Consider the following 61973-nt stretch of genomic DNA (forward strand, 5'->3'; position numbering starts at 1 on the left):
GAGCCTGAAATGGAAGATGGAAAATAAGTACAGAGACGTTTGAATGTGATTTCAATTAGTGGAATTTATCTTATATGAAATGGGAAGCAATTCTTGGAATTTCAAGCTGTGGAAATAGGGCAATTATCCCCACATTTAAAATCTTTAGAAAGATTATTTTTAGTTTTAAGTATGAGGATAAAGAGTAAGAAGGAGCAGCCAGGAAATTATGAGGAAAACAAAAGTGGACTACGACAACCAAGGGAGGAGAGTTTCAGTTAAGAGGTTTTTGACCAGGCACTGTGGCACATGCCTGTAGCCCCAGCTGCTTGGTAGGCATAGGTGGGGGGATCACTTGAGCCCAGGAGTTCCAGACCAAGCTTGGGCAACATACTTCTTGTGGTTCTGAAGAGGATCTGGCTTTGAGGATAGAGATGAAGGGTATGGAAAGACTATTGTGACTAGGGTTGAGCAAGTGGGAAATTGTGAACTGCAGCCCCTGGAAAGGTGCATTTCAGTATCTTGTTTCCTAGAAGCCAGTAGGTCTGAAACTTCTTTCTGAGATTATCCACTGGAAAGTAGATTGGTCCTATGGAGAGTATGTATCTAGGGTTGCCAAATTTAGAAAGAAAAAAGTACAGGAAACCCAGTTACATTTGAATTTTAGATAAACAATAGATTTTTAAAAAGTTTTTAGGGAATATATTTTTCCCATGGGACATACACTAAAAAAATGATTCATTGTTTATCCGACATTTAAATGTAACTGGGCATCCTGTATTGCATCTGACAATCATATAAGTAGCCTTTGTATGGAAACATATTCTGTGGAAGCAGTTCGTTTATAAGGGGCAGCATTTGTGATAAGATGAGGCAGGGAATTGCAGTTTCCTAGGATTTCTCCTTCTGAGAGAATAAAGAGACATCACCTAAGAGGGTTAGATCATGTGAGTGACTGAACTAATGTGATAAGATCTGATTATGGGAGAGAAAGATTGAGTTATATCTTTAGTTCAGTCAAATATTTGGTAAGAATAAGGATGTGGCGATTTGGGAAATAAGAAATATAAGTTTGGACTAATGTCAAGTAGAAGGATAAGAGATTGGAGATCAGGGAAAAGGAGCAGGATCAGGAGACAACATAGGTTTAGTGTATGAATCATATTGAGGTGGAAAGGTAAATTTGAGTAGAAAGTGACGTCAAATAGGTTACTTATATGATCAATTAATGTTGGTTGGATGAACATGATTAGGCAAGCAAGTCAGAGGCATGCAGGGTATGAGTTGGGGTTGGATAAAGTATGGATAGTTGATGAGTTGTAGAGGAAAGTGATCAATGGATTTGAGACTGAGGAGACAGTTTTTTTTGGAAGGTGTAGATACATTGGAATTCCATTTGAAAACCCTTTAAATTCTTCTTAGACACCATGCAGTCTTTTTATTTTTCTAAATCATTTTCCAAAGTGATTTACACACTAAAAAGGAATACCTTAGACCATGCAATAAAGGACAGACAGATGATCTAAAGAACAGGACATAATCAAGATTTCAGTGGAAATTCCCAAGGTACTTAAGGAAACAACTGGGGTCAGAGGAAGGCTAAAGAATACTATGGCAGGTTTTGGCTATGTTAGAATTTTTCCTGCCGAAATCTAAGCTGAAAGTTTCCACGAAGGAACTCTGAAAAAGAGAAAGTCCTCTTCTGTGTCTCTACGGCAGGCATATTTGCGATTTTTGGGATCCTGATGCATGCACTGTTGATGGAGATTTACAGGAGTCAGACCCAAAATCAACGTTAGTGGCCTCAATTTGTCTTCATCTGCTGCAGCTTGTTACTGAGAGTTCTGGTGATTGTTCCGTACCTGTTACTCCAACTAGATTTTAACTTAGTACAGAAAAGGTCTTTCATCCATGTCATCTCTTCTTTTATTCTTTTTTTTTTTTTCTTTTTGAGACGGAGTCTCGCTCTGTCGCTCAGGCTGGAGTGCAGTAGCACGATTTCGGCTCACTGCAACCTCCACCTCCCTCGTTCAAGCAGTTCTCCTGCCTCAGCCTCATAAGCAGCTGGGATTACAGGCATGCGCCACCAAGCCCAGCTAATTTTTATATTTTAGTTGAGTTGGGGTTTCATCATGTTGGCCAGGCTGTTCTGGAACTCTTGACCTCAAGAGATCCATCTGCCTTGACCTCCCAAAGTGCTGGGATTACAGGCGTGAGCCACTGTGCCTGGCTTTTTTTTTTTGAGATGGACTCTTGCTGTGTCGCCCAGGCTGGGGTGCAGTGGCACAACCTCAGCTCACTGCAACCTCCACCTCCCGAGTTTGAGCGGTTCTCCTGCCTCAGCCTCCCGAGTAGCTGGGACCACAGGCATGTGCCATCACACCTGGCTAATTTTTGTATTTTTAGTAGCGACAGGGTTTCACCACGTTGACCAGGCTGGTCTCGAACACCCGACCTCAGGTGATCTGACCGCCTCGGCCTCTCAAAGTGCTGGGATTACAGGCGTGAGCCACTGCATCCAGCCCATCTCTTCTTAATTTACCTTTTCTCTCATACATTGAATCTATCTGGCTATTCACCATTATTCCTTTTCCTGAATGATGCGTGGCTGCCTTTCTGTGTTCTCCGTCCAGCTCTCCAGCTTATCTGTTTTACAGTGCTCTACTTTGTCTTTCCATCTTGACTGTTACAAGTTCATAAGACAATACCTCCCTCCCTGAGCTGAGGTAAGAATGAAATGTAGTAATTAATGCAAAGGTATCATCATAGTGACTTGGCATGTAATAGATACCCATTAAAATGTTAGTTCTAGGCCTGGCATGGTGGTTCACACCTGTAATCCCAGCACTTTGGGAAGCCAAGGTGGTGGATTGCTTGAGCTCAGGAGTTTGATATCATCTCAAGACCAGCCTAGGTAATGTGGTGAAACCCCATCTTCACCTAAAATACAAAAATTAGTCGAATGTAGTGGTGCACACTTGTGGTCCCACCAACTCAGGAGGTTGAGATGGGAGGATCCCTGGAGTCCTCTGGGAAGTTGAGGCTGCAGTGAGCTGAGATTGTGCCACTACACTTCAGCCTGGGTGACAGAGTGAGACCCTGTCTCAAAAAAAGAAAAAAATTCTTTAAAGCAGGGGTCCCCAACCCCTGGGCCACGTACAAGTTAGTTGCTTGTTCAGAACTGGGCTGTACAGTAGGAGGTGAGTGATGGGCGAGTGAGTGAAGCTTCCATCTGTATTTACAGCTGCTCCCCATCACCCGCCTTACCACTTGAGGTCCACCTCCTGTCAGATCAGCAGTGGCATTAGATTCTCATAGGACCGCGAACCTTATTGTGAATTGCAGATGAGAGACATCTAGATTGCATGCTCCTCATGGGAAGCTAATGTCTGATGATCTGTCACTGTCTCCCATTACTCCCAGATGAGTATTTGAATTACATTTGTAAACCTCACTGTGCTGTATCTTTTATACTCATAGACTCTGTATCTAAGTTAATGAGACATTTTATGTAAATCCTGCCCAGTGAGTCTAGTCTAGTTGCACAAAGACAAGCTTAGAGCTCCCACTGATCCTACATTATGGTGAGTTCTATAATTATTTAATTATATACTACAATGTAATAATAATAGAAGTAAAGTGCACAATAAATGTAATGTGCTTTAATTATCCTAAAACCATCCCCCTCCACCATCTGTGGAAAATTTGTCTTCCACAAAACTAGTCCCTGGTGCCAAAATGGTTGGGAACTGCTGCTCTAAGGGGAACCATGCTCTCTGTTTCTTTTTGGATCCAAAGTTTTCTGAGCCCGTAGATGCCAAACAAGTGCAAAAAAATTTGAGACTTTTTTCTTTCTGAGTCTTTTTTTTTGTCTTTGTCTCTGTCTCTTGATTTTATTATATCTTTGTTTTTCATTTACATTCAGATTTCTCTTTTGCTATTTCTGTTTCCCAAGATTCCTTTCATTCAATCCATCCTCAAGCAGATATACTTGGAGGACTAGCCTCAAGGGTACTAACACAACCTGAGGAAGGTAAACTATAAGGAAGTTTAGGTGAACCTAAAGCATATTCCCTGAATAGAGTGAATCTTTCTGAGATTGCCCACAGTAGAGGTGACAGCACCTGAGTGTTTGAGTTACATCTGTAAGTCTCATTGTGCTGTACCTTTTATATTCATTGGCTCTGTATCCTAGTTAATACATTTTCTGTAAATCCTGCCTAGTGAGTCATGTAGACTCAGGTTTCAATTTAGAAAAGAAGGTAGTTTAAAAAGGATTCATTATCAGCTCAGATGAGCAAGTAAAACCTTGTATAGACCCTTGTAGTCCCTCCTCTTCTGCAGCTGAAGAACAATATCTTTCAGTTAACAGAAAGCATATTAATTGTCAGTTTATCAATCAACAACTGTTTGCTGATGTGTGTAAGATAATAGAAGCCCTCAAAACAAATGGGAGAAACTTTTTCAAGTGAAGGAAAAAAGTAGAAAATAAAAATAAAAAGCAGGTAAAACATAGTCAAGAAATAACTTCTGGTCAATGGAATTGTTTTGTAAGATACCGGTGATTCTTCTTTTTGGAGAACAATCATAAAGTACCTCAACCTCAAGCTAACCAAAAATCTAGGTAGACATTCTTGAACACAATTGGGGCAGTTTTAATTTATTCATTTGGTGAGTAGCAGACTCTCACCAAAGGGCTTTATGTGTGTGGGAAATCATGCCCCCAAATCGCTTTGGAAGAGAGAAGCAGCAATTCTCAAGACAGATATGACCCTGTATACCCTAAAATAGCAGTCCCCAATCTTTTGGGGGCCAGGGACTGGTTTCATGCAAGACAATTATTCCACAGACTGGTGGGGCAAGGTGGTGTTGGGATGAAACTGTTCCACTTCAGATCATCAGGCATTAGGTTCTCATAAGAAGCACACCACCTAGATCCCTTGCATGAGCAGTTCATAATAGGGTTCGTGTTCCTATGAAAATCTGATCTGACAGGAGGCGGAGCTCCGGTGGTAATGCTCAGTCGCCTGCCACTCATCACCTGCTATGGCAGGTCACACATTGTTGCTAGTCTGCGCCCTGGGGTTTGGGGACCCCTGCCCTAAGAGGAATGTGAATTAGTTTTTTGTTGTTGCTGTAACAAGTTACCACAACTTAGTGTATTAAACAATATATTAATAAATGTATTATCTTGAAGTTCTGTAGATCAGAAGTTTAAACTGGGTTTCACTATGTTGGCAGCGTGTGTCCCTTTCCGGAGAATCTGTTTCCTTGCTCTTTCTGGCTTCTAGGCTTCCTACATTCCTTGGCTTATGACCCTCTTCTTTCATCTTCAAAACAAGCAATGAAAGATCAGTTCCTTCTCATGTCACTTCGTTCTAATCCTCTGTCATTTAATTGCTCTCTGAAACGGCAGAGAGAGGTTGTTTACTTTTAAGGATTCATGTGATTAAATTAGGCTCACCTGGATAATCCAGGATACTCTCTCTAGCTCAAACTCCTAACTTTAATCACATTTGCAAAGTCATTGTTCCCATGCAAAGTAATAGATTCACAGGTTCTGAGGATTAAAATATGAATATCTTGGAGGGGGGCATTATTCTGCCTATGCAGAATTTTAATTATACTTTCCCCATTTTCCTTCTTTCTTGACTGATTTTTGTCACGATTTGGAAAATTATAAATTTCCCAAGAAATGCCAGGAAGGAATTTCCATATGGAAATATGGCAATACAGCCTGGAAAGCACTATGGACAGTTGCATGGACCTCACAGTAAGGAAATCTAACATAGGCTTCAGGCTGGGGAGAGCTTTATAGACAATGGATGTCATAAATAGGTTTTTGAAGAATGTGTAGTAGTTATCTTTGTGAAAGTTAAGGGAAGAGAGGATTGGAGTCATTAATTCACAGGACTGTGATTAAACTGAGACACACAAATTTCATTTTTAGGGGGAAGTTAAAAATAGTTTAGTATGAGTTCAAATGTAGGAGGAGAGGGATATAAAATTTGAGAGTTAAGCATTGGACCTGTGTAAGTCTATTCTCATGCTGTTAATAAAGACATATCTGAGACTGGGTAACTTATAAAGGAAAGAGGTTTAATTGACTCACAGTTCAGGATGGCTAGGGAGGCCTCAGGAAAGTTAGAATCATGGCAGAAGGGGAAGCAACCATGCCCTTCTTCACATGGTGGCAGCAAGGAGAAGTGCCAAGCAAAAGGAGAAAAAGACCCTTATAAAACCATCAGATTTAGTGAGAACTCATTATCATGAGAACAGCATGCGGGTAACTGACCCCCATGATTAAATTACCTCCCACAGGGTCCCTCCTGAGACATGTGGGGGTTGTTGGAACTATAGTTCAAGATGAGATTTGGGTGGGGACACAGCCAAACCATATCAGACCAAACATGAAAGTCTAAGAAGCTTTGACTTTTAAGACAACATTAGGAAGTGCTTGAAGGGTTATAAACAGTGGCACCACAAAAAAAAAAAAAAAAAAAAAAAAAAAAAAAAAAAAAGCTGTGTTTTTAAGATAACTTCAGAGGCTACAATACAGAGTATACATTTAAATACAATCAATAGATTAAAATGAAATAAACAGGGAAATGGTTTGTGAACATGCATAGTAATCACAATGAGAAACGTTACAGTGACTTCAACTAAGTAGAGCAAGAAAACCACTAATATACAGCTACTGCGAGTGCAAGTGAATGCAGTAAATTTGGAAAAGAGTGTGGCAGTATCTAGTTGAAGATACACTTTTCTTACCAGCAATTCTGTAATCACTTGACAGGTTCTTGTCTGCCGCGCAGAAAAGCCAATGCAGTGAGAACAGCAGGTTTTGCAGCAAAGAAAGAGTTTAATAATTGCAGGGCCAGCCAAGTGGAAGGATGAAAGATAATGCTCAAATCCACCTCCCTGAGAATTTGGAGGCCAGAGTTTTTCAAGGATAGTTTGGTGGACAGGGGATAGGGACTGGGGAATGCTAATTTGTTGGGTAAGGGATGAAATCATAAAGGGTCAAAGCTGTCTTCTTGCACTGAGTCAGTTCCTGGATCAGGGGTTCATGAGACCAGCTGAGCAAGTTTTTTTTTGTTTGTTTGCTTTTTGTTTTTTTGTTTTTTTGAGACGGAGTCTCACTCTGTCACCCAGGCAATGGTGCGATCTTGGCTCACTGCAACCTCCACCTCCTGGGTTCAAGCGATTCTCCTGCCTCAGCCTCCTGAGTAGCTGGGATTACAGACGCGCACCACCATGCCTGGCTAATTTTTATGTTTTTAGTAGAGATGGGGTTTCCCCATGTTGGTCAGGCTGGCGGCTTTTTGTTTGTTTGTTTGTTTTTTAATGGGTTACCTGTCCAGGTGACATCAGCTGGTCCATGAAAATACAGGGTCTAAAAAATACATCAAGCACCAATTTTAGGCTTTACAGTAGTGATGTTATCTATAGGAGCAACTGAGGAGGCTACAATCTTGTGACTTCCAGCTACATTATTCCTGAACCATAATTTTAACCTTATGCCTAATTTGTTAGTTTTACAAAGGTAGTTTCAGTCCCTTAGCAGGGAGGGGTTACTTTTGGGAAGCAGCTATTATCATCTTTGTTTTAAAATTAAACTATGAATTCCTCCATAGTTAGCTTGGCCTATGCCCAGGAATGAACAAGGACAGTTTGTGAAGTTAGAAGCAAGATAGTCAGCTATGTTAGATTTTTCTCACTGTCATAATTTTTGCAAAGATGGTTTCAATTCCACTCATTTTTGCATAGAAAATGCATGCTTATGTGTACCAGGATACACATTCAGGAATGTTTAGAGTGGCATCATTTGTAATAACTGAAGGATAGATATAATGTAATAGCTATCAATGGCAATATGGTTATACAAACTGTGATGTGTTCATACATGGAAGTCTGTATTGCAATGAACAGTATCAGGCAAGTGGTCATCCAACAACATAGATGGAATTTAAAAACATAATGAAAAGTTGATATCAAAGAAGCCAGATCTAATAATATCCTAAATGATTCCATGTGTATAAATATTGAAAACATATATGTATACATGCATGCATGTATACATACATACACTCAGAAGAGTTTGGAAAAGGAAGACTTGCTGAGTCTTCTGGCCTCCATCTTTCTCCCATGCTGGATGCTCCCTGCCCTCAAACATTGGACTCCAAGTTCTTCGGCTTTTGGACTCTTGGATTTACACCAGTGGTTTGCCAGGGGCTCTTGAGCCTTTGGCCACAGACTAAAGGCTGCACTGTCAGCTTCCCTACTTTTGAGGTTTTGGGACTCGGACTGGCTTCCCTGCTCTTCAGCTTGCAGACAGCCTATTGTGGGACTTCAACTTCCGATTGTGTGAGTCAATACTTCTTAATGAACTCCGCTTCATACACACATCTATCCTGTTAGTTCTGTCCTTCTAGAGAACCCTAATACAGATCTAGGTGTACATAAAACAGATTTTGTGTACATACATACATGTATACACACATACACGTATACAACATACATACATCCCTACACATGCCTGTGTGCACACATACATGTACACGTGCATGCAAGAATACATGTGTCCATACATACGTGTGCACATCCACACACATGCCTACACACATGCATGCGTGCGCATATGTGCAATGCATGTATGCAAATACATGCATGCACACACATAAATAACACATGTGTGCATACATGAATGTACACACATGCACACACACGTGCACATACATATGTGCATACACACATAATGCATGTACAATATATACATACATGTAGGCACACATGAGCACAATGTATACATGTACACATGCATATATGTACATACACATGCACACAAACGTACATGTGTAAACAAATGCATGCAAACATGCATGTGCACATTTATGCATACACGAATACCTACACACAAACATACAAACATTCTGTGTACACACATACATGGATACACATGCATGCATGCACACACACACATGCATCCATGCCTGCGGGCATGCATGTGCAGACATATGTGTACACAAATGCATACCCGCAGATGCAGGTACACCTGGGTACACACACATACATATAGTTATACACATATGTAGATGCATGTGCACACAGGTGTACATACATGTATACATACACATGTGTATTCACATGTACATGCATGCATGTATGTATGCATTGCAGATACACGTGTACAAACATACACACACATAATGTACACATATGTATAGTGCACATATGCATGCACGTGTACACACATTTAGGCATACACATGCATATGTAGATGCATGTGTACATGCATGTATACATCCACACATGCACAGACACACATACATGTACACATGCATACTGTGTACATAATACATGTATACAGATACATGTGTGCATGCACGTGTACACACATGCATGCATACACACATGCATTTGTAGATATATGTGTAGGTGTGTACACACAACATACACATATGCATCCACACATACACATATACACATGACGTGGCACGTTCAGTTTTCAAGAGGACAATCAGGGACTTTGTCACCTTGACAACTTTAGCCTTGCCTTCTAGTCATCTTGCCGGAACACTTGTGCCCGTGTTTTTCTAGCACTGTCATAAGAATACTTTTACCTATCAAGGCAACTGGGGGTTAGGAGAGCTTTTTGCACAGAAGGCTACTTGGCTTTGTTTGACAACTGATGATACATGAGGATTGGGGTGGTGAATCACTCACATGTTTCTTCATATGAAAAATGAGGACTGTGGGATTCTCTGGCTGGATCTCAGCACCTAGAAATGGATCTGGGCAATAGGAACTGCTCAGTATTAGCTACTGCTTTGGTTGCCTTCTCCTTGCGGAAAGCTGGCCTCTCACACTGAATTTGTATCATAGGCACTCATGAGGGTCTTGACTGTATCAATATCTGATGAGAGATTTTAGTGCAGTTCTGTTATCGTGGCTGATTTGCTCATTTGGTAGCTAGTATCCAGCTTCTTGTGAACATTAAAATAAAATAAAATAGATTATGGAGGAATAGAATACAGATACGTAGTAAGGTATTATTTTCCAGACAAAATGGATTTGGATAAAAGAATCTAATTAAGAACTTGTGCATGATCTTTTAAAATTCTTTGGAATCCATTTTTTTTTTTTTTGGCCTGTTTTCAAGTCTCCGATTTTTGTCACCCTTCTCACACCAGGTCAGAGAGATAGCTAATGGTCAGAAGGAATCTTCCAGCAATGACCATAGCGCTTTCTCCTGCCTGCAGATGCCTCTTTTTATTCAGCCTTTATGGGAAGTAGCAGCACCATCCAGTTCTCAGAGAGCAAGCTCTGGAGTAACTGAGCTAACCCCAGTTACCCCAGTGGATTTACAGATTGAGGTTACAACCCAGCAGAGTTCTCTTCCTGGAAAGAATAGCCTTCCCTCTAAGGTTTCAAATAGACCCTGGGTGAGGAAAGAGCCCTAAACAGCTTGAAAAATTGAATGCTCTTTGGGCAAAGCAGGAAGCCGTCCTATGGAAGAGCATCATTTGAGCATAAATCAGGTTATTAGGACAAACAGAGTGTTCAGGAGGTCAAGATGGTTAAGCAGAGACCCTGACCAGAATGTCCGTGGCGGACAGAAACAATCTTGTTGGGAAAAGGATGACAATAATTGGGACTTAGAATAAAGGCTAAAAATGATTCAAAGAGAATGCAAAAAGAATCAGGCACAAATCGTTTACTATACTCTGTTATGCAAATCTCACCTTACTATGTGTTTGTATTCTATTCCTCCACAATCTTTATTTTATTTTAATGTTCAAAGAGACTTGTAGGTGCCAATTAAATGAACAAAACAGCCAGAGACAACAGAACTGCCCTAAAAAAAGTCCTGCATCAGCTCTTGAGAGCAGGTTCCTTAAAGGTGAACAATATTCCACATACAAGGACTTTTTCAGCACCATGCATTAGAAATGGAAGTGAATGTTTATTATTTTTTGTATAAGTTGGTTGATATGGCTTTTCAGCTTCCCTCAGTATCATTATCCAAATTTTGTAGATGACACTAAAGCTCAGAGGAGTTAAACCATTTTCCTTAAATCACATAGCTTTAAATAGGAAAACCAGATATGAAAAGCAGATTTTTTTTCTAAATTAAAAAACCAAAAACAAAAACACGTGAGCTCTTGCTTTACCCTAGCACATAGTCTTGCCATCTATTTTCTCCACACCAGGTGATTCCTGTAACATTCATTCACATAACAAATAAATGAGTGGATTCATTCATCAGATATTAATTCAGAATCCCTTTTGTGTCTACCACAAATCTGGACCATCTCACAACCCCCAGAGAGTCTCAGCTACAAGGAACAAGTGATAATGCCATCCCACTTTTATAAACACACACACACATGCAACACACACACAATCATTTAATCATTTTTAATTATTTAATTATTTTTTAAAAATCAGTGACACTTTAGCTGGGCAGGTCTAGATAGGTCTTCTTTGCTGGGACGTGTCTTTTTCTGTCCTGGAATACCCTAAACTTCACATTTTGGCAGCGTGAGTTTTCCCTTTGTGACTTTCTCCTTCTTCCCTTTTTTCCTCCTTCTTTGCAGAGAATGAGTAGCCACTGCGCCTTGCCCTGCACCATCAATGAGAAGATCTGCTCTTAGTAGAGCCCTGCTTTCCTGCTGAAGGCCCTGAAATCACCTGTGTTCCAGGCCACCCGCTGAGGATAAACAAAGCTTCCCTGATATGGGGAATTAGCTCAAGCGGTAGAGCACTTGCTTAGCATGCAAGAGGTAGTGGGATCGATGCCCACATTCTCCAAGCTTTATTATTTAGGTACCCAAACCTGAGTCAGTGTCTGAGAGCAAGACACTGCTCTCGGTGTCTTTAGTTCAAGACATAGGAGCAGCAACAATACAGGACTGGTGACAGCTTCCTGCTGGCATTCAGTATAGTGTAGATCTACTGTGTAATTAATTTTCTGTTTCTTCGAGGAGCTGTGAAACCAAGCTTTTCTCCCTGTTTCTGCCTGCAGCTTGGTCCTAAATGTGAGACAATTGTGAAAAGTGGAGGACAGAGCCACCTGGTTAAATACAGCCCCGGCTTTCTGGTGAGAGGACTGAAACCAAGATGTGTCAAGTAACTAGAATGTGCCTGGACAGATACTGTAGAAAGCAAACCCATAAAGTTGTTCATGAGCTTGTGGACGCACCTGCCAGCTGTGAATAAGTGGCTCTAATCCCGAACAACTTACCTAAAAAGAGCCTGAGAGCTGAACTGAGCAATGGCCCACTTTCCAGTCCTCACTGACCACTGGGTTGCACACACTTTGGAGATCTCTGAACAGCAGTGTCAAGGCTTTCAGATAGAGTTATCTTTGAAACGACAACACATGGAAGTCTGGTTGGTACTTGGAGCTTAAATACAAGGCAATTGTGTGCCTGCAAAAACAAAAATAGCAATATTATCCTTAAGATTTCAACAAGACACAGTGTCTCATCACATAATCCAAAGAAGTCCAGGTTACAAGTCCCAAAATATTCCGCATTATGAAAAAACAGGGAGATCTTAATTCACATGGCAAAGAGAATCCTCGAATAACAATATTGAGAGGACACAGATGTCAAAATCATCTGACACATACATTAAAGCAGATATTATAACAATGCTCCTAGAATCGGGGATAACATTCGTGAAGTGAATGGAAAGTTGGAAAGTCTCACCAAATATTTCGAATATATAAACACCAATTTAAACTTAAGAATTAAAAAAATGTATTAACCAAAACTCTTAGGGGAAATAAAAAGCTTAATTGGAGGATCTCCATAATAGAATGCAGAAGACTAAGGAAAAAGTCAATGAACTTGAAAACAGAACACGAATACCTACATAATCTGAACTATAGAGAGAAAGGAGGATTTTATTGTCTCTGAACAGAGGCTCAGGCACAAACAAAAAATAACAAATCCAACATTCACATTATTGTAATCTGGAAAGAAGAGGACAAAGTGGTCTTTGTGGGATAAAACTTTGAACAATTAATAGCTGAAAATGGTTCAAATTTGTCAAAAGATATAAACCAGATTTTTAAAGTTCAGTAAATGTCAATCAGGATAAACCCAAAGAAACCCATAGCAAGGCATATCATAATCAAACTGCTGAAAACTAAGAAAATACAAAACAATTTTGAAAGCAGCCAAAGGGAAATGAAAGAGAAACTACCATATGAATGATTGTAGATTTCGCATCAGGAACCATAGGGGCCAGAAAAAATGTCATAACATTCGGTAAGTAACAAAAGAAAAAGACATATCGACCCAGAATGCTATGTGGAGCAAAAGTATCTTCCAGACATAAAGGCAAATGAATGCATTCTCAGTGGAAGGTAAGTAAATACATTCTCATTCTTAGGAAGACTGCTGGAAAAGAATTAGCAAAGATTTGAGATAAGAAAAATGATACCAGAAGGAAACTTAGAACATCATCAGTGAAGGAACAAAAGCAGAAATAGAAAATGTCTGGGTAGACATAACAGACTATTATTCTTCCCTTGAGTTCCTTAAGGTATGTTTGATGATTGAAAGCAAAAATTGTAACTTTATCAGAAGCAGTTGTCATTGTATCTAGATGTACTACATACATAAGATAAAAGGGTAAGTGTAATGGGACTAACTCTTGATGAAGTTTCTTTATTCAACTTGAATGGTAAAATATTGATTCTAAGTATACTGTGAAAGGTTATATATGTATATGGTAAACCCTAGACCACCTACTAACAAGATTTAAATAAACCAAAACAAGAGAGAAAGAGGAACATAGATGAATTGAAACAAAGGGAAACAAGGTTAATACATTATTAAATAATAGACCTATCTAAAAACTTATCTATAATGACATTACATGTAAATAATCTAAACGCATTAATTAAAAACTAGAGATCATCAGAATGTGTTAAGAATAAATATGCTGACTAAAGAAAGCCACCTGCTATACACTTATATATAAGAATAAAAGTTATAGAGCAGATTGAAAGAAAAGAGTGGGAAAAGATACCTCATGCAAGCACTAATCAAAGACAGCTGTGGTGTATATATAAAAAAATCAGACAAAGTAGATTTGAAAGCAGAGAAACTTTTCAGGAATAATGAGGGCTGCTAAATAATTATGATTGTCAATTTTCCAGGGGAATATTGTCCCAAGTGTACATGAGAACACAGAGCTTCAAAACTCATAAACACAATTGGATACGCAAGGTAAAAACAGAAAAATCCAATTATAGTTGCCGACACTAACACTCCTCTCTCAGTAATTGGTAGACTTAGTAGAAAACAAATCAGCAAACATATTGGAGAATTAAACCATACCATCCAGTAATGGACCTATTAACTTCATAATGCAAAATAAAAATTTAGGTAGAAGGCAAAGACAAAAGTTAAAAGAAAAGTAAAGATCATGTTATAACCAGGAAATTAAGAGTAGTCCAGCATATAGAAGAGTGCTATTATTGGAAGAGTTATTTAGTTATTTTGAGACATTTTTTGAAAGAGTTATTTAGCTGGAAATGACAGAAAGACTGAAAATGGTGAATCAGGAGGTGGATCTTCCCTTGTCCATATTTATTTTGTGTTTTTTTGAGGTCTAGGGTGTCTATACTTCCTCTGAATTACCTACAGTGTCTGGCACAGAGCACCTCCCCAGTGAATACGTATTAAATGAGTAGAAAGTAATTTATAGATTCAAAAGAATTGGGCAAGAATAATGTTCATTATTTGACAAATCCTTGAATGTAGTGTTTGAAGGAAGATAATAAGTCAAAGTTGACTTGAAAGGTAAGCCCAGGTCCAGACTCTTTTCTGTAATCCCAGCACTTTGAGAGGCCGAGATGGGCAGATCCCATGACACCAGGAGTTTGAGACCAGCCTGGACAACACAGTGAAACCCTGTCTCTACAAAAAATACAAAAATTAGCCAGGTGTGGTGGTATGCATCTGTAGTTCCAGCTACTCAGGAGGCTGAGGTGGGAGGATCGCTTGAATCCGGAAGGCGGAGGTTGCAGTGAACAGAGATCGCACCGGTGCCTGGACAACAAAGTGAGACCCTGTCATAAAATAAAATAAAATAAAATAAAATAAAATAAAATAAAAAAGTTAAACCCAGGCCGGGAGGGGTAGCTCACACATGTAATCACCGCACTTTGGGAGGCTGAGGTGGGCGGATCACCTGAGGTCAGGAGTTTGAGACCAGCCTGGCCAACACGGTGAAACCCCGTCTCTACTAAAAATACAAAAATTAGCTGGGCGTGGTTGCAAGCACCTGTAGTCCCAGATACTCAGGAGGCTGAGACAGGAGAATTACTTGAACCCGGGAGACAGAGGTTGCCGTGAGCCAAGATCTCACCAGTGCAGTACAGCGTGGGTGACAGAGCGACACTCTGTCAAAAAAAAAAAAAAAAAAAGTCCAAAAAGTAAGTAAAGAGGAGGTTTGGAATTAGATATTTGGTGTATGAATGAATGGGCTAAAGTGCAAAAGAACAGGCAGAGTAACTGAGCTGGTACAGAGGAAAAAAGTCACACTTAAAATCTAAAAATATCTGCTTCTCAATTTGGGCTTTCCCACTTAGCACCTTTGGCACCTTAGAAAGAACACTTAACTTACCTGAGCTTCTATTACTTCTAAAAAGTGCATAAAGTGCAGGCTAAGACATAGTTTTTTTGGCAAAATTCAGTCAGACTACATCAAGTAAACTCCCTAAGTCTCCTAGTATAATTCATGGCACAAAAACTGGGGAAAAAACAGGGAGGATATGATTATAAGTTCAGTTTGTGTTTTTTGTTGAGTGAATGTCTCCAGTCATAGAGATGCAAGTGTAGATACACAGTAAGAGTAGTATGAACAGGAGACACCTTGGAAGGCTGTTTCTTCATTCAGTTGGTCATTCAATGAACTATCATGAATTGAGCACTACCTCTGTTTCTTATCAACAAAGGAGACTACAGAAAAGAAGAGTGACTAAGATCTCTGAAGAAGGGAAAAGCTAGATGACTGGGCCACAAGAGGAAAAAAAGCAGCAAGACAGTTACAATTGTTTCTGGTCACTCAAGCCAGAAGGTCCTATCATTATGTGAATACTGGAAACGGGTGGACTCCACCTGTCCTGAGTGGGGAATTCTTCCAGTGCAGCACTGGCTGATAAGGAGTGATTTCCAAGTAGCATTGATTGTGTTCTTTAAAAGCTAGGAATTGATAAAGCAGCAGTGCGTGGGAAATGAGATTTAATAATCTGGATCTCAGCTCTTAGGAACAGTTGCTCTCTTAGAGCAGCAGGCCACCTGTCAATCTCGTATTCTGAAGGTCCTGAGTTTGAACATCAGACAAGGTACAGCTTTTGCCGCTCTTTCCGTTAAGGGAAATGAAATAGGTGTGATAAATAATGGAACACAAATGCTATGACATAATGATTTCAAGACAGTCCAAATATTAGCTTAAAATTTAAAAATGAGCTTTCCTTCCTTTCTTTCTCTTTCTTTCTTTCTTGCTTTCTTTCTTTCTTCCTTTCTTCTTTCTTTCTTTCTTTTTCTCTTTTTCCTTCTTTTGGCTTCTTAGTGGTTTGAATACAAGGTGTGGTGAAGAGATATAAATTACACAAGAAACTACAAGCTATGTCATATGTCTACCTCTCTAGCTGACAAGGGAAGCAGGGGAAATTTCTCTTCCAATTGTCTGCTCTGAAGGTCATCCAAACATAATTATCGGGTGGGGTGGGTGAACTCTTTTATTCTTTTAATCATCCAACAAATATTTCTCAAGCGCATACCTTGTTAAGAGACTGTTTTGGGTACAGTAATTCACAGTGAATAAAACACAGATATTCTCACCTTTGTGATACTACGTCATAGTTGCAAGGAGTGGGGAGAAACAGACAGGAAGCAAAGAAGAAAAATAAACAAGAAGTCATGTGATGATATCTACTGGGAGGGACTCATTAGGCAGTAAAGGACTCGGCAGTGTGGAGGTGACACATTCAGTTTTCAGTAGAAGAATCAGGGAAGTTGTCACTTTGAAGCTATCATTTAGCTTCCCTTTCTTTCAGTCTTCTTTCTTTACATGGGAAATAGGATTGTGGGATATTTTTGGGTGGATCACAGCACCTAGAGATGGATCTGATCAATAAGAACTGCTCAGTAAGCATTAGCTACTGCTTCGGTTGCCTTCCCCCTGTGGAGTGCTGGCCTCTTGGATTGAGCTTGCATCATAGGTGTTCAGTAGGAGCTTGCTTAGTGGATTTATAGGTTGAGGTTAGAACCCACTGCAATTCTCTTCCTGGAAAGAACAGGCTTCTCTTTAAGGTTTCATACAGACCCTGGGTGAGGAAAGAGCCCTAAATTGCTTGAAAAATTGAATGCTCTATGGGCAAAGCAAGAAGCCCTCCTATGGAAGGGCATCATTTGGGCATATATCAGGGTCTCAGTAAAAACACGAGTGCTCAGGAAGTCAAGATGGTTAAGCAGAGAATCTGACCAGAATGTTCATGGTGCAAAGAAATAATCTTGTTGGGGGTAGGATTACAACAACTGGGGAATTAGAATACAGGCTAAATGAGATTCAAAAATAATACAACAAGAATCAGGCACAAATCCTTCACTACTACATTCTTTTGTACAAATCCATTTTGCCTAGAAAATCGTACCTTACTATACATCCCTATTGTGTTTCTCCACCATCTATTTTACTTTTTAAACTTTATTTCGTTTTTGTCATCACAGAAGCTTGTTGCTACAAAATAAATGAGCAAATCAGCCAATGGCAACAAAACTGCACTGATCTCTCTCCTTAGACCTTCAGAACATTTTCCTTAAAGGTGAACAATACTCCACGTTCAAGGACTTTTTCAGCACTATGTGCTAGAAACTATACTGACTGTTTATTAATTTTTATGTAAGTTGGTCGATATAGTTTCTCAGCTTCCCCAAGTATTATTACCACAGTATTATAGATGACACTGAAGCTCGGAGCAGTTAAACCATTTTGCTCAGATCACATAACTTTAAAGAGGGAAACCAGATATGGGAAGCAGATTTCTTTCTAAATGAAAAAATCATGAGCTCTTGCTTTCACTTAGCACATAGTCTCATCATCTGTTTTCTTCACACCAGCTCACTCATGTAACATTCATTCATTTACCAAATACAGATAAATGAGTGGATTTATTCTTGCATTCATCAGATACTAATTCAAAATCACTTCTGTGTCTGCTACACTGTGCTCAAGACTTCCCAGTGCCTTTGTCTCCTCTCCCTCAAATCTCTCCACCCAATGTCTTGACAAATACTGTAGATTCTTCCTGCATAACCTCTCCAGAATCTTTTCCTTCCGTTATCCATGCTACAGTGTTTATGGAGGATGTTTTCTTCCCCTATGAAGTGTGATGGGGGCTGAAGCTGCAGAAAGACTCATGCTGTTCACCTCAGGAGCTGACACAGTAAATGTGGATAAACCTCAGTCCTTTAATATCTTTATGACTTCTTTCCCAGTTACCCCAGCGAATTTACAGATTGAGGTTAAAACCACAACAGGATTATCTTCCTGGAAAGAATAGGCTTCCCTTTAAGGTTTCACATAGATACTGGGTGAGGAAGGAGCCCTAAATTGCTTGAAAAATTGAATGCTCTTTGGGCAAAGCAGGAAGCCTTGCTATGGAAGAGCATCATTTGAACATAAATCAGAGTCTCAGTACAAACAGAGTGCTCAGGACATCAAGATGGTTAACCAGAGAGCCTGGCCAGAATATCTGCGGTGGAGAGAAACGATCTTGTTGGGAGAAGGATGACAATAATTGGGGACTTAGAATAAAGGCTAAAAATGATTCAAAGAGAATGCAAAAAGAATCAGGCACACATCCTTTACTATACTCTGTTGTGCAAATCTCACCTTACTGTGTGTTTGTATTCTATTCCTCCACAATCTTTATTTTATTTTTATGTTCACAGAGATTTGTTGGTGCCAACTAAATGAGCCCAACAGCCAGTGACAACAGAACTGCACTAAAAAAAGTCCCTCATCAGCTCTTGAGAGCAGGTTCCTTAAAGGTGAACAATATCCCACATACAAGGACTTTTTCAGCACCATGCATTAGAAATGGAAGTGAATGTTTATTATTTTTTGTATAAGTTGGTTGATACAGCTTTTCAGCTTCCCTCAGTATCATTATCCAAATTTTGTAGATGACACTAAAGCTCAGAGGAGTTAAACCATTTTCCTCAAATCACATAGCTTTAAATAGGAAAACCAGATATGAAAAGCAGATTTTTTTCTGAATTAAAAAAAAAAAAAACTTGAGCTCTTGCTTTACCCTAGCACATAGTCTCACCATCTGTTTTCTCCACGCCAGGTCATTCATGTAACATTCATTCACATAACAAATACAAATAAATGAGTGGATTCATTCATCAGCTATTAATTCAGAATCTCTTTTGTGTCTACCACACTAGGCTCAAGACTTCCCAGTGTCTTTGTCTCCTCTCCCTCAAATCTCTCCACCCAATGTCTTGACAAATACTGTAGATCCTTCCTGCACAACATCACCAGAATGTTTTTCTTCCTTTTCATTCACCTCTGTCATCATCCATGCTATGGTGTTTATGGAGGATGTATTCTGCAGCAGGAAGTGTGATGGGCACTGATGCTGCAGAAAGACTCCTGCTGTCCACCTCGGGAGCTGACACGATAAATGCGGGTAAACCTCAATCCTTTAATATCTTTATGACTTCTTTCTCTTTCTCTTCAATTTCTATTTTCTCATGTTCAAGCTCTGACATTCAAAACTAAACACCTTTCTCTAACATGTTGCTTTAATTATTTAAGCATTCTGCCTGGGATTTTTTCAATTACTCTTGGGAGTTTTCATAAAACTCTCCCAACATATCTCCAAGTGGCCAGGCTTTTCAATCACTGCTTCCCTCCATGTGTATTTCACACACACACACACACACACACAGCACTTAAATTGAACAGGTTTATTTCTTCACACAGGAATTCCTACAAACAGCCCAGTTTTCTCCACCATATGTCCACTCCTTCTCTGCATAGCTCAATTTTGATTCTTACACTCTAATATTTTACATATTCTTACACTCTGATATGATCTTGTCTCTTATTCTTTATGGCTCTGCTCTGTAATTTTGTTGTTGTTGTTCTGAGATATAGTTGGACATGTAACTTGTACATGACACACCTTAGCAAGGAGGCAACCTATATCTCAGATGCAAGTGAAAGAAGCACTCTCCAGGGGTTTCCTAAGGTAGTGGTCAGCACGCTGGCTTCATTCCTGAAAGGGCCTAGTTATGAAAACAACAGGAGCTCTTTGCCTTCCAGAAATCTGTACCATCTCAAAATCCCCAGAGAGTCTCAGCTACAAGGAACAAGTGATAATACTATCTCACTTTTATAAACACACACACACAACAAACACACACACACAAAATCATTTAATCATTTTTAATTATTTAATCATTTTTTAAAAATCAGTGACACTTTAGATGGGCAGGTCTAGGCAGGGCCTCCTTTCCTGGAATGTGCCTTTTTCTGTCCCGGAATACCCTAAACTTGACATTTTGGCAGTGTGAGTTTTCCCTTTTTGACTTTGTCCTTGTTCCCTTTCCTCTTCCTTCTTTGCAGAGAATGAGTAGCCACTGCACCTTGCCCTGGGCCATCAGTGAGAAGATCTGCTCTTAGTAGAGCCCTGCTTTCCCGCTGAAGGCCCTGAAATCCCCTGTGTTCCAGGACACCCACTAAGGATCAATAAAGCTCCCCTGATGTGGGGGAATTAGCTCAAGTGGTAGAGCGCTTGCTTAGCATGCAAGAGGTAGTGGGATCGATGCCCACATTCTCCAAACTTTATTATTTAGACCCTGGGTCTCCAAACACTCAGGTCTCCAAACACAAGTCAGAGAACAGGATGCTGCTTTGGTTCAAGATGTAGGAGCAGCAACAATACAGGGCTGGTGACGGCTCCCTCCTGGCATTCAGTATAGTGTAGATCTACCGTGTAATTAATTTTCTGCTTCTTTGAGGAGCTGTGAAACCAAGGGACATAAACAATTGCTCTTTTCTCCCTGTTTCTGCCTGTAGCTTGAATGTGAGGCAACTGTGAAAAGTGCAGGGCAGAGCCACCTGGGTAAATACAGCCCCGGCTTTCTGGTGAGAGGACTGAAACCAGGATGTGTCAAGTAACTAGAATGTGCCTGGACAGATACTGTAGAAAGCAAACCCATAAAGTTGTTCATGAGCTTGTGGACGCACCTGCCAGCTGTGAATAAGTGGCTCTAATCCCAAACAACTTACCTAAAAAGAGCCTGAGGACTGAACTGAACAATGGTCCACTTTCCAGTCCTCACTGACCACTGGTTGCACACACTCCAGAGATCTCTCATCCGCAGTGTCAAGGCTTTCAAATAGAGTTATCTGTGAAACAACAACACATGGAAGTCTGGTTGGTACTTGGAGCTTAAATACAAGGCAATTGTGTGCCTGCAAAAACAAAAATAGCAATATTATCCTTAAGATTTCAACAAGACACAGTGTCTCATCACATAATCCAAAGAAGTCCAGGTTACAAGCCCCAAAATATTCAGCATTATGAAAAACCAGGGAGATCTTAATTCACATGGCAAAGAGAATCCTCGAATAACAATATTGAGAGGACACATATGTCAAAATCATCTGACACATACATTAAAGCAGTTATTATAACAATGCTCCTAGAATTACGGGATAGCATTCATGAAGTGAATGGAAAGTTGGAAAGTCTCACCAAATATTTGGAATATGTAAACACCAATTTAAACTTAAGAATTAAAAAAAGTATTAACCAAAACTATTAGGGGAAATAAAAAGCTTAATTGGATGATCTCAATAGCAGTATGCAGAAGACTAAGGAAAAAGTCAATGAACTTGAAAACGGAACAAGAATACCTACAGAATCTGACCTATAGAAAGAAAGGAGGATTTTATTGTCCCTGAACAGAGGCTCAGGGACAAATAAAAAATAACAAATCCAACATTCACATTATTGTAATCTGGAAACATTCACATTATTGTAAGAGGACAAAGAGGTCTTTGTGGGATAAAACTGAGAAGAATTAATGGCTGTAAATATATCAAATTTCTCAAAAGATATAAACCAGATTTTTAAAGTTCAGTAAATGTCAAGCAGGATAAACCAAAAGAAACCCATTGCAAGACATATCATAATCAAACTGCGGAAAATTAAGAAAACACAAAACAATTTTGAAAGCAGCCAAAGGGAAATGAAAGATAAAATACCAAATGAATGATTGTAGATTTCTCATCGGGAACCCAGGAGCCAGAAAAAAATGTCATAACATACAGTAAATACCAAAGGAAAAATACATTATCAACCCAGAATGGTATGTGGAGCAAAAGTATCTTCCAGACATAAAGGCAAATAAATACATTCTCATTGGAAGGTAAATAAATACATTCTCAGTCCTAGCAAAACTGCTGGAAAAGAATTAGCAAAGGTTTGAGATGAGAAAAGTGATACCAGAAGGAAACTTAGAACATCATCAATGAAGGAACAAAAGCAGAAATAGAAAATGTCTGGGTAGACATAACAGACTATTATTCTTCTCTTGAGTTCCTTAAGGTATGTTTGATGGTTGAAAGCAAAAATTGTAACTTTATCTGATGCAGTTGTCATTGTATCTAGATGTACTACATACATAAGATAAAAGGGTAAATGTAATGGGACTAACTCTTGATGAAGTTTCTATATTCAACTTGAATGGTAAAATATTGATTCTAAGTATACTGTGAAAAGTTATATATGTATATGGTAATCCCTAGACCACTTACCAACCAGATTGAAATAAACCAAAACAAGATAGACAGAGGAACATAGAAGAATTAAAACAAAGGGAAAAAAGGTTAATAAATTATTAAATAATAGATCTATCTAAAAACTTATCTATAATAACATTATATGTAAATTATCTAAATGCATTAAGTAAAAACTAGAGATCATCAGAATGTGTTAAAAATAAATATGCTGACTAAAGAAAGCCACCTGCAATACACTTATAAATAAGAATAAAAGTTATAGAGCAGATTGAAAGAAAAGAGTGGGAAAAGATACCTCATGCAAGCACTAATCAAAGACAGCTGTGGTGTATATATATAAAATCAGACAAAGTAGATTTGAAAGCAGAGAAACTTTTCAGGAATAATGAGGCCTCCTAAATAATTATGATTGTCAATTTTTCAGGAGAATATTGTCCCAAATGTATATGAGGACACAGAGCTTCAAAACTCATAAACAAAATTGGATACGCCAAGTAAAAATAGAAAAATCCAGTTATAGTTGCAGTCATTAACACTCCTCTCTCAGCAATTGGAAGATTTAGTAGAACACAAATCAACAGACATACTGGAGAATTGAACCATGCCATCCAGTAATGGACCTATCAATTTCATAATGCAAAATAAAAATTCAGGTAGAAAGCAAAGACAAAAATTAAAAGAAAAGCAAGATCATGTTATAATGAGAAAATTAAGAGTAGTCCAGCATATAGAAGGGTGCTAACATTGAAAGAGTTTGAAATAGTGACTTAGTTATTTTGAAACATTTTTGAAGGTGTTATTTAGCTGGAAATGACAGAAAGACTGAAAATGGTGAATCTGGAGGTGGATCTTCCCTTGTCCATATTTATCTTGTCTTCGTTTGAGGTCTGGGGTGTCTGTACTTCCTCTGAATTACCTGATCTTACTAGAGTGTCTGGCACAGAGCATCTCCCCAGTGAATATGTACTAAATGAGTAGAAAGTAATTGATAGATTCAAAAGAGTTGTGCAAGAACAATGTTCATTATTTGACTAATCGCTGAATGTGGTGTTTCAAGGAAGACAATGAATCAAAGTTGACTTGAAAGGTAAGCCCAAGGCCAGACGTGGTGGCTCATTTCTGTAATCCCAGCACTTTGGGAGGCCGAGGTGGGCAGATCCCTTGACGCCAGGAGTTTGAGACCAGCCTGGGCAACACAGTGAAAACCTGTCTCTACAAAAAAAAACAAAAATTAGCCGGGTGTGGTGGTATGCATCTGTAGTTCCAGCTACTCAGGAGGCTGAGGTGGGAGGATCGCTTGAACTCAGGAGGTGGAGGTTGCAGTGAACAGAGAACGCACCGGTACCTGGACAACAAAGTGAGACCCTGTCATAAAATAAAATAGTTAAACCCAGGCCAGGAGGGGTGGCTCATGCCTGTAATCCCAGCACTTTGGAAGGCCAAGGTAGGCTGATCACGTGACGTCAGGAGGTTGAGACCAGCCTGGCCAACATGGTGAAACCCCGTCTCTACTAAAAATACAAAAATTAGCCAAGCGTGGTGGCAGGCACCTGTAGTCCCAGCTACTCTGGAGGCTGAGACAGGAGAATTACTAGAACCCGGGAGGCAGAGGTTGCAGTGAGCCAAGATCTTACCATTGCACTGCAGCCTGGGCGACAGAGTGACACTCTGTCGAAAAAAAAAAAAACGTTAAGCCCAAAAAGTAAGTAAGGAAGAGGTTTGGAATTAGATATTAGTTGTATGAATGAATGGGCTAAAGTGCAAAAGAACAGGCAGAATAACTGAGCTGGTACAGAGGGAAAAAATCACATTTAAAATCTAAAAATATCTGCTTCTTAGTTCAGGCTTTCCCACTTAGCAGCTTTGGCACCTTAGGAACACTTAACTTATCTGAGCCTCTATTACTTCTAAAAAGTGCATAAAGTGCAGACTAAGACATAGTTTTTTTGGCAAAATTCAGTCAGACTACATCAAGTAAACTCCCTAAGTCTCCTAGTATAATTCATGGCACAAAAAATTGGGGAAAAAACAGGGAGGATATGATTATAAGTTCAGTTTATGTTTTTTGTTGAGTGAATGTCTCCAGTCATAGAGATGCAAGTGTAGATACACAGTAAGAGTAGTATGAACGGGAGACACCTTCGAAGGCTATTTCTTCCTTCCTTCATTCAGTTGGTCACTCAGTGAACTATCATGAATTGAGCACCGCCTCTGTTTCTTATCAACAAAGGAGACTGCGGAAAAGAAGAGTGACTAAGATCTCTGAAGAAGGGAAAAGCTAGATGACTGGGCCACAAGAGGAAAAAAAGCAGCAAGACAGTTACAATTGTTTCTGGTCCCACTTTTATAAACACACACACACACACACACACACACACACACACACAAAATCATTTAATCATTTTTAAGTATTTAATCATTTTTTAAAAATCTGTGATGCTTTACCTGGGCAGGTCTAGGCAGGTCCTCCTTTGCTGGGACGTGCCCTTTTCTGTCCCGGAATACTCTAAACTTGACATTTTGGCAGCGTGAAGTTTTCCTGTTGTGACTTTCTCCTTGTTCCCTTTTCTCCTCCTTCTTTGCAGAGAATGAGTAGCCACTGCTGTTTGCCCTGGCCCATCAATGAGAAGATCTGCTCTTAGAGCCCTGCTTTCCTGCTGAAGGCCCTGAAATCACCTGTGTTCCAGGCCACCCGCTAACAATAAATAATGCTCCCCTGACGTGGGGAATTAGCTCAAGTGGTAGAGCGCTTGCTTAGCATGCAAGAGGTAGTGGGATCGATGCCCACATTCTCCAAGCTTTATTATTTAGACATCGTGTCTCCAAACACTCAGGTCTCCAAACCCAAGTTAGTGTCTGAGAACAGGATGCTGCTTTGGTTCAAGACATAGGAACAGCAACAATACAGGGCTGGTGATGGCTCCCTCCTGGCATTCAGTATAGTGTAGATCTACCATGTAATTAATTCTCTGTTTCTTTGAGGAGCTGTGAAACCAAGGGACATATACAACTGCTCTTTTCTCCCTGTTTCTACCTGCAGCTTTGTCCTAAATGTGAGACAATTATGAAAAGTGCAGGGCAGAGCCACTTGGGTAAATACAGCCCCGGCTTTCTGCTCAGGGGACAGAGTTTGAGGCACTGCAGAGGAACCAGCCAAAGTATGAGACCCATATGTTGAGAGTGACAGAGTGTAAAGTTCAAAAAAATCAAAATATTTAAAGATTTATCATGGGTCTTGATGACATGATGGAATCTCTCTACTCTCTGGACTTATTATGTGTGGTAATAAATTTACTTTTTAAAAGCCAGTTGAGTGTTTTTAATGTTGTGGAGCTATTGCTAAGAGTTTCCTGAGTTTTTTCTAGTAATGTAGAGATCTTTGTGCTAAATATTTCATAAAGAAGTTTGGTGGGTTTTGTGTTCTAAATCCTGATCACTGGCATTAACTCAAACCAGCCATATAAAAGGTATGAAAAATGTCTGTCTGGCGTGCACTTGGTTCACTGAGCTTTTGCTTTCCTGTCAGCAAATTAGACATTCTCCTCACTTAGGAGGCCAACTTCTCAGCCACTGGCTCCAGCCTAGCCCTATGGTCTGTCAGTGGCTTTAGATTTAATTGACACATGCCCAGCCCCAACTCTCTCCTGCCTTAAGGATAAAAGAGCCATTGTGAGCCGCAAAGTTATTATATCCAAGAACCCAGAAAACCACTTTTGTATATAGCAGTCCTCTGTTTTTTCATTTAAACATATGGGTTGGAATAGCATAGGATCATACACCTGTGAGCCTACCTGTTTTACAAGTTAAAACTTTTTCCTGATTCTTGCAAGCATTTTTTCTCACTCAACCCTACATGCATGTGTGCAGAATTTTAAGGTAAAATTAGTTTTTGTAGACACTGAATGTGCTGCCCTCAAGGAATATTACAATGGAGTAGGGAAGACAGTTGAGCAAACAGCTGTTGATAATTCTGATAAAAGTCACAATTGAGATGAATACTCTGTACACTAAAAGTACAGAAAGGAACACTACTCTTGAGAATGAGTAGCCTGATAGGATTTGCCAGTGTTTCTGTTATTTCATTTGTTCATACCGGTCCCTGACACCTGGTTTCCTTTTCAAGCAACAAAATCCTAAAATCTCCATCATCTGCTGCTTTCACGTTCCTCACCACTGAGGTCAAGGACCCGAGGCTGGCAGGAAATTGAACTAATGACACTTCAAGAAGACCATGAATCTTTTCATTTTTTTCAGCTGGAAAGCTGAGAGCAGACAAATGGCAGGGAGGCCAAGTGCTATCAACCACATTTAGAAATTTTATTTAATCTGCACATCTTTATTTGGTAGAAAGTTTTACAAGTAAAATTTAACACAAAACAATTTTTTTGAAAAACCATGTTGACTTAAGCAGAGCCAATGATGCAAAGCATAATGTATCAGAAGATTCCTGATTCAACTGCTAGCTTGAAGTCGCCCCCTCCTTGTGTTCTGGAAAGATGGGGTGTTGTTTATCATCCACATATCAAAAAGTAAACAGAAAGCAGTATTTCCGAAACCTTTCCTTTATAAGGAGATCTTCATAAAACTTGCATTATTACTCTTGTTGGATCATAACACACCTGAGAAAGATTGGGTGGAGGAAGGTGAAGAAGGCTGGAAAAGATTTACAAGGGAATAAATCAAGAATCTGGTACAAATTGACTAATGGTATCTTCTGCATCAGCCCATTTCGAGTGAAAAGTCCCCCGTTTTAGAACTTTCGGCTCTTCGTTTTAATGCTCCCTCCTGAGAATTAACAAAAATTTTGATTACTCTGGGCACGCTACCTGATTAGCCCTGCTCCGCAAGGAGCAGTTATATATATATATAAAATCACACACACACACACACACACACACACACACACACACACACACATTTTTCAGGGAATCCTGCCTAATTTCTTCCGAAGTTCAGCTGTCTCAGTTCACACCAAACAAGTTACACGATTTCATAACGGATAGAGGACAGAAGCTTAAGGAGGGAGGGCCGAATGCACCGGGAACCCTAGTCAAGTGTAGGAAATCATCACGAGCGAGGCGAAGCAGGTCGCGGGAGACGAGACCTTCACTCAGGAACGGGGACGATGTGAATCGTGTTTCTATCGAGTGGCCGGGGGACCGGGTTGGGATCAGCCAGGAGGAGGTAGCCGCACAAGGCTTAGCTGGGTCTCCCGCGCAGACATCTCCTGGACAGCGACCCAGCGCCGCGCAGGCGCTCACGGCCCGGCTCCAGGGCTGCGGGTGGCGAGTCCCTGCCTGCCCGGCGCTCGCCCTCGGGGAAGGACGGACGCCTCGCGACGGCCGCGGACGCACCAGCGCAAGTGGTTCCTTGGAATCTCCCCATGTAATTCCACATGAGATTAAATTTTTAAAGCGCCTCATACTCGTGACCCATGGGTCAATGCCATCTAGCAACCATTCAGTGGCTGAATCCTCAGACAGGCACTCAGCATCCCCAGAGCCTAGGGGCATGCCATATGCCCCCACATAAAGATTTGTTGAATGAATGAAGGTGTCTAACTCCGTTGTCTTGCCCTATTAAAGATGTATACTTTCTCTGCCTAGACCATTATGGTGATACCCTGACCTTCCTCATGATCTTTGCACTCAATTCTCAACTCTGTGCCCTATTGGAATGGTACTGAAATGCAAATTCAGTTACAGTCTCTCCTAAATTCATTTACCAGCAAACTTTGCTTACAGTGCTTAAACATTTTATCCTGACATTCAAAGCCCTTCATAAAAAGCTGGCCTCCCTCGCAGCTTTACTCCTGGAATTCAATCCTATGCACACTCTCAGAAAACAAAATCATTGTTAATTCACCTTCAAAACCTGTTGTTTTATTCTTCTGAGACTTTGCAAATACCTTTGAGCAAGGCATCTGGATAGCTCCTCATTTTTAAATGTAACTGTGGATACCACCTTGAGTGGAGATGGAAAGAAAAGGGAAGCTGAAGGATAATGGATTGTCAAAATTCATGCTTTCTCATTCTTGTCTGGTTTGATAATCAGTGCCTAGAAAGGAGTCAAAGAAGGTTTTCTTTATATATCTTCTAAATAACACAAAACCTAGCTCCGCATTAAAGCCTTAGAATTAGTTTCTGGGATTAATTAAAAAAGCAGCAGACTTCAGACTGTCATATTCAGATTCCCACAGATGTTGCAGCCACAGTGCAGAATACTAACCACTATAGGATCATGACAGGCCACTGGGAAAAGCTGATGACTTCTATTTATTACAAATTTGTCATGCCAATTGCCTTTTCATCAAACCAGTAAGAGCTCAAAAGGGCATACTTCATGATTACAAAGTAGAAATAACTTTGCAAAATCTTCATGGGTAGACGAATCTTGCTTGTTTTCACCTGTGGCTAATTATCTTGCTCATTCCAGAAAACCAGAAAGGCTCACAGCTTGCCATCTTATCTTGGTTTAAGAATTCTTTTTGAACTTACCCTGTGAAAGAAAACACACAGAAGAAAGCTTTCTCTCTGCATGTCACTGATTTCTGAACAGGAAAATATGAGAAAAGTATCATCATAACTGTAGACACTGGGTATAAACTGGGGGATCTAGATTGTCAGCTTTTCAAGAAGCTTATATTCTAGGGGAGAGATAGAAAATAAAACAATAATTTAATATGTTTTCCAATTTATTAAAAATTTTATTTAAAAGATGGAGAGAGAGACAGGACATGGATTCAGCTGGAGAGGTCAAAGAAGGGCTCTCTGAGACAGTGACATTTGAGTTGTGGCCTCAGTGTTGAAAATGAGTCCACTGTTCTGGGTCTGGAGCAAAAGTGGCGGAGTTCAGAGGCTGACAGCTGGGGTCTGGGCCTCTGCGGGCAGCCAGAAGACGAGCCAATAGAGTACCCCACTTACCAGACTGACGGCAGAGCCAAATATGAAAATGTTCTTTTTTCTCAAGCCTCGAGACTGCACACCAAAGTCCCAAGCAATCAAGGAAACTCCATTTCCAGTTCCTTGGTGTCTCTAAGGCATAGGCTCAAAGTGAAGCAGACTTTTCCTGAGGTGAAATGCAGAGACAGTCCCACTGCTCAGCTCAGTGTGGATCATGACCTTCCTGCCCTTCCCTTCTAGCTCACCCTCACCAGATTCTGAGGACTGATGAGGAAGGAATTGCTTTACAGCATTTTCTGCTGAGCATTTATTGCATGATTAGGTCAATCTCCAGCTCACTGAGCACTTACAGAAAAAAAATCTACCAGGTTTCATGTGTGACCTTGAAAAATGTCCTCATTTCTTCTGTTTGTAATTTAGTAGGTTATCCAGAGGAATTTTCCCTGGATGTTATTACATTAAACAGTAGACAGAGTACTGCAAAGGTGAGGCCCAAGGCAGATGGAAATAACCACAGTTAACTGCCTGCTGCCACATACACCCTATTCCTGATCTGCCTGTGAGACTTTTTTCTAAGGATTTAGTTTATGCCAAATGTTTCATTCCCTGACTCTGGCTTTCTCTCTGTCTGTCATCTCCAGTGTCAGATATCAGCCTTTCTTATTTTTGAGGCTAAATCTCCACATAAATCTCAGTCTCAATTAGCAAAAAGCTCTTCCCATCACCACTAAAATAACCTTATTTTGGGCCCAGAGTATGGGTAATGGATGTCTGCTCCAACCCTCTGTAATGCAGCCTGCATTCTCTTGGTTTTCTTTACCTTTTACAGTCCTTTACTTGGAGTGTTAGTGAAATAATTGCCAAGCCCAACCTGTACATGCCCAATGAAGAAAGAACCAAAAACCCGAACATCCATTACTATCTACATTTGAACCTCTGAATAAGTGGAATAGTTCTTCTATTTATCAGACATTAATTCAGAATCTCTTTTGTGTCTGCCACCCAGGTTCAAAACTCCCAATTGCCCTTGACTTCTCCTCCCTCAAATCTTTATACTTAGGGTTTTTATAGATACTGTAGAGCCTTCTTATACAACCTCTCCGGAATATTCTTTTCTCATTTGTCTGTTCCTTCATCCATTCTACAACATTTATTTAGAGTGTATTTTGAATTAGGCGCTGATGATGAAGAAAGACTCATGCTGTTGACCTCAGGACCTGACAGAATAAATGAGGATGAACCTGGATCCTTAATTTTTAAAATAATTTATTTCGCTTTCTCTCCAATTCCAACCTCTTTAAAATTCACAACTAAAATCCTCTTCCTAAAATGTTACTTCGATTACATAAGCCACCCGCCTGGAGTTAATCCTCTCCTCAATATATCTGCAAATGTCTAGGCTTTCCCAACACTATTTCCATCAATACGCATTTTACAAACATACACACACACCCCCACCAATTAAATAGGTATGTCCCACATACACACTAAAAGATTTCTATACCATCACTGTTCTTTCTGTCCTGTGTGCCATCTTCATCTTCATTTCTCAGCTATATCTATTTTTATTTCTTCTCTTTAATATGGCCTTGCCCCTTGCCACCTTTCTGTAATACATTTCTGGTTTTTTGCTATTCACTTATATGGTATGGTTATGTGACTACATATGAAATACATAAACAGGGATTGAAATTTAAGTTGTTATAAGTTTAAAATAGCCGGTTATAATTATATAATTATAAAATGTTTTAGGTAAACCTCACGATAACCACGAGACAAAAACCTATAGTAAATCCACAAAAGATAAAGAGAAACAAATAACAGCATACTACCACAGAAAATAATTGAATCACCAATCAAAACAGCAAGAGAGGAAGAAAGGAACAAAAACCCTAAAAAACAACCAGAAAATACTTAACAAAATGTCAATACTACGTCCTTAACTGCCAATAATTGCCGTCATGTAAATGGATTAAATTCTTCAATATAAAGATATAGAATGGCTAACTGGATTTTTAAAAATATATCCCAAAAAAGACCCAACTATATGCTGCCTACAAGAAATTCATCTCACCTTTAAGGACACACAGATTGAAAGTGAAGAGATGGGAAAAGACATTCTGTGCAAATGGAAATGAAAAGAGAGCAGATATACTTATATCAGATAAAGTAGACAAAGTCAAAAATTGTGAAAAGAGAGAAAGGGGTCTTTATATTACGATAAAAAGGTCGATTCATCAACAGGATATAACAATTATCAATTTATATGCACCCAACATTGGAGCACCTAAATATAGAAAGCAAATATTCATAGATCTGAAGAAAGAGATAGACTGCAATAGAATAATATGAGGGGACTTCAGTCCCCCACTTTCAACTATGAACAGATCATCCAGAGAGAAAATCAATAGAAAATATTGGACTTGATATATACGTTAGACTAAATGGACCTAACAGACATATACAGAATATTCCACCCAACAACAGTAGAATGTCACTTCTATTTAACATGGTGCTGGAAGTCCTAGCCAGAATACACATTCTGGTCAGGTGCACATGAAACACTCTCCAGGACAGGCCATATATAAGGCCACAACATGAGTCTTAACAAATTTGAGAAGACTGAAATCATATCAAGTATCCTTTCTGGCCACAATGGCATGAAACAAGAAATCAACAACAGGAGGAATTTTTGAAAATTCACAACTATGTGGAAATTAAACAACATGCTCCTGAACAACCAATGGGTCAAAGAAGAAATCATAAGGGAAATTGAAAAATTACTTTGGGACAAATGAAAATGGAAATACAATATACCAAAATTTACAGGATACAAGAGCAGTTCTAAGAGAGTTTTCATCAAAAAAGATGAAAGATCACAAATAGACTACCTAGCATCCATTACACCTCAAGGACTGGAAAAACAATCAACTAAGCTAGTTACAAAGTTAGTAGGAAGACGGAAATGATAAAGATCAGAAGAAGTAAACAGAAGATAGAAAAAATAAAGAGATCAACCAAACTAAGAATTTTTTTTAAAGGTAAATAAAATTTACAAACCTTTAGCTAGACTGATTAAGAAAAAAAATGCAAAGACTCAAAATCAGAAATGTAATCAGAAATGAATTGAAGAGGTAACAACTGTTACCACAGAAATACAAAGGATTATTTAAAAACTACTACGAACAATTATATGCCAACAAATTGGATAACCTAAAAACAGGATAAATTCCTAGACACATGCAACTTGCAAGACAGAATCAGAGACTCTGAACAGAGCAAAAACAAGTAAGGAGATTAAATCAGTGATAAATCTACCATCAGAGAAAAGCCTAGGACCTGACAACTTCACTGCTGAATTTGATGAAACATTTAAAGAGGCAATACCAGTTCTTCTCGATCTCTTTCAAAAAACTGAAGTAGAGGAAATACTCCCAAACACATTTTACAAGGCCAGCATTACCATGAACCCATTGCCTGAGGAGAGCACTACAAAGAAAAAAAAATTACAAACCAATATCCCTGATGAACATGTATGCAAATATACTCAACAAAATACTAGCAAATTGAATTCAACAGCACATTTAAACAATTATTTACCATGATCAAGCAGGATTTATCACAGGGATACAAAGATGGTTCAACTTATACAAATCTGTAAATGTGTGATCCACCGTATTAACAGAATGAAAGACAAAAACCATCTCATCATCTCAATAGATGCAGAGAAAGCATTTGACAAAATTTAACATTCCTTCATGATTAAAAACTCTCAAAAATTAGGTATAGAAGGAATGTACCTTAACACAATAGAGGCCTTTATAGGACAAACCCACATCTAACATCATACTCAGTGGGGAAAAAAATTGAAAGCTTTCCTTTTAAGATCAGGAATAAGACAAGGATATCCACTCTTGCCACTTCTATTTAACATAGTACTGGAAGTCCTAGCCAGAGCAATTAGGCAAGAGAAAGAAATAAAAGACATCCAAATTAGAAAGGAAGAAGTTAAATTGTCCCTGTTTGTAGATGACACAATCCTATATATAGAAAACCCTAAAAAACTCACCAAAAATCAAAACTGTTAGAAATAAAAAACAATTTCAGTACAGTTGCAGAATACAAAACAACATACAAAAATCAACATACAAAAGCTAGCATTTCTATACACTAATGGCAACCTAACCAAAATAAAAAATTGTAAAGATCCCATTTACAATAGCTACAAAAAATACTTAGAAATAAACTTAACCAAGGAGGTGAAAGGTCTGTATACTGAAAACTATTAAACACTGATGAAAGAAATTGAGGAAGACACAAATGGAAAGATATCCTGTGTTTATAGATTGGAAGAATTAATATTATTAAAATGTCCATACCCCCCCAAAGTGATCTACAGATTCAGCGCAATCTCTATCAAAATCCCAATGACATTTTTCACAGAAATAGGAAAAAAAAACCCTTAAAATTCATATGGAAGCACAAAAGGCCCCAAATAGCCAAAGCAATCTTGAGCAAAAACAAAACTGGAGGCATCATACTACCTGACTTTAAAAATATTCTACAAATGTATAGCAATCAAAACAGCATAGTACTGGTGGAAAAACAGACATATAAACCAGTGGAACAGAATAGAGAGGGCAGAAATAAATCCACACATTTATAGTCAATTAATTTTTGACAGACGTGCCTAGACACATAATGAGGAAAGGATAGTCTCTTCAATAAATGGTGTTGGGACAACTGGATATCTACATGCAGAAAAATGATAGGAGGCCCTTATCTCATACCATATACAAAAATCAACTAAAAATTGATTGAAGACAAACATAAGATGTGAGACTCTAAAACTTCTAGAAGAAAACATATGGGGAATGCTCCATAACATTGGTCTGTGCAATGATTTTTTGGATATGAACCCCCCCCAAAAGCAAAAAGACAAAAATAGATAAATAAGATTACATGAAACTAAAGAACTTCTGCACAGCTCCCCCCCCCCAAAAAAAAAAAATCAACAGTGAAGAGACAACCGATAGATTGGGAGAAAATATTTGCAAACCATACTTCTGTAAGTGGTTGATATAAAAAATACATCAGGAACTCAACTCAATAGCAAGAAAACAAATAACCCAATTAAAACATGGAGAAAGGACCTTAATAGACATTTCTCAAAAGAAGACACATTGCCAACAGGCATATGAAAACTTGCTTAATGTCATTTATCATCAGGCACATGCAAATCAAAACCACACCTGTTAAAATGACTGCTATCAAAAAGGCAAAAGATAACAGGTGTTGGCAAGAATGTGGAGAAAAGAGGATCCTTGTACGTTGTTGGTAGGAATGTAAATTAGTGCAGCTGTTTTGTACAGCAGTTCCTCAAAAAACTAAAAAGAGCACTATCATATGATCCAGCAATCCCACTTCCGGGTATATGTTCAAAAATCGGGCTATTGAAGAGATATCTGCACTCTCATGTTCATTGCAGAATTACTACTAAAGTAGCTGAATCAACCTAAGCGTCTATCAGCAGATGAATGTATAAAGAAAATATTACAACTGCACAATGAAATACTATTCAGTCTTTAAAAAAACAGAAATCCTGTCATTTTCGATGTCGATGAACCTGGAGGGCATTGTGTTAAGTGAAATAAGCCAGGCGCAGAAAGACAAATACTGCACGATCTCACTTAAATGTGAACTCTAAAAAAGTCAAACTCATCAAAGCAGAGAGTAGAATGGTAGTTACCAGGGGCTAGGGGAGGAGATGGGAGGTAGGAATGGAATTAGAGAGATGTTTGTCAAAGGACACAAAATTTCAGTTAAACAGGAGGAATAAGGTCAGATCTACTCTGCCGTATGGTGACTACAGTTAATAATAAGTGTATTCTGTACTTTATAATTGCTAAAAGAGTAGATTTAAGTGTTCCCATCACACACACACACTAAGTAATAGATACGTTAATTAGCTCGAGTTAACCATTCCACAATGTATACATATATGAAAACATCATGCTGTACATCATAAATATATACATTTTGTATTTGTCAACCAAAAAAATTGTAAAAACGAGTATTTAATGCTCATCTCAAAATATAAAAAGCCTGTGATGCAAAGGGTTTCTATGGTGTAGTCGTTACCACGCTGGCCTAACACATGGAAGGTCCTCTATTTGAAACTCAACGGAAAAAACAGGTTTCTCTGGTCTCCCAGAATCTGACCGGGAGTGGCCGCTTCTTCCCGGGAGTCCAGAGCTGCAAGGAACAAGTGATAATCCCGCCTCTTTTAAAAGAAAGATCGTCATCCTGGGATAGCTGTGCCAAATTAGCAGGCCGCTCTGGGCGGGCGCTCCCCAGCTGGGACGTGCTCGCTTCTCTCCCTGAAAATCTGGAACGTGAAATCTTACAGCACCAGACTTTTCCAGTGTCCACTTTCTCCTGGTTACGTTTTCCCCTCTCCCTCGCAGAGGAATAGCCATCATGCCCTTGCCCTTGGCCATTTTTGAGTAGACTCGCCTTAGGTCGAGTCCTGGTTCCCCATTAATAATCGAGACATTTCCTTTGTTCCGAGACGCAAGAAATGGTGGGTAGTCGCGCACATCTACTCCTGAATAAAGGAAAGGGCAGAAAGTCTTGCGGTAGGCGACGAATGAGCTCAAGTGGTAGAGTACTCGCTTAGCATGTGAGAGGTAGTGGGATCGATGTTGTCACTTGGGGCCGCATGTCCATACAGTACAACGTGGAGAACGGCTTCATTAGTCACCTGTCGAAGAAAACGAGGAAGTACCAGCCATCTTGAATGCTTCACTGGTAAAAGACCTATGGGCATAAAGAAACAGTGCTAATAATAGCCCCTAAAACGTTCAGTGGACAGTACCCATTTTCTAAGTTGTTTTCTCTTTATTCAGAGGAAAGAAGAGATCCCAAGAGGGTGGGATATACCCAATTGTTCCTTTTCTCTCCTTCCTGCAGCTTGACCCAAAATGCCAAAATGCAGCACAGCTCTGGAAAATGCAGGGCAGAGCAGGATGAGTAAAACCCCAGCTTTCTTTCTGGTCAGGGCGCTGTAAAGTGGAGTTCCAAGTCACCGGAAAGTCCTGCTGAGAGTGTGGAAAGCAAACCCACAAGTGGTTTGTCAACTCACCGAGTGCACCCCTGAGTTGCGAATATGTAGCTGTAAGGAGCAAAACCAAATACAGAAAGCTTATTTTTTCCCAATTTAAAAACATGTTCTGTGATTCTACTTTAGATATCTTGAATAGGCAAATTCATGTAGACAGAAAGAATAGAGGTTGTTGGGGAGAGGGAAATGTGGAGTTATTGTTTAATGGGTACAGAGTTGCTGTTTGGGATGCTGAGAAACTTCTGGAAATGGGTAGTGGTGATAGTTGCTCACATTGTAAATGTACTTAATGCCACTAAATTGAACACTTAGAATTTTAAATGTAAAATGGGTTAAGTATATTTTACCACAATAAGAAAACACAAACTCTTGTTCATTCTGTAGCACATAGTCTCATCATCTGTTTTTCTCCACACCAGCTCATCTGTTCATCCTTCTATTCATTTGACAAATACTTAGAAATGTCTAGATTTATTGTTCCATTCATCAGACATTAATTCAGGATCTCTTGTGTGCCACAGTGTCAAGACTTCTCCCTCAAATGTTTACACCAATATCTTGACAAATACCATAGATCTTTCCTGCACAGCCTCTCCAGAATGTTTTTCTTACCTTTCACTCGTGTTTCTCTTGCCCATTCTACCACGTTTATGGAGGACGTAGTCTGCACCACAAAGTATAATGGGCACTGGAGCTACGGAAAAACTCATGCTGTTCACTTCAGAAGCTGACGGAATAAATGTGAATAAACCTCAATTCTTTAATCTATTTATAACTTCTTTCCATTTCTCTTCAATTACAGTCTTCCTGTTCCCAAGCTCTTTGACATTCAACACTAAACACCTTTTTCTTAAATGTTAATTTGGTTATGTAAGCTGTCTGGAATTTTTTCAAGGGTTCTTAAGTCTCAATGTTTTCCCAATCATTATCTCCATGTGCACAGGCATTTCAATCACTAGTTCCTTTCATTTTATAAACAGGCACACACACAAGCAGGCACACATGCACTTGTGCACTACACATCCCAAGTGAACAGGCATGTTTCCTCACACAGGAATTCCTACATCTATGCCTGTTCCTTCAAACTCATGTGCATTCGTCCTCATCTGCATCCTTCAAGGTTCATATTCATCCCTTTACTACAAGCTGATCTTTTAATCCCCATGGTTCTTGTCTGTAATACTTTTGTGATTTTTGCTGTTTTCTTATGTGATGTGAATATGTGAGTTCTATATGATGTAACTTAAAAAGACTTGAATATAAGTATGTGTGTATATATATATAAATCTAACATAAATATATCCTATATATCTTAGAAATCTAAGATATATACATACCTTGAATATCTTAGATATATCTATCTTAGATTTAGGAAGTCTGAGGGTTTCCTCAGTGTAGTGTAGAGGTTATCTCACTCACTTGCCTAACACGAGATGAGGCCCTCAGATAGAAAGACAGATGTTATATAATTATAAAGCGTCTATTCACCGAAGGGACACAACTGTCCTAAATATGTCTGTTTCTGGCCACAGAGCTTCAAAACTTATGAACAAAATGGATAAACCAGAAAGAAAATAGAAAAATCCAATTACAGTTGCAGACATTAACACTCCTCTCTCAGTAATTGATAGATTCAGGAGAGAACAAATCTGCAAACATTTTAGAGAATAGGACAACACCATCCACCAATGGATCTAATAGACTTTATAAAGCAAAATCACAATTTATGTAGAAAGCCGAGCCAAAAAAATCAAAGAAAAGCAAGATCATATTATAAGTAGGAAATCACGAATGGTCAGAGTGCAGAAAAGTGACATTATTGAAACTGATATTTCTGAAACAATTACTTAAATAGCAGGAAGACTGATAACGGCAAATCTGTAAGTGAATCTTTCCTTGTCCATATGTATCCTGCTTTTTCTTGAGGTCTGGGCTGGCCAAATGTCTCCTGAAATTCCTGGGCCTACTACAGTGTCTGGCACAGAGCATCTCTCCAGCAAATATGTACTGAATGAGTAGAAAGGAACTGACGGATTCAGAAGAGACCTGCAAGAATAATGTTCAGTATTTGGCAAATCACTGAATGTGGTGTTTGAAGGAGGACAATGAGTCAAAGTTGACTTGGAAATCTAGGCCCAGGAGGAGGTTGAGAATTAGATATGTGGTATATGAATGAATGGACTACTGTGGAGAAAAACAGGCAGAGAAACAATGAGCAGGAGCAGAGAAAAGACTCACCTTTTGGAATCTAAAATAAATGTGCTTGTCAGTTCAGGCTTTGCCACCTAGCATCTCTGGCACCTTAGAAACAATAATTATCTGAGCCTCCATTACATCTAGAAAGTGCACATTAGGATACATCGTTTTGTTAGCGAAATTCAATTGGACTACGTAAACGCAAGAAATCTCGTAGTATACTTAATAGCACACAAGAAAAAACAAAGGGGTAAAAAACAAAGAGGGTGCCATTATAGGTATTTTGTGTTTTTTTGTAGCGGCAACGTCTTCAGTCATGTAGATGCAAGTGGAGATATGAAGGAAGACAGTAGTATGATCAAGAGACAGGTTTGATGGCTATTTCTTCATTCATTTATCCAGGTGGTCAGTGAACTATCATGAACTGAGAACCTCCTGTCTCTTTTCAACAGAGGAGACCATGGAAAGTGTAAGAGTGACTAAGGTTTCTGAGGGAAGGAAAAGGGAAAACGAGCAGCAAAAGACAGGTACAATTGATCCTGGTAACGCAGAACCCAGACGGTCCTATGAAATACTGGAAAGGCGTAGACTCCTCTGGTCGTGGGTATGGAATCTTCCTAGTGCAGCGTTGATTGATACAGAGTAATTTTCAAGTAGGATTGATTGTAGTTTTTGAAAGCTGAAACCGTAAAGTAGGTGGGAAATACACTTCGACAAAATGAATGTTGCCCAAGCTCAACAGCAAGCACTCTTAGCGCAGCTGGCAGCGCGTCAGTCTCATAATCTGAAGGTCCTGAGTTCAAGCCTCAGAGAGGGCATCACTTTTGCCAAAGAAGTTGGATACACTAAATATCGGAACGCAAATGCTATAGCAGATAAGGATTTGAAGACTGACCCAATATTTGTAGAAAATGGAAACATGATTTAAGTTTTCTTGTTTTTTCGACTTTCCAGTGGTTTGAGTAAAATGAGTGGTGAAAACAGAAGAGTAGATTACACCAGAAACTACAAGCTATGTCATATAATTGGTCTTTCTAGCTGACACAGGAAGCAGGGGAAATTTCTCTTCCAACTTCCCGCTCTCAGGGTCACCTCACACTAATTATTGGGTGGATGGGTGAAGTCATTTATTCTTTTAATCATCCAACAAATATTTCTTGAACACATATCTTGTTAAGAGACTGGGGTCAAGAGTGAATACAACGCAAACATTCCTACCTCTGTGAAACTACATCCTACTTGGGAGGAGTGGGGTGAAAGTGTATTCAGCACAAATATTCCTACTATTGCGAAACTACATCATACTTGGGAGGAGTGGGGAGAAACAGACAGGAAACAATCAAAACTATGTAAGACGTGATGTGACGATGTCTACTGTGAGGGAATCGCTAGGCAGTAAAGGGTTTGGGAATGTGGAGGTGGCACATTCAGCTTTCAGGAGGACAATCAGGGACTCTGTCACCTTGACAACTTTAGCCTTGCCTTCTTCTAGCCATCTTGCCGGAACACTTGTGCCCATGTTTTTCTAACACTGTCATAAGAGTACTTTTACCTATCAAGGCAACTGGGGGTTAGGAGAGCTTTTTGCCCAGAAGGCTAGTTGGCTTCCTTGGAAAACTGATGATACATGAGGACTGGGGTTGTCAATCCCTCACATGTTTCTTCATATGAAAAATGAGGACTGTGGGATTCTCTGGCTGGATCTCAGCACCTAGAGATGGATCTGGGCAATAGGAACTGCTCAGTATTAGCTACTGCTTTGGTTGCCTTCTCCCTGTGGAAAGCTGGCCTCTCACACTGAATTTGTATCATAGGCACTCATGAGGGTCTTGACTATATCAATATCTGATGGGAGACTTTAGTGCAGTTCTGTTGTCGTAGCTGATTTGCTCATTTGGTAGCTAGCATCCAGCTTCTTGTGAACATTAAAATAAAATAAAATAATAAAATAAAATAAAATAGATTATGGAGGAATAGAATACAGATACATACTAAGGTATAATTTTCCAGACAAAATGGATTTGGATAAAAGAATCTAATTAAGAATTTGTGCATGGTTCTTTTAAAATTCCTTTGTTTTTGTTTTTGTTTTTGTTTTTTTTTTTGGCCTGTTTTTCAAGTCTCCAATTTTTGTCACCCTTCTCCCATCAGGTCAGAGAGATAGCCAATGGTCAGAAGCAATCTTCCAGCAACTGCCATAGCGCTTTCTCCTGCCTGCAGATGCCTCTTTTTAGTCAGCCTTTATGGGAAGTAGCAGCACCATCCGTTCCCAGAGAGCAAGCTCTGGAGTAGCTGAGCTAACCCCAGTTGCTAATCTGAGCTAATCCCAGTTACCCCAGTGGATTTACAGATTGAGGGTAGAACCCAGCAGGGTTCTCTTCTTGGAAAGAATAGGCTTCCCTCTAAGGTTTCACATAGATACTGGGTGAGGAAACAGCCCTAAATGGCTTCAGAAATTGAATGCTCTTTGGGCAAAGCAGGAAGCCCTGCTGTGGAAGAGCATCATTTGAGCATAAATCAGGTTATCAGGACAAACAGAGTGTTCAGGAGGTCTAGATGGTTAAGCAGAGAGCCTCATCAGAATATCCGTGGTGAAGAGAAACAATCTCGTTGGGAGAAGGATAACCATAATTGGGGACTTAGAATAAAGGCTAAAAATGATTCAAAGAGAATGCAAAAAGAATCAGGCACAAATCTTTACTATATTCTGTTGTGCAAATCTCACCTTACTATGTGTTTGTATTCTATTCCTCCACAATCTTTATTTTATTTTTATGTTCACAGAGACTTGCTGGTTCCAACTAAATGAGCACAACAGCCAGTGACAACAGAACTGCACTTAAATAGTCCCTCATCAGCTCTTGAGAGCAGATTCCTTAAAGGTGAACAATATTCCACATACAAGGACTTTTCAGCAGTATGCATTAGAAATGGAACTGAATGTTTATTATTCTTTATATAAGTTGGTTGATATGACTTTTCAGCTTCCCTCAGTAACATTATCTAAATTTTGTAGATGACAGTAAAGCTCAGAGGAGTTAAACCATTTTCCTCAAATCACGTAGCTTTAAACAGGAAAACCAGATATGAAAAGCAGATTTCTTTCTAAATTAAAAAACAAAAACAAAAAAAAAACTTGAGCTCTTGCTTTACCCTAGCACATAGTCTCGCCATCTGTTTTCTCCACACCAGGTCATTCATGTAACATTCATTCACATAACAAATACAAATAAATGAGCGGATTCATTCATCAGATATTAATTCAGAATCTCTTTTGTGTCTACCACACTAGGCTCAAGACTTCCCAGTGTCTTTGTCTCCTCTCCCTCAAATCTCTCCACCCAATATCTTGACAAATAAAGTAGATCCTTCCTGTACAACGTCTCCAGAATCTTTTCTTCCTTTTCTTTCACCTCTGTCATCATTCATGCTACAGTGTTTATGGAGGATGTGTTCTGCAGCATGAAGTGTCGTGGGCACTAGCGCTGCAGAAAGACTTCTGCTGTCCACCTCAGGTGCTGACATGATAAATGTGGGTAAACCTCAATCCTTTAATATCTTTATGACTTCTTTCCCTTTCTCCCCAGTTCCTGTTTTCTCATGTTCAAGCTCTGACATTCAAAACTAAACACCTTTCTCTAACATGTTGCTTTAATTATTTAAGCATTCTGCCTGGGATATTTTCAATTAGTCATGGCATTTTTCATAAAACTCTCCCAATATATCTCCAAGTGGCCAGGCTTTTCAATCACTGCTTCCCTCCATGTGTGTTTCACACACACACACACACACACACACACACTCTCCACTTAAATTGAACAGGTTTATTTCTTCACACAGGAATTCCTACAAACGGCCCGGTTTTCTCCACCATATGTCCACTCCTTCTCTGCATAGCTCAATTTTGATTCTTACACTATATTTTACATATTCTTACACTCTGATATGATCTTGTCTCTTATTCTTTACGGCTCTGCTCTGTAATTTTGTTGTTGTTGTTCTGAGATATAGTTGGACATGTAACTTATACATGACACACCTTAGCAAGGAGGCAACTCATATCTCAGATGTAAGTGAAAGAAGCACTCTCCAGGGGTTTCCTAGGGGAGTGGTCAGCACGCTGGCCTCATTGGTGAAACGGCCTAGTTACGAAAACAGCAGGAGCTTTTTGCCTTCCAGAAATCTGGACCATCTCACAACCCCTAGACAGTCTCAGCTACAAGGAAAAGTGATAATTCCATCCCACTTTTATAAACACACACACACAACACACACACACACACACACACACACACATAAAATCATTTAATCATTTTTAATCATTTAATCATTTTTTTAAAATCTCTGACACTTTAGCTGGGCAGGTCTAGACATGTCCTCCTTTGCTGGGATGTGCCTTTTTCTGTCCCGGAATACCCTAAACTTGACATTTTGGCAGCACGAGTTTTCCCTTTGTGACTTTCTCCTTGTTCCCTTTCTCCTCCTTCTTTGCAGAGAATGAGTAGCCACTGCGCCTTGCCCTGGGCCATCAGTGAGAAGATCTGCTCTTAGTAGAGCCCTGCTTTCCCGCTGAAGGCCCTGAAATCCCCTGTGTTCCAGGACACCCACTAAGAATCAATAAAGCTCCCCTGACGTGGGGAATTAGCTCAAGCGGTAGAGCGCTTGCTTAGCATGCAAGAGGTAGTGGGATCGATGCCCACATTCTCCAGGCTTTATTATTTGGACCTTGGGTCTCCAAACACTCAAGTATCCAAACCCAAGTTAGTGTCTGAGAGCAGGATGCTGCTTTGGTTCAAGACATAGGAGCAGCAACAATACAGGGCTGGTGATGGCTCCCTCCTGGCATTCAGTATAGTGTAGATCTACTGTGTAATTCATTTGCTGTTTCTTCAAGGAGCTGTGAAACCAAGGGACATATACAACTGTTCTTTTCTCCCTGTTTCTGCCTGCAGCTTGGTCCTAAACGTCAGACAATCGTGAAACGTGCAGGGCACAGCCACCTGGGTAAACACAGCCTCGGCTTTCTGCTCAGGGGACTGAAACCAGGATGTGTCAAGTAACTAGAATGTGCCTGGACAGATACTGTAGAAAGCAAACCCATAAAGTTGTTCATGAGCTTGTGGACACACCTGCCAGCTGTGAATAAGTGGCTCTAATCCCAAACAACTTACCTACAAAGAGCCTGAGAGCTGAACTGCGCAATGGCCCACTTTCCAGTCCTCACTGAAGTTGCACACACTCCGGAAATCTCTGAACAGTAGCGTAAAGGCTTTGCAAATAGAGTTATCTTTGAAACAACAACACGTGGAAGGCTGGTTGGTACTTGGAACTTGAATACAAGGCAATTTTGTGCCTGCAAAAACAAAAATAGCAATATTATTCTTAAGATTTCAACAAAACACAGTGTCTCATCACATAATCCAAAGAAGTCCAGGTTACAAGCCCCAAAATCTTCGGCATTATGAAAAAAACAGGGAGATCTTCATTCACATGGCAAAGAGACTCCTCGAATAACAATACTGAGAGGACACAGATGTCAAAATCATCTGACGCATACAGTGGAGCAGTTATGATAACAATGCTCCTAGAATTAGGGGATAACATTCGTGAAGTGAATGGAAAGTTGGAAAGTCTCAGCAAATATCTGGAATATATAAACACCAATCTTAAGCTTAAGAATTTAAAAAAATGTATTAACCAAAACTCTTAGGGGAAATAAGAAGCTTAACTGGATGATCTCAATAACAGAATGCAGATGACTAAGAAAAAGTCAACGAACTTGAAAACAGAACAAGAATACCTACATAATCTGAGCTATAGAGAGAAAGGAGTATTTCTGTAAATGAACAGAGGCTCAGGGACAAATTAAAAAATAGCAAATCTAACATTCACATTATTGTAATCTGAAAAGAAGAGGACATAGAGGTCTTTGTGGGATAAAACTTTGAAGAATTAATGGCTGAAAATGTATCAAATTTGTCAAAAGATATAAACCAGGTCTTTAAAGTTCAGCAAAGGTCAAGCAGGATAAACCCAAAGAAACCCAACCCATTTCAAGACGTATCATAATCAAACTGCTGAAAACGAGGAAAGTACAAAACAATCTTGAAAGCAGTCAAAGGAAAATGAAAAAGAAACTACCATATGAATGAGTGTAGATTTCTCATCAGGAGCCATAGCGGCCAGAAAAAAATGTCATAATATTCAGTAAGTAACAAAAGAAAAAGACCTATCAACCCAGAATGCTATGTGGAGCAAAAGTATCTTTCAGATATAAAGGCAAATAAATGCATTCTCATTGGAAGGTAAGTCAATACATTCTCATTCTTAGCAAGAATGCTGGAAAAGAATTGGCAAAGATTTGAGATAAGAAAAGTGATACCAGAAGGAAACTTAGAACATCATCAATGAAGGAACGAAAGCAGAAATAGAAAATGTCTGGGTAGACATAACAGACTGTTCTTCTTCTCTTGAGTTCCTTAAGGTATGTTTGATGATTGAAAGCCAAAATTGTAACTTTATCAGAAGCAGTTGTCATTGTATCGAGATGTACTACATAGATAAGATAAAAGGGTAAGTGTAATGGGCCTAACTCTTGATGAAGTTTCTATATTCAACTTGAATGGTAAAATATTGATTCTAAGTATACTGTGAAAAGTTATATATGTATATGGTAATCCCTAGACCACTTACTAACCAGATTGAAATAAACCAAAACAAGATAGACAGAGGAACATAGAAGAACTAAAACAAAGGGAACAAAGGTTAATACATTATTAAATAGATCTATCTAAAAACTTATCTATATTAACATTACATGTAAATGATCTAAATCCTTAATTAAAAACTAGAGATCATCAGAATGTATTAAAAGTAAATATGCTGACTGTAAGAAAGCCACCTGCAATACACTTATATATCAGAATAAAAGTTATATAGCAGATTGAAGGAAAAGAGTGGGAAAGATACCTCATGCAAGCATTAATCAAAGACAGCTGTGGTGTATACATTAAAATCAGACAAAGTAGATTTGAAAGCAGAGAAACTTTTCAGGAATAATGAAGGCTGCTAAATAATTACGATTGTCCTTTCTCCAGGGAATACTGTTCCAAATGTATATGAGGACACAGATTTTCAAAACTCATAAACAAAATTAGATAAGCCAGGTAAAAATAGAAATATCCAATTTTAGTTGAAGACACTAAAACTCCTCTCTCAGTCATTGGTAGACTTAGTAGACAACAAATCAGCCAACATATTGGAGAACTGAACCACACCATCCACCAATGGATCTGATCAACTTCATAACGCAAAATAAAAATTTAGCCAGAAAGCAAAGACAAAAATTAAAAGAAAAGTAAGATCATGTTATAACCAGGAAATTAAGAGTGGTCCATCATATAGAAGGGTGCTATTATTGAAAGAGTTTGAAATAGTGACTTAGTTATTTTGAAAGAGTTTTGAAGGCATTATTTAGCTGGAAATGACAGAAAGACTGAAAATGGTGAATCTGGAGGTGGATCTTCCCTCATCTATATTTATCTTGTCTTCTTTTGAGGTCTAGGGTGTCTATACTTCCTCTGAATTACCTGATCCTACTACAGTGTCTGGCACAGAGCATCTCCCCAGTGAATATGTACTAAATGAGTGGAAAGTAATTGATAGATTCAAAAGAGCTGTGCAAGAATAATGTTCATTATTTGGCAAATCATTGAATGTGGTGTTTGATGGAAGACAATGAATCAAAGTTGACTTGAAAGGTAAGCCCAAGGCCAGACGTGGTGGCTCATTTCTGTAATCCCAGCACTTTGGGAGGCCGAGGTGGGCAGATCCCTTGACGCCAGGAGTTTGAGACCAGCCTGGGCAACCCAGTGAAATCCTGTCTCTACAAAAAAAAAACAAAAATTAGCCGGGTGTGGTGGTATGCATCTGTAGTTCCAGCTACTCAGGAGGCTGAGGTGGGAGCATCACTGGAACCCGGGAGGCGGAGGTTGCAGTGAACAGAGATCACACCAGTGCCCTGGCAGTAAAGTGACACCTTGTCTTAAAATGAAATGAAATGAAATAAAATAAAATAAAATATAAAAGTTAAGCCCAGGCCGGGCACAGTGGCTCGCACCTGTAATCCCAGCACTTTGGGAGACCGAGGCAGGCGGATCACCTGAGGTCAGGAGTTTGAGACCAGCCTGGCCAACATGGTGGAACCCCGTCTCTACTAAAAATTCAAAAATTAGCGGGGCACCTGTAGTCCTAGCTACTCGGGAGGCTGAGGCAGAAGAATCACTTGAACCCAGGAGGCAGAGGTTGCAGTGAGCCAAGATTGTGCCACTACACTGCAGCCTGGGCAACAGAGTGAGACTCCAACTCAAAAAAAGTTTTTAAAAAAAATTTTAAAAAAGTTAAGCCCAAAAGGTAAGTAAAGAGGAGGTCTGGAATTAGATATTTGGTGTATGAGTGAATGAGCTAAAGTGCAAAAGAATGGGCAGAATAACCGTGAGCTGGAGCAGAGGGAAAAAAATCACATGCAAAATCTAAAAATATCTGCTTCTCAATTCGGGCTTTCCCACTTAGCAGCTTTGGCACCTTAAAAAAAAAAAAAAACACTTCACCGGGCACGGTGGCTCACGCCTGTAATCCCAGCACTTTGGGAGGCCGAGGCGGGCGGATCAGGAGGTCAAGAGATAGAGACCATTCTGACTAACACGGTGAAACCCCGTCTCTACTGAAAAAATACAAAAAAATTAGCCGGGCATGGTGGCGGGTGCCTGTAGTCCCAGCTACTCGGGAGGCTGAGGCAGGAGAATGGCCTGAACCTGGGAGGCGGAGCTTGCAGTGAGCCCAGATCGGGCCACTGCACTCCAGACTGGGAGACAGAGCGAGACTCCGTCTCACAGAACAAACAAACAACAAACAACAAACAACAACAACAAAAACGCACTTAGCCTATCTGATTCTCTATTACTTCTAAAAAGTGCATACTAAGGCATAATTTTGTTGGCAAAAGTCAATCAGACTACATCAAGTAAACTCCCTAAGTCTCCTAGTATAATTCATGGCACAAAAATATGAGGAAAAACAGGGAGGATATGATTAAAAGTTTAGTTTGTATTTTTTGTTGAGTGAATGTCTCCAGTCATAGAGATGCAAGTGTAGATACACAGTAAGAGTAGTATGAATGGCAGACACCTTGGAAGGCTATTTCTTCCTGCCTTCATTCAGTTGGTCACTCAATGAACTATCATGAATTGAGCACTACCTCTGTTTCTTATCAACAAAGGAGACTACGGAAAGGAAGAGTGACTAAGATCTCTGAAGAAGGGAAAAGCTAGATGACTGGGCCACAAGAGGAAAAAAAGCAGCAAGACCGGTACAATTGTGTCTGGTCCCTCAAGCCAGAAGGTCCTATCATTATGTGAATACTGGAAACGGGTGAACTCCACCTGTCCTGAGTGGGGAATTCTTCCAGTGCAGCATTGACTGATAAGGAGTGATTTCCAAGTAGCATTGATTGTGTTCTTTAAAAGCTAGGAATTGATAAAGCAGCAGTGCGTGGGAAATGAGATTTAATAATCTGGATGTCACCTCTTAGGAACAGTTGCTCTCTTAGAGCAGCAGGCCACCTGTCAATCTCATATTCTGAAGGTCCTGAGTTTGAACATGAGACAAGGCACAGCTTATGCCGCTATTTCCATTAAGAGAAATGAAATCGGTGTGATAAATAATGGAACACAAATGCCATGAGATAATGATTTCAAGACAGACCAAATATTAGCTTAAAATTTAAAAGTGAGTTTTCTTTTCTTTCTTTCTTTCTTTTTCTTTCTTCCTTCCTTCCTTCCTTCCTTCCTTCCTTCTTTCCTTCCTTCCTTCCTTCTTTCCTTTCCTTTCTCTGTCTGTCTTTATTTATTTTTTCCTTCTTTTGGCTTCTCAGTCGCTTGAGTACAAGGCGTGGTGAAGGCACATAAATTACACCAGAAACTGCAAGCTATGTCATATGTCTACCTCTCTAGCTGACAGGGGAGGCAGGGGAAATTTCTCTTCCAATTGCCTGCTCTGAAGGTCATCCAAACATAATTATGGGGTGGGGTGGGTAAAGTCTTTTATTCTTTTAATCGTCCAACAGATAGTTCTCAACACATATCTTGTTAAGAGACCGTTTTGGGTATAGCAATTCACAGTGAATAAAATACAGATATTCTCACCTTTGTGATACTACGTCAATGTTGGGGGGAGTGGGGAGAAAGAGACAGAAGCAAAAAAGAAAAATAAACAAGAAGTCATGTGATGTTATCTACTGGGAGGGAGTCATTAGGCAGTAAAGGACTCGGCAGTGTGGAGGTGACACATTCACTTTTCAGGAGAAGAATCAGGGAAGTTGTCACCTTGAAGATATGATTTAGCTTCCCTTTCTTCCAATAGTCTTTCTTTACATGGGAAATGAGGACTCTAGGATTCTCTGGCTGGATCTCAGCACCTAGAGATGGATCTGGGCAATAGGAACTGTGCAGTAAGCATTACCTACTGCTTTGGTTGCCTTCTCCCTGGCCTCCTGGATTGAGCTTGCATCGTACGTGTTCAGTAGGAACTTGCTTAGTGGATTTACAGGTTGAGGTTAGAACTCACCAGGATTCTCTTCCTGGAGAGAACAGGCTTCCCTCTAAGGTTTCATATAGACCCCGGGTGAGGAAAGAGCCCTAAATGGCTTGAAAAATTGAATGCTCTTTGGGCAAAGCAAGAAGCGCCACTATGGAAGGGCATCATTTGGGCATATATCAGGGTCTCAGTACAAAGATGAGTGCTCACGTGGTCAAGATGGTTAAGCAGAGAATCTCACCAGAATGTTCACGGTGCAAAGAAATAATCTTGTTGGGAGAAGGATCACAACAATTGGGGAATTAGAATACAGGCTAAATGAGATTCAAAAGTAATACAACAAGAATCAGGCACAAATCCTTTACTACTACATTCTTTTGTACAAATCCATTTTGCCTAGAAAATCATACCTTACTATGCATCCCTATTGTGTTTCTCCACCATCTATTTTACTTTTTAAACTTTATTTCATTTTTGTCATCACAGAAGCTTGTTGCTACAAAATAAATGAGCAAATCAGCCAATGGCAACAAAACTGCACTGATCTCTCTCCTTAGACCTTCAGAACATTTTCCTTAAAGGTGAACAATACTCCACGTTCAAGAATTTTTCAGCTCTATGTGCTAGAAACTATACTGACTGTTTATTAATTTTTATGTAAGTTGGTCGATATAGTTTTTCAGCTTCCCCAAGTATTATTACCCTAGTGTTACAGATGACACTGAAGCTCAGAGCAGTTAAACCATTTTCCTTAGATCACATAACTTTAAAGAGGGAAACCAGATATGAAAAGCAGATTTCTTTCTCAATGAAAAAATCACAAGCTCTTGCTTTAGTCTAGCACATAGTCTTATCATCTGTTTTCTTCACACCAGCTCACTCATGTAACATTCATTCATTTACCAAATACAGATAAATGAGTGGATTTATTCTTGCATCGATCAGATATGAATTCAAAATCTCTTCTGTGTCTGCCACACCGGGCTCAAGACTTGCCAGTGCCTTTGTCTCCTCTCCCTCAAATCTCTCCACCCAATGTCTTGACAAATACTGTAGATCCTTCCTGCATAAACTCTGCAGAATCTTTTTCTTCTGTTTTACTCACCTCCTTCTTTATCCATGCTATGACGTTCATGGAGGATGTTTTCTTCACCATGAAGTGTGAAGGGGATTGAAGCTGCAGAAAGACTCATGCTGTTCACCTCAGGAACTGACACAGTCAATGTGGATAAATCTCAATCCTTTAATATCTTTATGACTTCTTTCTCTTTCTCCCCAGATCCAGTTTTTCCATTTCCAAGTTCTTTGACATTTAAAACTAAAAACCTTTCCCTAAAATGCTGCTTTTCTACCTGGAATTTTTTCAATGAGTCTTTAGCTTTTATAATATTCTCCCAACATATCTCCAAGCATCCAGGCTTTTCAATCACTACTTCCCTCTGTGTATATTTTACACACACACACACACACACACACACACGCCACTTAAATTGAACAGGCATATTTCTTTACACAGGAATTCCTACAAACATTCCACCCTATACCTACCCTAGGTTTTCTCCACCCTATGTCCACTCTTTCTCTGCATTGCTGAATGTGTTTTCTTTATTCTTTCACTCTGATATGATCTTTGTCTCTTATTCTTTATGCCTCTTATCTGCATTTTTTTGTTATTATTGTTCTGCCATGCAGTTGGATATGTAACTTTTACATGACACACCTTAGCAAGAAGACAACACATGTCTCAGATGTAAGTAAGAAAAACACTCTCCAGGGATTTCCTGGTGTAGTGCTCAGCACCCTGGCCTCATTCCTGAAAGTCCCTCGGTGTGGAAAAAGCAGGAGCTCTTTGCCTTCCAGAAATCTGCATCATCCCACAGCCTCAGCTACAAGAAACAAGTGACAATGCCATCTCTTTTCTTTTAAAAAACTCATTTAAGCATCCTGAGATATCTGTGACACATTAGCTGGGCAGGGTCCTTCTGTGGGACATGTCATTTTCCGTCTCGGAATATGTGAAACTTGACATTTTGGCAACACCAGAGTTTTCCCTTTGTGACTTTCTCCTTGTTCCCTTTTCTCCTCCCTCCTCACAGAGAATAAGTACCCACTGCACTCTTGCCCTGGGCCATCAATGAGAAGATCTGCTCTTAGTGGAGCCCTGCTTTCGTGGTGAAGGCCTTGAAGTCGCGTGTGTTCTAGACTGCCCACTAAGGATGAAAAAAGATGCTGTGAGATGAAGAAGTAGCTCAAGTGGTGGAGTGCTCGCTTAGCATGTGAGAGGTAGTGGGATTGATGCCCACATTCTCCAGGTTTCACTAGTCGGACCTCAGGTCTCCAGGTTACAGTGGAAAAAAATATGTGTTAGACACTGATCTCAGAAAACAGTAGGTTAGACACTGATCTCAGTAGCAGCCTGGACACTTCTTTGGCTCATTATATAAGGGCAGCAACAATACGGGCTTGACTAAGATTCTACTGGTATGTGGTATAGTATAGATCTATCGATGTGTAATTAGTTTTCTGTTTCTTTGAGGAGCTGTGATACAAAGGGACATATCCAGTTGCACTTATTCTCCCTGTTTCCTCCTGCAGCTTGGTCCTAAATGCAGCATAATTATGGAAAGCGCAGGGCAGAGCCACTCAGGTAAATACAGCCCCAGCTTTCTGATCGGGAGACCGAAACTAGGAGTTGCCAAGTAACCAGGAAAGACACTGTGGAGAGCAAACCTGTCAGGTTGTATGTGAACTCCTGGATGCGCCTGTGAGCTGTGAATAAGTGGCTCTGATCAAAGACAACTTATCTAAAAAGAGCCTGAGAATCGAACTAAGTGATAGCCTACTTTCCAGTCCTCACTGGCCACTGGGTTGCACATACTCCAGAGTCTCTGAATAGCAGTGTTAAGGCTTTGAAAATAGAATGGACTTTGAAACTACAACACACAAGGCTGGCTGGTTATTGGAACTTGAACACAAGGCAATCACGTGCCTGCAAAAACAAAAATAGCAATATTATCCTTAAGATTTCAACAAGACACAGTGTCTCATCACATAATGCAAAGTACAACCCCAAAATATTCAGCATATGAAGAACCAGGACAATCTTAATTCACTTGGCAAAGAGAATCCTCGAATAACAATACTGAGAAGACACGGATGTTACAATCATCTGACACATACTTTTACACAGTTATTACAACAATGCTCCATGAATGAAAGGATAACACTCTTGAAGTGAATGGAAAGTTGGGAAGTCTTAGCAAGTATCAGGAAGCTCTAAACACTGATTTTAAACTTAAAAATTAAAAAATGTATTCATCAAAACTATTAGGAGAAAAAAAGCTTCAATGGGTTATTTCAATAACAAAATTGAGACACTCAGAATAAAGTCAATGAACTTGAAAACAGAACAAAAATACCAACCTAACCTGAACAACAGAGAAAAAGGAGTGCTTTTGCAAATGAACAACAGCCTCCGGGACAAACAGAAAAATAAGAAAAATCTAACACATCATTGTAATCCTGCAGGAAGAAGAGAAAGAGGTCCTCCAGAAAGAAAACTCCGAAGAATTAATGGCTGAAAACATATCAGATTTGTCAAAACACTTTAGAAGTTCAATAAATGTCAAGTAGGTTAAACCCAAAGAAATCCATACCCAGACACATCATAATCAAACTGCTGAAAACTAAGGAAAACCATAAAAATCTTGAAGGCAGCCAAATGAAAATAAAAGGGAAACTGCCACTTGAATGACTGTGGACTTCTCATCAGAAACCATAGGGGCCCAAGGAAACATTTACTAAATACCAAAAGAAAAGACCTGTCAACCCAGAATGCTATGTAGAGCAAAAATATCTTTCAGACTAAAGGTAAATAAATACATTTTCACAGGAAGGTAAACTGAGAGAATTCATTGCTGGTAGAACTGCTGGACAAGAATTAGCAAAGATTTAAGATGAGAAAAATGATACCAGAAGGAGACAGGACACCATCAGTGAAGGAACGAAAGCCGAAATAGAAAATGTCTGGGTAGACATTACAGACTATTATTCTTCTCTTGAGTTCCTTAAGGTATGTTTCATGATTGAAAGCAAAAATTGTAACTTTATCTGATGCAGTTGTCATTGTATCTAGATGTGCTACATACATAACATAAAAGGGTAAAAGTAAAGGGCCTAACTGCTGATGAAGTTTCTATATTCAACTTGAATGGTAAAATATTGATTCTACGTATACTGTGAAAGGTTATATATGTATATGGTGATCCCTAGACCGCTTAGGAACCAGATTTAAATAAACCAAAATAAACTAGGAAGAAGAACATAGAACAATTAAGACAAGGGGAACAAATGATTAATAAATTATTAAAAAGTAGATCTATCGGCTGGGCACGGCGTCTCACGCCTGTAATCCCAGCACTTTGGGAGGCCGAGGTGGCTGGATCACCTGATGTCAGGAGTTTGAGACCAGCCTGGTCAGCATGGTGAAACCCTGTCTCTACTAAAAATACAAAAAATTAGCCAGGCATGAAGCCGGGTGCCTGTAATCCCGGCTACTTGGGAGGCTGAGACAGGAGAATCACTTGAACCTGGGAGGCAGAGGTTGCAGTGAGGGGAGATTGCACCATGGCACTCCAGCCTGGGTGACAAGAGCAAGACTCCATCTCAGAAAGAAAAACAATAGATCTACCTAAAAACTTATCTATAAAAACATTAAATGTAAATGATCTAAAACAATGAATTGAAAACCAGAAATTGTCAGAATGTATTATAAATAAATATGCTGACTACAGGAAAGTCACTAGTAATATACTTATATGTGAGATTAAAAGTTATATAGCATATTGAAAGTAAAGAATGGGAAAAGATATGTCATTTAGGCATTACTCAAAGAAAGCTGTGGTGGATATATTCAAATCAGACAAACCAGATTTTAAATTGTAGAAAACTTCCAGGGATAAAGGGGGCTGTTACATAATTAGAGGTGTCAACACACCAGAGAAATAATGTCCCAAATGCATATAAGGACACAGGGCTTCAAAACTCGTAAGCAAAATTGGATAATCCAGATAAAAATTAAAAAATCCAATTACATTTGCAGACGTTAACAGTCCCCTCTCAGTAACTGATAGATCCAGTAGACAATAAATCAGTAAACACATTTGAGACCTGAACAACATCCATACAGCAATGGATCTAATCAATCAACTTTCTACAGCAAAATCACAATTTGGGTAGAAAGAAGAGAAAAAAAATAAAAGAAAAACAAGATCATGCTATAACTAGGAAATCAGGAATGTTCAGAGTGCAAAAGAGTGATATATTGAAACTGACATTTTTGGAAGGGTTATTTAGCTGTAAATGACCTGTCACGGAGACTGAAATCGTAAAACTGGACGTGGATCTTCCCTTCTCCATATTTGTCCTGCCTTCTCTTGAGGTCTGGGCTGCTCGAATCTTTAGAATCTCCTGAATTTACTACAGTGTCTGGCACAGAGCATCTTCCCTGTGAATGTGTACTGAATCAATGGAAAGGAATTGACAGGTTCAAAAATGTTGTGCAGGAATAATGTTTACTATTTGACAAATCACTGGATGTGGTGTTTGAAGGAGAAAAATGTGTCAAAAGTTGACTTGGAAACAAAGCCCAAAAGGTAAGTGAAGGGGATTTGGGGAATGAGATATTTGGTGTGTGAATGAATGGGGTGCTGTGGAGAGGAGTAGGGAGTAAGATTTTGAACTGGAGCAGAGAAAGAATCACGTTTTAAAATCTAAAACATCTTCTCAGTTCAAGCTTTGACACTTAGCAGCTCTGGCACCTTGGAAACAAAACTTATCTGAGGTTCCATTACTTCTAGAAAGTCCAGATTAGGACACATAGTTTTGTTGGTGAAACTCTATTGGACTACATGAAGTAAATTCAATAAATCTCTTAGTATAATTAATGGCATACAAGACTTGCTTTACACTTTTTGTAGCAGGATTGTCTCCAGTCGTGTAGATGCAAGTGGAGATAGAGAGTAAGACACAGTAGTATGGACAGGAGACACCTTTAAAGACTATTTTTTCATTCCTTCATTCGTTCAGTTGGTCAGTCAGTGAACTATTATGGACTGAACATGTCCTGTGTGTCTTTTCAAAAAAGGACACCATAGGAGGTGTAAGAGTGATTAAGATCTCTGAAGGAGGGAGAAGTCAGATCACTGGGCCACAAGAGGGAAAAAGTCAGCAAAACAGGTACAATCGTTCTTGGCCTCTTGCCTCAAGATGGTCGTCTTGTTAGATGAATACTAGAAATGGGTAGATTCCACCTGTCCTGAGGATAAAATTCTTTGGGTGCAGGATTGGCTGATAAAGAGTGATTTCCAAGCACCATTGATTGTGTTCTTTGAAAGTTAGGAACTGATAAAGCAGCAGTGCTTGGGAAAATAGCACGTGGGATGTCAACTCTTGGGTGAGAACTGCCCTCTTTCTGCAGCAGGCCACACATCGATCTCATAATCTAAAGGTTTTGAGTTTGAACATCAGAGAGGATACAGTTTTTGCTGCTATTTCAGTTGAGGGAAACAAAATGGGTGCACTAAATAATGAAATGCAAAGGCTATGAGATAACAGTTTGAAGACTGACTCAACATTAGCTTAGAATGGAAAAGTGATTTAGGTTTTTTGGTTTTTGTTGTTGTTGTTGTTGTTTGTTTGTTTGTTTTTTGGCTTGTCAGTGGTTTGAGTAAAATGAGTGGTAAAGGGATATAGATTACAGAAGAAACTGCAAGCTATATCATATAATTGGTCTTTCTCACTAGCTGATGGAAGAAACGGGAAATTTTTTGTCGAGCTTTCTGCTCTCAAGGTTACCCAATTGTAATTATGAGGTGAGTGGGTGAAGTCATTCATTCTTTTATCCTACATGTATTTCTCGAGCACGTATCTTGTTAAGAGACTGTTCGGGGTACAGCCATTCAACAGTGAAAAAACGCATATATTCTTCACCTTTGCGAAGCTACTTTCTAGTTGATAGGGGTGAGGAGAAACAGATCAGAAGCAAACAAGAAAAATACATAAGATGTTATGTGACAACGTCTACTGGGAAGGAATACCATAGGCAGTAAGGGACTTGGGAGTGTGGAGATGGCCCATTCAGAAGCTTTTAGGAGCGGAATCTGAGAAGTTGTCACCTTGAAGACATCCTTTACCCACCCTCCACCTGCTCCCCACTCCCCACTCCTGCTCCTTCCTTCAATCATCTTTCTTCACGTGGGAAATGAGGACTGTGGGATTCTCTGGCTGGATTCCAGCACCTAGAGAGGGATCTGATCAATAAGAACTGCTCAGTAAGCATTACCTATTGCTTTGGTTGCCTTCCCCTTGCGGAATGCTGGCCTCTTGGATTGAGCTTGCATCATAGGTGTTCAGTAGGAGCTTGCTTAGTGGATTTACAGGTTGAGGTTAGAACTCACCGGGATTCTCTTCCTGGAAAGAACAGGCTTCCCTCTAAGGTTTCACATAGACCCCGAGTGAGGAAAGAGCCCTAAATTGCTTGAAAAATTGATTGCTCTTTGGGCAAAACAAGAAACCCTCCTATGGAAGTGCATCATTTGGGCATATATCGGGGTCTCAGTACAAAGATGAGTGCTCAAGAGGTCAAGATGCTTAAGCAGAGAATCTGACCAGAATGTTCGTGGTACAGAGAAACAGTCTTGTTGGGAGAAGGATGACAATTGAGGCCTTGGAATATAAGCTAAATAAGCTTCGAAGGGAATACAAAAAAGAATCAGGCACAAATCCTTTACTACATTATTTTGTACAACTCAGTTTTTGCCTAGAAAATCACACCTTACTTTGCATCCCTATTGTGTTCCTCCACCATCTATTTTATTTTTTTAAGCGTTATTTCATTTTTATGTTCACAGAAGCTTGTTGCTACAACTAAATGAGCAAAACAGCCAGTAGCAACAGAAATGCGTTACTATCTCTCCTCAGACCTTGAAAGCATTTTCCTTGAAGGTGAACGATATTCCACATACAAGGAGGTTTTCAGCACTATGTGCTAGAAATTATACTGAATGTTTCTTAATTTTTACGTAAGTCGGTCAATATAGTTTTTCAGCTTCCCCAAGTATTATTACCCCAGTGTTATAAATGACACTGAAGTAAAGGGCATATCACTCTCTTTATTTGGTGTAGGTGTGTCTGCTTACAGCTAAGGATTTCCTAAATTATAGTTTTGTAAACATTAGTTCTAAATCATTGTGATCACTTGAATTTTGAAAACGTCAGAACCAATCACATTAATGTAATAGAAAATAGAGGTTTGAGGTGCGTTGGCTCACTGTTTTATTTACTATGGATCAGTGGAGTAGAAATTCCCATCGCGGAAGAGGGTTCATTCCTGTCTCTCAGCCTCAGCAAAGTTAAACATTTCAGACCTTGCCTGACTTTGGATCTATTGCGCATGCTCTGTCGTTTACCACTATCCAGTCCTGGGGGCATATAGAGCCACTCAGAGCCTTAGAGGTACGTTCAGTGAAATGGAGCCAATCACCATATAGTGTAGCCTATTGTTCGTCTGACCAAAATGCGCTATGTTGCGATAGCGTGGATTCTACAGACCCGTGAAGCCCATTTGGACCACAAGACACTCTTTCCACCATGCCTGCACACCTATCCTTCACTCTTCATTGGCTCATGCAGACTTTTGAAAGTATTTAGCAATAAGCATCCTACCCCCAAGAAGCTTATGATCTCATGGAGAAGATGGCCAAGCAACAGACAATCCCAACATGGTGAATGCCGCTAAAACAAATGCGTACCTGGATCTCCGTGAGTGCTAGGAGGAAAGCAACCCAAACTCAGAAAAGTAGGAGAGGTGTCAGGGAAGACATTTTCCAGAAGATGGTATCGTGACTAACAAAGCCGTGAGACGAGCAAAGAGGAGGTGAAAGGCTCAGCGTTCTATGGGGACATTTCCTTAAGTCCAGTATCTCTAGAGTTGAGTGAGGGAAGCTAAAAGAGAGGAAATAGAAATGAAAAATGGGAGTTCTTGAGAGGCTTTACTTACCCTGCACAAGCCAAGGACAGGTCTGCGGGAAGTAAGCAGATGCACAGTTAGGAAAGCCCATATCAGGAGTTAGTCACGACAGAGAAAGATTTGTACACTTTGGAAATCGTGAAAGAATGAAAAGCCCAGGTTCTTATTTCCGTGTTTTCGCCTCTGTTTTTCACGTTCCTCCCGGATTTCAATTTCTTTCCGGAATCTTAGCTCTCTTCGTCATCTGCTCTTGTAGGAACACTAAACTGCAAACGCAACCCTACGATTCAGCGAACTACTACGTCCTATCAAGATTACTGGGTACAAATACATTTACGTTCGTGTTCTCTTGTGACTTTCTGTATCACTGCCCACAGTTGCTACTGTGAAACAAGCATTAGAAGTCTGTGTAGATTGCTGGGTTCACACACATTTACATTCTTTTTCTCTTGTGAGCTTTGACGTGGCTACACATAATTGTTACTGTGAAATAAACGTTAGAAAAGCCCGTGGCCCGTACGGGGATCGAACCCGCGACCTTGGCGTTATTAGCACCACGCTCTAACCAACTGAGCTAACCGGCCCCGCTGGGGAGAACGGACCCTACCTCTCTTGAGAAGTTTAAAGGCGAACGTTATTCAAATCACCAAAGAAACTTTTCTGAAGTTCTTGGAGTTGGAAAGAACCTACGATCTTTGCTAACTTGGTTACGATCCTCGGCAAATTTCTTCTAACCTGGAAATTTCAGTTAAAATACAATTCTGCGGAAGGAAAGTTCAAATGTCACCTGCTTCAGTGTTTCACGACAAAGGGTTTCAGTGACCACCCTTTTAAACGCAACGCCATCACCGTCCGCCGGTACTGTGGCCTGTCCCTATCACTCCTTTCTACTTTGCTTCCGTAGCTTCTGAGCGACCCGTGAAGAAATTGACGGAAAACGGAAGGAATTGCCGCCAGTTCCTTTCCACGGGCCGTCAAGGCCAATATAAGTCCCCACCCAGGCTCCTCTGCTCGTAACTTCTAGCACGATTCCCACTGTATTCGCCCATGTTTCCCAAAAGTGAGTATTTGATCCCTACCCCACCCCATTTTTAGAAAACTCAGGAAAACGCTCTCGTATTTCTATCTGAAAAGGACACTTTAGAGAAATACGTTCCATTACAGTCTTTGTGTTCGCACTGTATTCCTTCTCGATGAAACAGGTATAAGTCCATTGGTATTTTACGCACGACAAGACAACTTTGAAGCCCGACTCATGACCTTTAGATTAAGAAACACTCTCCGGGAGCTCTGCTGATCGCTGGGTCTTACGAGGTTGATGCCTTCTGTCCCCAAGAGAACTATTTCCCTGCGTGTTTCCGCCTGGCTGCCCACTTCTCCAGTAGAGAAACAGCTGTTCCTCGGGATTCATTTTTGGAAGTTCTTTGGGTCCTGGGTAATGGGGCCGCATCCTGCAGCGTCGACAAGGTGGTTGAATACGCAGGAACACCCACAGTACCCAGGGACTAATAAATAGCTCAATAGATACATTTCGAATAACGGAATAAAGGAAATCTCAACCAACCCCCTTGCCGTATTACAGGTGGTCCAGCTCTCTGCCTAGACTATTGTGCTAATGTCCTGTTCCTTCTCCCGGCTTTTGAACTAGATTCTCACCTCTCTCCAATCCATCTTTCGCAGGGCTGGCCTGTCTTTCCGCGTCACTTCTGAAATTCTATCCATTGCCGCCTCTGTGCAAACCGACTCTGGTTAATACTTCAGTCGGTATGGCTCCCCTCTTCCGCACTTTGCACTGCGAGAAATGCCCTTCCTTGAGGCAGCTGGAGGCCTCCTCCTCCTGAGAGCTTAATTGTGGACACAGCCTTGAGTAGAGGCGAAAAGGAAAGAAGGCTGGGAGATAATGGGGGAAAAGCACACCTTTGGTCTGGTTTGAAAGCTGGCGCCCGAAAAGGGGAGCGAAAGGACAAGAAAAAAAAACACGCTCCGGAAGTGTCTGAGATTGCTGCGGCCATAAAGCAGAGCACTAACCGCGGTACTGATAAGGGAGGGGAGCAGGGCTCCGCCGCCGGGCCTGTGCCCATGGACCTAGGTGAGGACGGGCACTCCTTCCTCCGCGGCCAAATGTTGCATTTCCCAAGACCACCCTGGCCCGCCACGCCCCCATCCTGTGCCTATAAAAACTCCCGAGACCCTAGCGGGCACGGACACAAGCGGCTGGACGTGAAGAGGAACACACCGGCGGGAGAACACAGAACACCCACCCTCTCTTTAGTCACCCTGGAGGCCTCGGAGAAGGCGGTTTCAGTGATCCGTGAAGAGACCCCGAGTCTTTTACATCCCGGAGAATGACAAGAGAGCGAGTACCTGGGCGACGTTTACGTTCTGGGATTTCGGGCGATGCGGTTTTCTGCACGCCAGGGGCCAAGCCTGAGACGTAGATGGACGGCAGGGATAGGAGCTCTCTCCGCGCCACAAACGCCCCTGCTCATACCCGGGTTCCTTGATTTTCCTGCCTATATAACCGAGCCTCCCATGGCCGGGCTCTGAGCTCTCATTCTGCGGACTGGGACAAAGGGGTTAACTGTGATGCGCTTTGTATAACCCCAGGATTCTGCACTTGCCCAAGGGCGAGGCGCAAATCAAAAACTACGCACAACTGAACACCGAGATCAGGTGAGTCCTGAGTGTCTCACGACATAAAATCCTTACGATTTTAACAAGAGTTGTATTTGTGCTAGCACTGTTAACTGACAAACGCATGCCAGATCCCATCTGTCTTTAGCTCAATGTGTGACGTTAGACACGTCGTTTTGCTCTTCAACTTTCTTATTTGGAAAAAAACAAAAAACAAAAAAAAAAAAAACAAGTGTTCTAGATTTGCAGAGGACCTTTTCGGAGCTAAGTTCCAGTAGCTATACTGTAAGTTGATTTCTTGGGCAGTTCTGTTGGTGAGGAAAGAGGGCAAATTGAGAAATGAACAAACACAGAAGTTGCAAAAGCCCTGTGACTTACAGCACAGGACGAGTCTACAAACCCTGCCATGCCACACTAAGCTCAAATTGTTTTAACACCAGCTTACTCAGACCCGATGATCCAAGATAAGACCAAAGCCAAACGGATCCAGCAACTCTGCGCAGATCTTCATGTTCCAGCAGCTAAGTTCCACTGAATAAACCTATGATTCGCCTAGTTTAGAAATTCTGGCCGTGCGCGGTGGCTCACGTCTGTAATCCCAGCACTTTCGGATTACAGGCGGGCGGATCACAAGGTCAGGAGACCGAGACCATCCTGGCTAACACGG

At 40.0% G+C, this 61973-nt stretch overlaps 1 long non-coding RNA gene and 5 other non-coding genes across 6 annotated transcripts; 5 read left to right on the forward strand and 1 right to left on the reverse strand.

Moving 5' to 3' along the window:
* The first annotated feature begins 20788 nt into the window (after positions 1–20788).
* On the forward strand, positions 20789–20861 carry TRNAA-AGC (transfer RNA alanine (anticodon AGC)). Its single transcript has one exon. It is a non-coding gene; the product is annotated as a tRNA-Ala (tRNA).
* Positions 20862–20941: 80 nt separating this feature from the next.
* LOC129144227 (uncharacterized) lies at positions 20942–26138 on the forward strand. The gene is made up of 2 exons (XR_008548443.2): positions 20942–22636; positions 25416–26138. It is a non-coding gene; the product is annotated as an uncharacterized LOC129144227 (long non-coding RNA).
* TRNAA-AGC (transfer RNA alanine (anticodon AGC)) lies at positions 25554–25626 on the forward strand. The gene has a single exon. It is a non-coding gene; the product is annotated as a tRNA-Ala (tRNA).
* Positions 26139–39796: 13658 nt separating the features above from the next.
* On the forward strand, positions 39797–39869 carry TRNAM-CAU (transfer RNA methionine (anticodon CAU)). The gene has a single exon. It is a non-coding gene; the product is annotated as a tRNA-Met (tRNA).
* A 3817-nt stretch (positions 39870–43686) lies between these two features.
* TRNAA-AGC (transfer RNA alanine (anticodon AGC)) lies at positions 43687–43759 on the forward strand. Its single transcript has one exon. It is a non-coding gene; the product is annotated as a tRNA-Ala (tRNA).
* Positions 43760–59182: 15423 nt separating this feature from the next.
* Positions 59183–59256, reverse strand: TRNAI-AAU (transfer RNA isoleucine (anticodon AAU)). Its single transcript has one exon. It is a non-coding gene; the product is annotated as a tRNA-Ile (tRNA).
* Between the last annotated feature and the right edge of the window lie 2717 nt (positions 59257–61973).

The sequence above is a fragment of the Pan troglodytes genome, chromosome 5 (assembly GCF_028858775.2).
Source record: "Pan troglodytes isolate AG18354 chromosome 5, NHGRI_mPanTro3-v2.0_pri, whole genome shotgun sequence".
NCBI lineage: Eukaryota > Metazoa > Chordata > Mammalia > Primates > Hominidae > Pan > Pan troglodytes.